General features: G+C 43.7%; 1 protein-coding gene across 1 annotated transcript; it reads right to left on the reverse strand.

Moving 5' to 3' along the window:
• Positions 1–12,410: 12,410 nt before the first annotated feature.
• LOC124027004 (voltage-dependent calcium channel subunit alpha-2/delta-1-like) lies at positions 12,411–36,587 on the reverse strand. The gene is made up of 3 exons (XM_046339576.1): positions 36,273–36,587; positions 14,416–14,497; positions 12,411–12,509 (listed from the first exon to the last, which is right to left on the reverse strand). The coding sequence occupies exons 1-3, from the start codon at positions 36,359–36,361 to the stop codon at positions 12,426–12,428; spliced, it is 255 nt and encodes an 84-aa protein (XP_046195532.1). The 5' UTR covers positions 36,362–36,587; the 3' UTR covers positions 12,411–12,425.
• Positions 36,588–62,826: the final 26,239 nt, after the last annotated feature.

Raw genomic sequence — 62,826 nt, forward strand, 5'->3', positions numbered from 1 at the left:
AAGAGAAGAGCTGACAGGGGAAAGAGAAGAACTGACAGGGGGAAAGAGAAGAGCTGACAGGGGTAAAGAGAAGAGCTGACAGGGGTAAAGAGAAGAGCTGACAGGGGTAAAGAGAAGAGCTGACAGGGGGAAAGAGAGAAGAGCTGACAGGGGGAAAGAGAAAAACTGACAGGGGGAAAAGAAGAGCTGACAGGGGGAAAGACAGGGGGAAGAGAGGAGCTGACAGGGGGAAAGAGATGAGCTGACAGGGGGAAAGAGAAGAGCTGACAGGGGGAAAGAGAAGTGCTGACAGGGGAAGCGAAGAGCTGACAGGGGGAAAGAGAAGAACGACAGGGGAAGAGAAAGAACTGACAGGGGGAAAGAGAAGAGCTGACAAGGAAAAAGAAGAGCTGACAGGGGGAAAGCGAAAGGCTGACAGGGGGAAAGAGAAAGAGCTGACAGGGGAAAAGAGAATAATTAGACAGAGGAAGTTGGAGAATAGAGAGAACAGAAAGAGAGGAGAGGGGAAAGATCGAGAGAAAGAAAGATCAGAGTGGAAACAGGGGTTTGTGTATATGTATGTGTCTACAACTTCTATTTGGGAGAGCTGCTTACAGAAGCACAAATCTAATGACACTAAGAAACATGGCCGACCCACTGACATAACAAAGAAGTTATCAGAGATTTACTGCTTTGATGACAGACTGATTTATGTCATTACATTAGACTAGAATAATGCCCAGGTAACATTCTCGTAACGTTATTAGAATGTTTGTTTGGTCAATGACCAGAGTCTTTGGGCACTTGGACTTTAGCTAAGGGCAAACCCAGATATAGTCCTAACCATGAGGGACAGTCTAGAAATGTAAGCTGATTCAGAAGTCATTGGGTTTAAGAGCTAAGTTAAGAGCTACGAGCTAAGGGATCAGTGACTTGACACTGCAAACCCCACCTCTTTACATGAATACCTAGGATGAGGGTCCCCCCCCCTTTAAGATTTAGATGCACTATTGTAAAGTGACTGTTCCACTGGATGTCATAAGGTGAATGCACCAATTTGTAAGTCGCTCTGGATAAGAGAGTCTGCTAAATGACTTAAATGTATGTAAATGTAATGTAAATGTTGTATGTAAGTTTGGATGCACTGCAAGCTCAAGGCAGAAAGAGATGAGAGACAAGAAGAAGGAGAGAAAGAGAGAGAGAGAAGACGTGTCTAAGACTTGACAGTTCATGCAGCAGTATTTTGATCATACAGTTCTGATCATGGAATTCATGCATCTACTGTACACCTACATTTAAGGTGTACATTTAAGGTGTACACCTACATACACCTACCTTGTCCACTGTCACACCCTTACCTTAGAGAGCCTTTTTTACGTCTCTTTTTGGTTTGGTCAGGGTGTGATTTGGGTGGGCATTCTACTATGTCCTTTATTTCTATGATTTTTGTTTCTATGTGTTGGCCGGTTATGGTTCTCAATCAGGGACAGCTGTCTATCGTTGTCTCTGATTGGGAATCATATTTAGGTAGCCCTTTTTCCCTCCTTTCAGTGTGGGTAGTTGACTTTTGTTAGTGGAACTATAGCTCTGTAAGCTTCACGGTCGTTTCTTTGTTGGCGACATTTACCTAAATAAACAGAAATGTACGCTCACCACGCTGCACTTTGGTCCACTTCTTACGACGCCCGTGACATCCACAGTGGTGTGTCCGGATTCCCTTTTCCAACGCTATATTCAAAGGCTAGTATGCATTCTATAAACATTGAAATAGGCAAAATATGATAACACAACAACTGATTGCAGTAGCTAACTAACTGTAGATAACTAGCCAGCTAAAGTCTGTAGCTAGCAAGCTAGCAAGCAACGCTAAAAGGATTGCAAACGGATTAGCATTATTTTTCTAAATATTAGCTAGCTGGCTAGCATTTATGTGGCCAGTAAACAAGTTCCTTACTCGGTAGGAAGGTATTTCCACCAACATTATAATGAAAAGGTGCCTCTCGGGCACAAAACACACGCTTTCTGGAGACTTGTGGGATGAGTGCTGATGACATCGTCCACTGTATGTGTTTTCGTGGCCTGATGGCATCCAGCCTGAGGAGAAAACCCGTACACAATGCATCCCTGACCACCTCCTGAAGTGGTCAGACAGATCTGAACACAATCACACCACATTAGAGGTTGACCGATGCTGATACAGATACCGATTAATCGGACGATTTTTATATATTCGTAATAATGAGAATTACAACAATACTGAATGAACACTTATTTTAACTTAATATAATACATCAATAAAATCAATTTAGTCTCAAATAAATAATGAAACATGTTCCATTTGGTTTAAATAATGCAAAAACAAAGCGTTGAAGAAGAAAGTATAAGTGCAATATGTGCCATGTAAAAGCTCACGTTTGAGTTTCTTGCTCAGAACATGAGAACATATGAAAGCTGGTGGTTCCTTTAACATGAGTCTTCAATATTACCAGGTAAGAAGTTTTAGGTTGTAGTTATTATAGGACTATTTCTCTCTATACCATTTATATTTCATATACCTTTGACTATTGGATGTTCTAATAGGTACTTTGGTATTGCCAGCCCTAATCTCGGGAGTTGATAGGCTTGAAGTCATAAACAGCGCAATGCTTGAAGCACAGCGAAGAGCTGCTGGCAAATGCAGGAAAGTACTGTTTGAATAAATGCTTATGAGCCTGCTGCTGCCTACCACCGCTCAGTCAGACTGCTCTATCAAATCATAGACTTAATTGTAATATAATAACACACAGAAATAAGAGCCGTAGGTCATTAATATGGTCAAATCCGGAAACTATCTATACTAAACTAAACTATACTTTAGAAAATATAATGTTTATTCTTTCAGTGAAATACAGAACCGTTCTGTATTTTATCTAATGGGTGGCATCCATCAGTCTAAATATTGCTGTTACATTGCACAACCATCAATGTTATGTCATATTATGTACAATTCTGGCAAATTAAATGGTCTTCACAGTTCGAAACGAGCCAGGCGGCCCAAACTGCTGCATATACCCTGACTCTGTTGCACAGAAGCAAGAGAAGAGACACAATTTCCCTAGTTAAAATAAATTCATGTTAGCAGGCAATATTAAGTAAATATACAGGTTTAAAAATATATGCTTGTGTGTTTATTTTAAGAAAGGCATTGATGTTTATGGTTAGGTACACATTGGTGCAACGAAGGTGCTTTTTTTGCGAATTTGCTTGTTAAATCACCCGTTTGGCGAAGTAGGCTGTGATTCAATGATAAATTAACAGGCACAGCATTGATTATATGCAACACAGGACAAGCTAGATAAACTAGTAATATCATCAACCATGTGTAGTTAAGAGATTTATTGGTTTTTCTAAGATAAGTTTAATTCTAGCTAGCACCTTACCTTGGCTCCTTGCTGCACTCGCATAACAGGTAGTCAGCCTGCCAAGCAGTCTCCTCGTGGAGTGCAATGTAATCGGCCATAATCTGTGTCCAAAAATGGCAATTACTGATTGTTTTGAAAACATGAGTTCTGCCCTAATTAATCGGCCAGTCCGATTAATCGGTCGACCTCTACATCACATAGCCACTTTAGTGCGTCTAGACCTGCCTTTTCAATGCGATTTTCGTATTCTGACAGCAGAAGTCAGAGGTGTAGACACGACCAGAGAGAGATAGAGACAGGGAAGGGGGGGATGCAGGAATGAGAAAAAGAAGGCCCTGCATTATGGGAAAGAATGTGAGCATGACAGGGAGCGAGAGAAAGTGAGGAGGAAGACAGAAAGAGGCAAAGAGCCATGAGGTGAGCCCTGCACACGTACAGCTGGTGCTCATGCCCTCAGGGTGCCTGCACAGTCACAGCGGCATCTGGCACACCATCAGATACCCTGCCAATGTCTGCCAAACAAGCAGACCAGAAAGAGAGAGCTAGAGAGAGAGAGAGAGAGAGAGAACGCAAAGAAGGAAAGAAGCGGAAACTGAAAAAGGGAGACAGCAGAGAAGGAGAGATGGAAAGAGAGGAAGTGAGAATATCCAGCCTCTCTCCACCACACCCTGTCCTCCTCATTATATAGCCCTAATTAATGATCAGTGATCTCATCTCAGTCTCCCTCTGTGAGAGTAGGGGAAGCAGGGCGTGTGTGTGTGTGTGTGTGTGTGTGTGTGTGTGTGTGTGTGTGTGTGTGTGTGTGTGTGTGTGTGTGTGTGTGTGTGTGTGTGTGTGTGTGTGTGTGTGTGTGTGTGTGTGTGTGTGTGTGTGTGTGTGTGTGTGTGTGTGTGTGTGTGTGTGTGTGTGTGTGTGTGTCTAAAAGTGTCGTAGTATGTGTTTTTAAAAGTGTGAGTGTGTATGCGTGTGCATTTGGGTGTGCATGTGTGTGTGTGTGTTTCCAAAACAGTGGCTCCATCTTCACTTACCCCTTACTACAGGAAGGAAACCCTGTCTATTGCCAACCTCTCCATCTTGACCATCCTCTGTATCACATCACAACAGACCCTGTTATCTCCACATTATCTCTACCTTCACCATCCTCTGTATCACACCACAACAGACCCTGTTATCTCCACCATCCTCTGTATCACACCACAACAGACCCTGTTATCTCCACCATCCTCTCTACTTTCACCATCCTCTGTATCACACCACAACAGACCCTGTTATCTCCACATCCTCTCTACCTTCACCATCCTCCCTACCTCCACCATCCCCCCTACCTCCATCATCCTCTGTATCACACCACAACAGACCCTGTTATCTCCACATCCTCTCTACCTTCACCATCCTCTGTATCACACCACAACAGACCCTGTTATCTCCATCATCCTCTGTATCACACCACAACAGACCCTGTTATCTCCACCATCCTCTGTATCACACCACAACAGACCATGTTATTCCACCATCTTCTGTATCACACCACAACAGACCCTGTTATCTCCACCATCCTCTGTATCACACCACAACAGACCCTGTTATCTCCACCATCCTCTGTATCACACCACAACAGACCCTGTTATCTCCACCATCCTCTGTATCTCCACCATACTCTGTATCTTCACCATCCTCTGTATCACACCACAACAGACCCTGTTATCTCCACATCCTCTCTACCTTCACCATCCTCTGTATCACACCACAACAGACCCTGTTATCTCCACCATCCTCTGTATCACACCACTCCTGTTACCATCCTCTCTACCTTCACCATCCTCTGTATCACATCACAACAGACCCTGTTATCTCCACCATCCTCTCTATCTTCACCATCCTCTGTATCACATCACAACAGACCCTGTTATCTCCACCATCCTCTCTACCTTCACCATCCTCTGTATCACATCACAACAGACCCTGTTATCTCCCATCCTCTCTACCTTCACCATCCTCTGTATCACATCACAACAGACCCTGTTATCTCCACCATCCTCTCTACCTTCACCATCCTCTGTATCACATCACAACAGACCCTGTTATCTCCACCATCCTCTCTACCTTCACCATCCTCTGTATCACATCACAACAGACCCTGTTATCTCCACCATCCTCTCTACCTTCACCATCCTCTGTATCACACCACAACAGACCCTGTTATCTCCACCATCCTCTGTATCACACCACAACAGACCCTGTTATCTCACCATCCTCTGTATCAGCATCACAACAGACCCTGTTATCTCCACCATCCTCCCTACCTCCACCATCCTCTGTATCACACCACAACAGACCCTGTTATCTCCACCATCCTCTGTATCACACCACAACAGACCCTGTTATCTCCACCATCCTCTGTATCACTTTCCCACAACAGACCCTGTCATCTCCACCATCCTCTCTACCTCCAACAGACTAGGAAAACACCACAACAGACCTGTTATCTCCACCATCCTCTGATCGGATCCCAGCCGCGACACCAAAACAACCACGTAAAACAGACCCTGTTATCTCCCACCATCGCGCTCCTCCCTGCACACTATCCTCTGTCCACCATGATAACAAGGTTGATGATCCGTCATCTTCCAGAGAGACATAAGAGAATGAACCAGAAACATGGCTCACTCGGAGAAACGACTTTCTGAAGCGGAGCCAGCTGGTTTGCCCTCCACCCAGGACAAGAAACGAGCATATTTCTGGATCCCAGTGACCAAAACAACATGAATTCAAGTCCTTCTGTTCAATTGGACTTAGAATTCTCACAATCAAATGTGGCTGATATTGAGTGGCTGCTTTCAACATACTGCTCCAGCCACGAGCACTCGCGCTTAATATAATGTTTACATACCCCACTCAAACTCTCATATGATAACTGTCTTCCAACCATCTACTGCATCTTGCCGCCAATGTCCAGTCTCATGATAACTTTAAGGTTGAGCTGTTGTGAAATCCGGCAAGGGTTGCCTTCCAGAGAGACATAAGAGAATGTAACGTTCTTTGCTTCACAGAAACATGGCTCACTCGAGAGACGCTATCGAAGTCGGTACAGCCAGCTTATTAAGTTAACGACAGCAGCCAACATTTTAATTGAATTGTGCCGGCTCGACAATCACATTCGCCCCTCGCGCCTAGCCACCAGAGACGGCTACCATAGTAACAAAAGGGAAATGCCTCTATCAGTTTCTCAGACATCTGGGAAAGGAACAGAATACATCGGGGTGCAAAGATGTACAGAACAGGTTGATCTTTTGGGCACCTAGTCAGTTGCACAACTGAATGCAATCAACTGAAATGTGCCTTCCACATTTAACCCAACCCCTTTGAAACAGGTGTGGGGGCTGCCTTAATCGACGTCATCAGTGCCCGTGGAGCAGTCCTTGCTCAAGGGCAGAACAGCAGATTTTTCCACCTTGCTGGCTCGGGGATGTGAACAAGCAACCTTGCGGTTACTGTCCCAACGCTCTAACTGTTAGGCTACCTGCAGCCTAGTGTGACAGAAGAAATGTACTACTGTGCATATCGGACTAAGAGGATAATTCAGTGGATCTTCCTTCGAGAAAGTTACATGATGCATTTTTATCTGAACACTCAAAGGTTGCACCTTTCTGAATAAGTTAAGTGATAAGAATAGACTCTACATTTTCCGGAAATGTGGTTATCAGAGACATTGTTTTAAATGAATTCAGTTGTACCTTGCCACATTGCACTATCACATCTAATATGACTAGCTAGCATTGTTGCCATGGCAGCATTGCAAAAACATGACCTCTCAAAAGAAACAAACCTAAATGTATTAGATGATACAGAATAACAGCTGAAATGAATTGACTTTCCGTTTCTTCTTTAACAAGTAACACGGACATCCTGTTTTTCTTTCCTATGTTCTGTGGTATAGTGTGTAGCAGGCCATTGTGTTGATGGAAGTCTTTGTTACTAGTCTTTCTGCTCTTGAATTGAAGCTTGAGAGAGCTAGCGTGTTCATATTGGAGTATTTGAAGGTAGAGAAGGGAGAGAGACTGTTATAGTGAGAGAGCTAGAGAGAGAGAGCTAGAGAGAGCTGTTGAATAAGGCCCCAAATAGGAACCTGGTGTTGTGAGAGGGAGAGGATCCTGGATGAATAGTGTAATACCTGGTGTTGTGAGAGGAGAGTAGTCCCTGGATGAATAGTGTAATAGGGCCTGGTGTTGTGAGAGGAAGTGGTCCTGGTTGAATAGTGTAATAGGAGCCTGAAATTTGTGAGAGAGAAGTGGTCCTGGTTGAATAGTGTAATAGGAGCCTGGTGTTGTGAGAGGAGAGTGGTCCTGGTTGAATAGTGTAATAGGAGCCTGGTGTTGTGAGAGGAGGAGAGTGGTTCTGGTTGAATAGTGTAATAGGAGCCTGGTGTTGTGAGAGAGTGGTCCTGGTTGAATAGTGTAATAGGAGCCTGGTGTTGTGAGGAGTGGTCCTGGTTGAATAGTGTAGTAGGAGCCTGGTGTTGTGAGAGGAGAGTGGTCCCTGGTTGAATAGTGTAATAGGAGCCTGGTGTTGTGTGAGGAGAGTGGTTCTGGTTGAATAGTGTAGTAGGACCTGGTGTTGTGAAGGAGAGTGGTCTGGTTGAATAGTGTAATAGGAGCCTGGTGTTGTGAGAGGGGAGAGTGGTCCTGGTTGAATAGTGTGGTAGGGCCTGGTGTTGTGAGAGGAGAGTGGTCCTGGTTGAATAGTGTAATAGGAGCCTGGTGTTGTGGAGGAGAGTGGTCCTGGTTGAATAGTGTAATAGGGGCCTGGTGTTGTGAGAGGAGAGTGGTCCTGGTTGAATAGTCTAATAGGAGCCTGGTGTTGTGAGAGGAGAGTGGTTCCTGGTAGATAGTGTAATGGGAGCCTGGTGTTGTAGGAGTGGTCCTGCCTGGTGTTGTGAGAGGAGAGTGGTCCTGGTTGAATAGTGTAATTGGGCCTGGTGTTGTTTTCTCACTAAGGGGCCTAATGGATGATAGAATGGTCTGGAACACTACTGTCATGGCACACACACACAAACAAGGAACACATGCAGGTGCACACACTCACAGATGGACAGGCACGTGCATGTACACACAAACACACTCGGTCATCCCTCTCTTTCTGTGAGTAATTATCACACGCTCAACGCCCTCTCTTTCTCCCCACGGTCAGCTCACACTGTGGACCAGGCATCCTAAATCCCCCTTAATGTAGTCTAACTATTGGCAAGTCTACAGTGTACATCTCTAAAACAGTCAGGTCTACATATTGATCTTCAGTCAGGTCTCTCTATCTATCTACAGTTAGGTCTCTCTCTCTATATACAGTCAGGTCTCTCTATCTATCTACAGTCAGGTCTCTATATCTATCTACAGTCAGGTCTCTCTCTCTAGCTACAGTCAGGTCTCTCTATCTATCTACAGTTCAGGTCTCTATCTATCTACAGTTATCTATCTACAGTCAGGTCTCTATCTATCTACAGTTAGGTCTCTATCTATCTACAGTCAGGATTATATCGATCTACAGTCAGGTCTCACTATCTATCTACAGTCAGGTCTCTCTCTCTCTATCTACAGTCAGGTCTCTATCTATCTACAGTCAGGTCTCTCTATCTATCTATAGTCAGGTCTCTCTATCTATCTACAGTCAGGTCTCTCTATCTATCTACAGTCAGGTCTCTCTCTCTATCTACAGGCAAGTCTCTCTATATACAGTCAGGTCTCTCTATCTACAGTCAGGTCTCTCTATCTATCTACAGTCAGGTCTCTCTATCTACAGTCAGGTCTCTCTATCTATCTACAGTCAGGTCTCTCTTTCTACAGTCAGGTCTCTATCTATCTACAGTCAGGTCTCTATATCTTTCTACAGTCAGGTCTCTCTATCTATCTACAGTCAGGTCTCTATATCTATCTACAGGCAGGTCTCTCTATCTATCTACAGTCAGGTCTCTATATCTATCTACAGTCAGGTCTCTCTATCTATCTACAGTCAGGTCTCTATATCTATCTACAGTCAGGTCTCTCTATCTATCTACAGTCAGGTCTCTCTATCTATCTACAGTCAGGTCTCTATATCTATCTACAGTCAGGTCTCTATATCTATCTACAGTCAGGTCTCTATATCTATCTACAGTCAGGTCTCTCTATCTACAGTCAGGTCTCTCTATCTACAGTCAGGTCTCTATATCTATCTACAGTCATATCTCTATATTTATCTACAGTCAGGTCTCTATATCTATCTACAGTCATATCTCTATATCTTTCTACAGTCAGGTCTCTCTATCTATCTACAGTCAGGTCTCTATATCTATCTACAGCCAGGACTCTCTATCTATCTACAGTCAGGTCTCTCTATCTATCTACAGTCAGGTCTCTCTATCTATCTACAGTCAGGTCTCTCTATCTATCTACAGTCAGGTCTCTCTATCTACAGTCAGGTCTCTATATCTATCTTACAGTCAGGTCTCTATATCTATCTACAGTCAGGTCTCTATCTACAGTCAGGTCTCTCTATCTACAGTCAGGTCTCTATATCTATCTACAGTCATATCTCTATATTTATCTACAGTCAGGTCTCTATATCTATCTACAGTATATCTCTATATCTTTCTACAGTCAGGTCTCTCTATCTATCTACAGTCAGGTCTCTATATCTATCTACAGTCAGGTCTCTCTATCTATCTACAGTCAGGTCTCTATATCTATCTACAGTCAGGTCTCTATCTATCTACAGTCAGGTCTCTATATCTATCTACAGTCAGGTCTCTCTATCTATCTACAGTCAGGTCTCTCTATCTACAGTCAGGTCTCTATATCTATCTACAGTCAGGTCTCTATATCTATCTACAGTCAGGTCTCTCTATCTATCTACAGTCAGGTCTCTCTATCTATCTACAGTCAGGTCTCTATATCTATCTACAGTCAGGTCTCTATATCTATCTTACAGTCAGGTCTCTATATCTATCTACAGTCAGGTCTCTCTATCTACAGTCAGGTCTCTCTATCTACAGTCAGGTCTCTATATCTATCTACAGTCATATCTCTATATTTATCTACAGTCAGGTCTCTATATCTATCTACAGTCATATCTCTATATCTTTCTACAGTCAGGTCTCTCTATCTATCTACAGTCAGGTCTCTATATCTATCTACAGTCAGGTCTCTCTATCTACAGTCAGGTCTCTATATCTTTCTACAGTCAGGTCTCTATATCTATCTACAGTCAGGTCTCTATATCTATCTACAGTCAGGTCTCTATATCTATCTACAGTCAGGTCTATCTCTCTGTCAATCACTATAAGCAGATTCAGTTCCGCCTCATTACCCTGAGGGCCACTGGCAGGTCAGTCTGCTCATTAAGCCTCCATGCTAACACTCCACTGGCTGTTGTTCATCGCCCAACCTGCCTCTCGCCACTTGCCAGGAACTTCATTATAAATAAGAATTTGTTCTTAACCGACTCTCTTGCTTAAATAGAGGTTAAAAAAATAAAATCAGCTGCATGTGTTTATTAATAATGTCTTCTAGTCAAAGTACCTTCAGCCACCCCCCCTTTCTCTCCCTCCATCCCCCTCTTTCTCCATTCTCTCTTTCTCTCCCTCCATCCCCCTCCAACCATCTCTCCCACCCTACATCCCTCTCTTTCTCCATCCCTCTCTTTCTCCATTCCTCTCTTTCTCTCCTCCATCCCCCCTCCAACCATCTCTCCAACCCTACATCCCTCTCTTTCTCCATCCCTCTCTTTCTCCATTCCTCTCTTTCTCTCCCTCCATCCCCCTCCAACCATCTCTCCCACCCTACATCCCTCTCTTTCTCCATCCCTCTCTTTCTCCATTCCTCTCTTTCTCTCCCTCCATCCCCCCTCCAACCATGTATCCCACCCTACATCCCTCTCTTTCTCCATTCCTCTCTTCTTATTCCACACATCACTCTCCCCCTTCTCTCTCCTTCCCTCCCTCAATCCACACGTCCAGTGAAGAGTTAAACATTCAGAACTGAACACCCTCTGTGACGCGTGCAGGTGAAACCTGACAGATGGTGTTTATCAGAGCTCAGAACAAATGTTGCATTACATCTCTATCTATCTCCATCTATTTACCCCATTACCTAATCTATCAGCAGTGTGTGTGTGTGTTTAACAGTGTGTGTCAGCATTGTATTTTTATCACAATGCGAAACAAAGAAAACAACTATCTCGTTAAAACCTGACTGCAATTATTGTGATGTGAGAAAAACAAAGGGGCTGATGACTGACAGGGTAATTAACACCTGCTACCACGGCAACCCATAGACTTAATTGAATTCTGGCCCAAGCCAGATCGATCCTGATTGATCGAGACAAACAATGCCAGGGGACTTTAATTGACTTTACTCAGGTGATGGTAGGAGAAAGTTATGTGGATGGGGATAGGTATTATACAGAGGGCATCAGGACACAGCGAGGAGAACTTTAAGTCTGACATTGTCTAGTCATAAAGGAAAAGATGGCACTATGATATTTGTTAACCACAAATGGGATTTGCCCCCCTTTCGCCCTAAATCAAGTGCGAGTGAGAAACAAAAACCTGCAGACACTGCAGCCCTCCAGGAGATGAGTTTCATACCCTTCTTTCTTGGTATTAAGGTGCGTGTGTGTGTGACTTTGTCTGCATCTGTGTGTGTGTGTGACTTTGTCTGCATCTGTGTGTGTGTGTGACTTTGTCTGCATCTGTGTGTGTGTGTGACTTTGTCTGCATCTGTGTGTGTGTGTGTGTGTGTGTGTGTGTGTGTGTGTGTGTGTGTGTGTGTGTGTGTGTGTGTGTGTGTGTGTGTGTGTGTGTGTGTGTGTGTGTGTGTGTGTGTGTGTGTGTGTGTGTGTGTGTGTGTGTGTGTGTGTGTGTGTGACTTTGTCTGCATCTGTGTGTGTGCGTGCGTGCGTGCCTGCGTGCGTGCGTGCGTGCGTGCGTGCGTGCGTGCGTGTGTGTGTGTGTGTATGGACTGCTATGAACTGGTACTCACCTTGAGAGCACGAGAACGGTTGGCCAGGAGATTCTCAATGTTCCCCTGCTGCATTAGCCACCAGCTGGCTGGCATCGTTGGACCCCACACTGAAGTACTTCCTGTGGCTCTGGAAGATCTGCACCAATCAGGAGATAGAGCGTCAAAGGTGACAGTGAAGCAATCAAGAAGAGAGAAACAAGGGTCAAAGGTGACACAGGAGAGAGTGATACTTTGATAAAATATTGACATGGTGTATCTTAGAATTGTACCTATGAGGATAGTCACAATAAATGTACTTGATTACATTTATTTGCAGGGACAATGAACACAATAATCCAAATGTATGTAAATATGTGTCAGATGTGTCAAATGTGTCAAATCCTGATGTCACCACTGTGTGTACAAAGCCAGTGTAAATCAAGCAACATTATGCCACATTGGAGCACAACGACAAACACCATTTACTGAATATGGAATATGTTTCAGAAAGAGGAATTAAACAATAAAAAAACAGAAATGCCAAACAGCCAATTATACAGCAGCCAGAGGGGCTTTCTAGGTCCGACATTAAAACCACAGGCTTGTAGTGTGTGAATGTGTGTGCGGGCACGCGCGTGTGTGTGTGTCTAAGTCTGTGTATCGAAGTGTGTGTTTACTTAGCTAACCTCTGTGGGGCTGTGCTATGTGTTTCTGCTTGTCCATGAGTAATGATACTGATGGTTATTCTCCACATGCTCTTTCTGCTTACAAGCAAACACAATCCTCCCTGTGTAGTAAACAAAGCAGCCATGCTGCCAGAGGTCTCAATGAAGGAAACCTACATTTATTCTACTGCAACAGGACAAAGGAATGTACAGTTGACCATTGATGTTATCCCACTCTCTATCTATATATATGCTATAGGGTCAAGATTAGGTCATAAAAGTCTAGCTATTTTCCCTCACCCCATGAGCATCAAATGATGCCTGCGACAGGAAATTAGCTCCAAACGTGGTATAACACCGTCATGGTAAAGATGTCTGCTTTTCTTTTTTCTTCTAAATGTCTGTGATGACAAGCAGGGCAAGAGGCAGCCCTGATATGGTGTCTGTTAAGGGTATGTTCCTGAGAATACTGTGTTGCTCAAGGGAAATCATGCCTGTGTGTTGTCCCTGGGACGTCATGCATTGTGTGCGTGTGTGTCTGAAAAATGTCATCCAAAAGGAATCTGAAATCGATCGACAATTACTGTGATGATTATTGTGCATTTCATATTTCTTAATTATTTCTTCTTTTTTTGTTTTCTGGTTATACATTGTTATTGATTATTGCATTGTTGGGCTATAGGTTTGCAAGAAAGACATTTTCACTGTACTTGTGCATGTGACATTTAAACGAGACATAATTACAGAGGCTCCATATCAGGCCTGGCTCGGCAAGAGGAGGAGAGTTGTCATAGGGTTATAGCAATCAACACAAGGGATGTGTCCCAAAGGCACCCTATTCCCATATAGTGCACTACTTATGACCAGAGCCCCTGCATAGGGAATAGGGTGCCATTTGGGATGCAGCCAGAGTAACAGCTCCTCCTCACTGTCCATATCATGTAAGCTTGTTAGGGAAGTGGATAGGGATGTGGTGTTTGGAGTTGACACTGATAGTCCTTGAGTGTGGACATTCCCTAGCAGAATACTGTAAGCAGATGTCCCCATATCACTAATGAGATGGCACTTTGTAAAGTCCAGATCTGTTGTGACAACCATCATTGTATTGGATGTGACACACATCAAACAGGAGAGGTCAGGAGTATGTGTGCGCATGTGTGTGTGCACGTGTGTGTGTGTGTGTGTGTGTGTGTGTGTGTGTGTGTGTGTGTGTGTGTGTGTGTGTGCGCGTATATGTGTGTGCGCGTGTGTATATTGATTGTTGAAATCAGAGTTGTGGATGTGTGACTATGGGGTTGCAAGCTTCCTGTGCGTTTGAGAGGAGTGTGGTGTTGTGGTATATGCACGTTTGTGCACGTCTGTGTTCCTATGTTTACAAGGTGTTCCTGTGTGTCCCACCTGTATGAGGTTCTGCACTCCGCTGGCTGTGTCCGTCAGTGTGACCAGCTCCTGTTGCATCTGCTCCACCCATTCCTTTATCCTGAGGAAACAATGAAAGCACCAATCAAAATCATTCAAATTCATTTACTTCCTGTAACTCATCGAATCCGATGATGAAATGGTTTTACTTATCCAATCACATTGATATCTCTGAACTGCTGTTTTCAGGATCATTGGTACCAAACAAAAGACAATGGACTGAAACAGGGAGGGAAATACTTTACTGTTCAGTAAGAAACGTTTTTGTTTTTCTGTTGCAAAACAGTTTGCTTCAGTGTGCAATAATAAATAAGACCCTGAAGGTGCAGAACGATCAATAGAAATACATGTCTGTCAAGCAGAATAAGGAATCAAGTTAGCTCTATGTTACATTTCCATCTGCAAAGCTGTGAATGTTCACCACTGCATAAATAATCTTGACTTACTTGGATTCGCCAATCACCTTGCAGTAGATACTACATGACCACACATTAACAGAGCAGTTGAGTCAGGCAGTAACAGTACTGCTGACTATCACTTTATGCAAAAACATATCTCGCCATGCAGGTTAATCAATTCAGTGGTCTATAAAATAGTCATGTTTACTCCTGAGTATATGTGTTTTGACTCCCATTAACTGTGCATTAGAGTATATATAGATATAGAGAGAGTAGAGGATATATTCATGGTTGTCAGTGGGTGAGTAACAAGGACAGGGGTGAGATATTAGGTCATGTATACAGGGATAGTAGAGGGAGAAATTAGTTACCCTTACCGGAACACTAGTTACTTGGCTCAATAAACTGTCAGAAACGGAACGGAACACTAGTTAACTGGCTCAATAAACTGTATTTGTAAGTCGCTCTGGATAAGAGCGTCTGCTAAATGACTTAAATGTAAATGTAAATGTAATGTACCCTATACAGAAACGGAACACTAGTTAACTGGCTCAATAAACGGTCTGTACCCTATACAGAAACAGAACAATATTTAACTGCCTGGCCGGTTCCCTCTCCACTGGGATTCTCTGCCTCTAACCCCATTACAGGGGCTGAGTCATTGGCTTACTGGTGCTCTTTCCATGCCGTCCCTAGGAGGAGTGCGTCACTTGAGTAGGCTGAGTCACTGACGTGGTCTTCCTGTCTGGGTTGGCGCAACCCCTTGGGTTGTGCCGGCGGAGATCTTTGTGGGCTATATTGACCTTGTCTCAGGATGGTAAGTTGCTGGTGGAAGATATCCCTCTAGTGGTGTGGGGGCTGTGCTTTAGCAAAGTGGGTGGGGTTATAGCCTGCCTCTTGGCCCTGTCCGGGGGTATCATCGGACGGGGCCACAGTGTCTCCTGACCCCTCCTGTCTCAGCCTCCAGTATTTATGCTGCAGTAGTTTATGTGTCGGGGCTCGGGTCAGTCTGTTATATCTGAGTATTTCTCCTGTCTTATCCGGTGTCCAGTGTGAATTTAAGTATGCTCTCTCTAATTCTCTCTTTCTCTCTCTCGAGACCTGAGCCCTAGGACCATGCCTCAGGACTACATGCTATGATGACTCCTTGTTGTCCCCAGTCCACCTGGCTGTGCTGCTGCTTCACCTGGCTAATCTGCCTGCAGCAATGGAACCCTGACCTGTTCACTGTGATTACTATTATTTGACCATGCTTGTCATTAATGAACATTTGAACATTTTGGCCATGTTCTGTTATAATCTCCACCCGACACAGCCAGAAGAGGACTGGCCACCTCATGGCCTGGTTCCTCTCTAGGTTTCTTCCTAGGTTTTGGCCTTTCTAGGGAATTTTTCCTAGCCACTGTGCTTCTACACCTGCATTGCTTGCTGTTTGGGGTTTTAGGCTGGGTTTCTGTACAGCACTTGATATATCAGCTGATTTAAGAAGGGCTATAGAAATACATTTGATTTGATTTGATCTGCCTCAATAAACTGTCTGTACCCTATCCAGAAACTGAACAATAGTTAATAGGCTCAACGGTGTATACAATATGGATTAAGTAAACACTGAAAGTGTGTCAAGTTCACAGTGAGAGTGAGTGGTTCCTTCATTGTTCTGAGGAGAAAAGGTCCATATGTAACCATAAGACCAAATGTGTTATAAATAAATGGATTGAGACACATTGAATAACCAGCATAGCTGCCATTTTGAACACATTTTTGTCCTCTGTTGAAAATGTTTTGCTACAGCGTGCCCTATTGAACACGAATCTGGTCACATACAATAGCGATGAAATTGACGCATTGTTGACGTGGGGATTGTGGACTGCATTGGCTCATTCATTACACTAGCAGTAGGGAATAGTCTAGAAGTGGGTGAATGGTCCATCCACAGGTAAACACAGTGATTGAGTGTGCAAATTTCCAAACAGCAGGTAAATACATCTACTTGAAACACCTAAATGCAGACCCAGAGGAGACGTGCTGTGTCCAAAAATCGCACCCTATTCCTTATATATAGAGAATAGGGTGCCATTTGAGACTCATCCCTGGTTTGAAGGACACCATAGCAGTACATGAACACTCAACATAGTTAGGGAGGAAGTATGAATTCATATCCATGAACTCATCAGAAGTGTCAAACACCTAGATGAATCTTATTACTTGACAAGTGAGACGTGGTACAGGCTCATCTTCTAGGAGAGAAACACACACACACACACACACACACACACACACACACACACACACACACACACACACACACTCACACACACACACACACACACACACACACACACACACACACACACACACACACACACACACACACACACACACACACACACACACATGAATAAAAACATGCAGGCAGGCACGCAACTTGCCCCCTCTACCAACACACAGAAACGTGTTAAAAATCCTTGTCAATAACCATTAAAATGCATGACTGGGGGTCATAAGGAAATGAAACTATTTTCCCCCAGGGTATGTTTTAACCCATTCCACTATACAGAAGTGCATTCGCCCTGACTTTGATGCGTGTCATGTTATCCTGTCTAATAACCCACACTGCAATGTGACTAGGGCTCGTACAAAACGCACAACCAGTCAAATGTTTGGACACACCTACTCATTCCAGGGATTTTCGTTATTTTTACTATATTCAACATTGTAGAATAACAGTGAAGACATCAAAACAATGAAATAACACATATGGAATCATGTTCTAAACCAAAAAGTGTAAAACAAATCAAAATATATTTTATAATTGATATTCTTCAAAGTATATACAGCTCAGAGAAGCAGCTGTATGGGGGGCAAGGCTGGAGTACTATCAGCACATTTCTGATCTCACACACACACACACACACACACACACACACACACACACACACACACACACACAACACACACACACACACACACACACACACACACACACACACACACACACACACACACACACACACACACACACACACACACACACACACACACGGCTGCGCATATTCACACTCACACACACATACTCACACACGCTAACAATGCTTTCATCCTAACCCCTCCATGAAGATATTAGTGCATGACACACCCTTGAGCCATCACCACTGAGTCAGCACCACTGAGCCAGCACCACTGAGCCAGCACCACTGAGCCAGCACCACTGAGCCAGCACCACTGAGCCAGCACCACTGAGGCCAGCACCACTGAGTCAGCACCACTGACACACCGCTGCTCCAAGCCCTTAGCTCACAGCAGGAATAGCTTCCTGAGGGTCACAGTAAGGTCTAGCCTGCAGAGTCAGCTTTTATCTGCTATGTGCAACAGGTAGAGCCTGAATGTAAATCCCATGGTCCTATCCAACAGCCTAGGCAGATGCAACAGGTGCCCTCGGCAATAGGTCTGTTAAAAATGTAAATGTGTTGCCACTGCGCCAGAATAGCATTTTTTTACAGGAGATGCAGAGAAAACATGAATAGACCATGTATTCTCTATGATGAGGCTCTGACTGAACATATGGGCCAATATTTGAATCCTTCTCTGAATACTGACCATGTTCAACTTTTATGCCGTGTTCCCTCAGGTAACCAACAACAGGTGGAAGGCACTTAATAAATGGCCAAAAGCCAACCCTGCTTCACGATTAAACAATGATTAGTTCTTACAGTATCCAATACTGTATAATAACTACAGACAGACGGTACAGCCTACAGCCAATTTGTTCTGTGTGTGTGTGTGTTTCAGCCCCATAACTTGTTTGAAACAGGAGAGGCAGCCGGTAATGAGGAGAGGGGAGCAACAATAAACCTTGTCCCATGGAGGGCCACCGTTTCTGACTAAAGATCCTGTAGCCTGTTGGTTAAAAAATGACACCACATTACTATTGGTACACAGTGAACTAACAACTATGATAAAAGCATTGCGAAAAAGCTTGTTTCATCTGAAGTCAAGGACAAGAAAAGCATTATTATTTGTCTCTAAACAAATAAGGGTTCTTGTATTGTTTAAAAAGACAAGCTCTACCTCAACACATAATGTAAAAAGTGTGATGTTACCACAAAGGAGGAAAAGCAATGCTTTTCTCTCAATGACAAACCATGAAGTAATGTCTAAAAAAGAGGTTTCAACACTTAAAGAGCTCAACAAAGCCCTCTGAGAGGATGGAAACTTGGAGCAGGTCATGGAAAAATGAGATAACATCGCCCTACCCCCTCCCCTCTCATTTCTCCCTCTCCTCTCCTAGCGAAGGGAAACAGAGAGAGGGGGTGGGCTTGAGCAGGAAAACCTAAAATGGCTGGTGAGCCAGAGAGAGAGCCGAGCAGCAATACAGCCAGTTGCACTCCGGGGCTGGGACTGAGTGGATCCTTGCTGAAACTCAGCCAAGTGTAAAGAGAGAGACCCATAACCCTGAGCCTTTTCTCTCGCTGTCTTGCTGCTTGTGTTCTTAACATCCCCCACTTACACAACAGACTGTGCACATTTAGAAAACGTGGCGTCGCTTTTTCATTTTCTCTTTCTTGCCATCCTCCTCTTGCACAATGTAATGTTTGGGTTTGTTTTGCTCCGTGGAGAGAGCAGAGCGCAGATCAACATGGGTACACTGCCGGAGGTCGCCTGAGGAGAGAGAAGACTGGTTTTTATTTTGGATGAATATATAATCTGATATGCAGAGGGAAAGCCTCCACTTTAAAATAAATGACATGGACCTCCCACAAGGTTTCTTGCTTGAGACATTTCAATTTAAATGCGTGTCTGTGAATTCCAAATGGAGAGGTGGTGATTTTTTAAATATGACTACATGGGAATAAATTTGTATAGGACAGATGGTTACTGTGAATCCGTTAAGACGTGACCTGTACGTGCAGTATGGCACTCAGTTATTTTATCAAAGACATATGATATAGGTGTTTTTATTCATTTTCACAATATCAGTAAGCCATCCAAATACACCCCACCTACATACAGGTGATTAGATAAAGATATTTAAATTGTTCAGAGAGTTCATTGATTCCCACTACACAACTTATTGAGGATCTTTTAGTTAATCTTTTGATTCAATCTTAGCCTCACAGAATTAGTCCTCTATATATTTAACCTATTAACCTTGTACAGTAGCTGGTGATTAGACAAATATTTTTCTCTCTCTGTAACAGAAGACGCCTCCCCAGACCAGCTGTCACCTGTGTGTATCGGAAAACATTGAAACCAGAGCACTGGGGCCTTCAGAGGACATAATGGGGTTCAAAGGTGAAGGGGTAAGGTGCCCCTCTTAGCCTAATCTCTGTGCACGAGAGCGAGCGCACGCGTGTGGAGGGTCTGTATTATGTATAGTAACTCATCAACTGAAGTGCTATATTGGGGGTGTGATGAAGCATAAAATAGGACAAATGTTTCCCTGAGTGTTCCCCGAGAGTTCCGAGAGGTCCCCGAACGTTCCCTGACTGTTCCCTGAGTGTTCCCTGAGAGTTCAGAGAGTTCCCAGAGCGTTCCCTGACTGTTCCTTGAGTGTTAGAGTAGGATCTGACCCCAAGTGCCCTAGAAACATAGTATTTAACAGTACTATCCTCAACCAGGCCACCTCTCTGAAAGACTTGGAAACACAACATCATATGTTACAGTATAGCACTAGCAGACAATAAAACAAATATATGTTCTGCATGCTATATCATTATTATCACTTAGTAGCTGTGAACTGTGCTGTTTTACAGGGTCAGCCATAGTAGTACAGCGCCCCTGGAGCCAATTAAAGTTAAGTGCCTTGCTCAAGGGCCATAGTGAACAAGTTGCCCAAGAATAACGTGTTTAGCCAATAACCACGCACAACACAGAGTGGAGTGTCCAATCCCAGAGCCCGTTACAGAAGAGTGGAAAGCCCAGAATAGATTGTCTGACTCAGACTGAGCATCATTGTCTGACCTCTGGCTGGATTAGCCCTCGGGTTGCTGACTACTGAGGCCATTTCTGTTCTCTCCTCTCCATTTCACCCAGCTTCTTTTTCAAAATGAAGCAGCCATTTCACCCGGCTTTATGTAGCTACTAACTGAAGCAATGGTTACTTTCCAATATCCAGATAACCATTTAGAATACACACCAGAAGGTAATTGAACCATTCTCCTACACTCTTAGAAAGAAAAGTGCTATCTAGAACCTTAAAGGGTTCTTCGGCTGTCAAAGAGGTTCTACATGGAACCCGAAAGGGTTCTACAAAGAAACCAAGAAGGGTTCTCCCTGTGGGGACAGTCAAAAAAAACTTTAAGAACCCTTTTTTTCTAAGAGTGTAGATGTTTAAAATTCCATTTGTACTGCTACAGTGGTAAATCAAAAAATAAAAGCATATTCCAAAAGAAACCAACAGCCCCAACTCTGTGTCATGGTTTAAACTATTTCCCCCCTCATTTGGCTGCACTTGACAGTCCCATATTTCAACAACGTTTCAGGTGTCTCAACTATGTTTCTTCCTACCTTGCTGACAAAAAGGTATTTCCATTGATTAATGGTGCCATTGCACAGTGCACTGTTTGGATGCAGGATTTATTGTGGAGTTGACCAACATGCGCAGGTAGCCTACGTTTTCAAGTGATTTGCTTGACAATAAGATGAAGACATCATGACTGGTCGTGTTCATACCGAAGGTAAAAGGTGATACATTTCTTACCGTTAAATGACATGTCTTTACTGTCGGGCCCTTCAACAAAAAAATAGAAAATACATGAAAAAGAAAGAAGACCATCCAAAATGTCACGTGTATTCTGATACACACTTCAATTAGTGTTACAATGCACTAATGTATCATAAGGCCTTATAAATGAACTTATGAGGCATTTTCTGGTGCCTAATAGAGTGTGTTTGCTTCATGCAAAGTATGCTAGGCTACTGTAAATATGTTTTGATTAGAAAAGTTTTGTTTTATTTCTCTTAGTTGTAAAGGCATTGTACAATATGCTAACTGGCACATGTCGCTGTTCGGCTGGAGCTGGTAAGCAGGCAGTAAAGATGAGGTTGTCCACCCTAACATCTTTCTCACAAAAGATCCCTGAGTTTTGTCTGGAAAGTCTCCCTTGAAGGATTCCTCTGAACTTAAAATGACTTCCTTCACCTATACCAATAAAGAATTGTATTCCAACCCTCTCTCTCTTTTCTAAAACCTATTCTCCACAGCCACCGTACATGCCCTCCATAGGCCTTATTCATGACCACTTTTTCTCCATGTTTTCATTTCCACCTGCTCTTCTTTCCTCTGCTTCATTGCTCTGATCTGAATGAACTGACCAGGTGAAATCAGCCTGATGATGAGCCCACCATGGTTTCCACCTGTGAAGTCTTCTCCAATCATTGCAGACAAGGAAGAACAGATTCCCAGTGTGAAAGAGCCCAAGACTCGCTTCTACAGAACCCATTTAAAACAGCAGAAAGTATTCTACTCTTCAAGGAGACTTTCTTTCAGAAGTGTTGTGCCATTGTCGTCAGATACTGTTTCGTTTCTATGTCAAGTTAGGCATTTATTCAGGTTTGGATCTAAAGGCAATTAAGACATCTGCAGTCTCACCTCTCATTTCAACCTTTCAGTAGTGATCCTCACACTTCTCCTCATTGCCAAGGAAACAGTTCTCAATTAGTACACAGGTAGCCTATAACAGTTACAATGACCCAGAGTAACCACACAGCCACAAGCCATTTCATTTGTATAAAAACTCTGAAGTGGCTTCCAACAGAGGCAGCATTCAGTCAAGCCTAACATGTCCAATGTAATGTTTGGACTCCACAGCTGTACTGTTTTTATATTAGTTTACTTGTGTTACTTCTGTTTGTATCAGAGGGCAGAACCTGACACCATGTAAACACCACTAGCCAGTAGAGAGCTCCATCCATTGCAAAGTCAAAAGCCCCATCATTCCTGAGCACTATCATAGAGTAGAAACAGATCGACAAAGAGGTCAAGGCCCCATCCTGAAACAACCCTGAAACAGGCCCCATCCCCGCAGTACTTAATGTAGATCTGAAAGATTTGGATAGGTATGGTAGTAGTTTCATCTTATCCCTGATAGGCTGGGTGTAGATTTTGCCATATCGCTCACACCTATCCAATCTTTTCACATAATCAGATCTAGGGGTAGGATGTGTTTCTGGACAGGACACAAACCTAGGATTAGCAGTTACATCTCACATGTAACTGAGATAATCAGTGACCTAACTACCGGTGACCAGTAATTTTTCAATGAAAGGGAGGAGATGAGACACGAGGACATACACAGCGACTTAACGGTCCCCAACAGAGAAGGCTAACCAAAATTCAGCATGCACCCAGGATTTATGCTAATTGTAGCGACACACACCTGCACAGCAGCCAGTTAGACTAAATACCACTTTGAGTCTCTCCTTTCCACCACTCTCTCCTCTTCATTCCTCTCTGCTGTTAACACAGAGGCTGTTTTGACACTCACACTTTGTCATGAACCCTGCCAAATCTCTAAATACTGTCAAACTGTCAGGAGAAGAAGCACAGCAGCAGGCAGTAACTACCTGACAGACAGATGCAGACTGGAACGGGGGTGTTTAAAAAAAAAAAAAATTAATATAACATGAGTTATTTATCGGTCTCATACACTGAGTTAGTCTCTGTCCTCAACCCCTTATTAGTGGTGATTTTTCCTTCTGATCTACTCTTAGAGGGATATACCAGTGATATAGGTGTGAGGAGGCGGGAGAGTGCGAGAGAGAGGGAGAGAGAGGCTATAATTTAGCCATCAGATACCAAATAAAAGCTGGTACTGTGGAGCAGCAGGCTTTAATAACCAACCTGACAGAACAATGGCGAAGACAAACAGTCTCTCTCTCTCTTTGGTATCTTTTTCCTCACTGTTTACCTTGCTCTCTCTCTTTTCTCTGTTGCTTCATCTCTCCTTGCTTTTTCTATCACTCTTTATCTCTCCTTTGCTCCCCTTGCTTTCTCCTCCTCTCCCTCTTTCTCATTTGACCTCTAACCTCTCTCTCTCCTTCAGTCTGTTTCACTTTAAACCATCTCCTTTGCTCTCTATCACTTTCCCCTTCGCCTCCCTCCCTCCCTCCCTCCCTCCCTCCCTCCCTCCTCCCTCCCCTCCCTCCCTCCCTCCCCTCCCTCCCTCCCTCCTCCCTCCCTCCCTCCCCCTCCCTGAGAGGCAAACAGGCAGATAAAGGATAATATCCTCCTTATTTATTGAGATCAATCACACAGTAATTGTAGGCTTTGTAGCTAGCTGTCTTCCGTTCTCATTATCCTGGGCAGAGATTATTGATGTTCTTCTCTCTTTCCTCTTCTCCCACCATCATTTTTTCCTGTTAAAGAAGTCAGAGTACCGGAACACGGAACCCTGCTTTGATCTGAGGTGGCTGGTTATGTGGGAACCCATGGCAACCGTGCTTGTTGCACTCCAATGGGTACTTATGGTATAAATAACAACAGAGAGTATATGAGGAGAGGAGAGAATGTCCACTGTTGTCCATGCATGTTCATTTCCCCTACAGTGGAATCTCCATGACATCACAAAATGACGATCATACACGAACAAATACCTTTACTATATCTCACTATACTGCAATACAAGGATTCTGACACACACACACACACACACACACACACACACACACACACACACACACACACACACACACACACACACACACACACACACACACACACACACACACACACACACACACACACACACACACACACACACACAGGGTTCCTGTGGTGGACAGGGCATCGGTCCAAACAGCTGTTAACCATTCCCATTCCCAACGTCTGCTGGGCAACGTCTCGGAACGCAATGGAACATTCTGGGAAGTACCATGTGCCACAGGTGGCAGGGGACGACGTAGCCTAGGGTTAGTTTAGCGTTAGCATGCTCGCTGGAGTGATTACTTCTACTTCCAGTCTTCCCAGTGTACACATCATCAGGCCAGGCAAAGTAGTATTTCATTCTTCCCAGAGGCCTGAACCGGAGGAGGGGTGGAGGAGACACAGACATTAAAACAAACAAACAGGAGGCTGCACATAAAGTGTGGATCCCCCAAGCCTTCAGTGGTGGAACGTGGGGGAGAATTATGGGGTATGGGGGAACGAGTTAGCGCGGTACAAAGATATCCCAGACCAGTACAACCCACAGGTCTGAGTCAGAGTCAGGACACTCACCCTACCTAGAGGCTAGAGAGATCAAATATAGCCTAGAGAGAGAGAGAGAGAGGGGGAGAGGAGAGTGAGAGCAGAGCAAGAGACAGAGAGATAGAGCAGAGAGACAGAGAGAGAGGGGGAGTGAGAGCAGAGAGAGGAAAAGAGAGAACAAGAGAGATAGCAGAGACGGAGAGATCAGAGAGAGAGAGAGAGATCAAAGAGAGAGAGTGCAGCAGAGTTTGCTGTGGGCCCAGACCGTGCAGCCCTGGGTGTCTGGGTAGCTGGGTAACAGATATAGCTTTAGCAGCTTACGCAGATGGGCGGTGGGCATTCTCCTGAAATATGCCTGCTAACACCAGCTCTCTGATGGGGAGCGGAGTCATACACAGACATACAACCCGAGTTGGCTTCAAACACCTTTCAAAAAAATATAACACCTAGTTAATATGGTCCTAAGTCAGACTCTTTTACCTCTGACAGTTGAAAGTTAAAATATTTAGGCAGAATAAGAAAACCCATGGGATATTAACCCACAACCATGGTGTTAGATGCGCCACACTCCAACCCACTGAGTCAGTGGAACCTCCTAGTCAACAACTCAGCCTCTGAATACACCGTCGACAAACACCATTGTGTTCCTAGTCCATATGCACGACACAGACAGCTTCTTTAACTCTTTATTAACCGTTGCCTCTGTGAGTGCAGAGAGTGTGGGTGGAGCTGCATTCACATTATGCCAGCAGATCAGTGGAGACAGGGTTGGGAACGAAAAGGCATATCTATTTAGCTGGTTGAGCATGAAATCTAATTATGCTTTAAAACTGAGAGAGAAACCCGGCGAGGAGGGTGATGGGAACCATGGAAATGGAGGAGAGGGGAGGAGAGAGAGTGGGACACGGAGGAGAGGAGAGAAGGAGAGGGGGGGGGGGGAGGAGAGGTGGAGGGAGAGATGAAGGAGAGTGGAGAGAGATGAAGGGAGGAGAGTGGGACACCGGAGGAGAAAGGAGAGAAGGGGAGGATGGGGGGAGGAGAGAGAGAGTGGGACACGGAGGAGAGGAGAGAAGGATGAGGGGAGAGGGAGAGAGATGGAGGGAGAGAGATGAGGGGAGAGTGGGAGAGGAAAGGGGAGAGAGAGGGCAGAGCCTGAGTCAAAAGCAAGACGAATGCGATCACAGGCTTGACTGTAACCAGATAACATGACATGCACCCATCAGGCCAAAATACCATTTATATATAGATAGGGTGAAGCTTTATTTAAACGGGGGTCAATAAAATGCTTATAAAGCATTATTTAATAGCTCATTACTCATGAACAACCGGTTTGTAAATAATTCATTCATCATTCATTTGTGTATTTTGTAGCAAATATATTTTCTAATCATGTATTTTGTAGAAAATACATTTCGTAATCATGTAACCAAGTCACTCAAAGGCCTTATACATGCATTTAAACATATGTATTGATAAATAACTACATTATGATGTTTACTAACTGACTGACTGACTGACTGACTGACTGACTGACTGACTGACTGACTGACTGACTGACTGACTGGTTTACTAACTAAATGACTGACTGACTAACTGACTGGATGACTAACTGACTGACTAACTGACTGGATGACTAACTGAATGACTGGATGACTAACTGAATGACTGACTGTGACTAACTGACTGGATGACTAACTGACTGACTGACTAACTGACTGGATGACTAACTGAATGACTAATATAACTGACTAACTGACTGGATGACGTTAACTGACTGGATGACTAACTGACTAACTGACTGACTAACTGACCAACTGACTGACTAACTGACTGGATGACTAACTGACTGACTAACTGACTGGATGACTAACGACTGACTAACTGACTGGATGACTAACTGACTGACTAACTGACTGGATGACTAACTGACTGACCAACTGGATGACTAACGACTGGATGACTAACTGACTGGATGACTAACTGACTAACTGACTGGATGACTAACTGACTGGATGACTAACTGACTAACTGACTGGATGACTAACTGACTAACTGACTGGATGACTAACTGACTGGATGACTAACTGACTGGATGACTAACTGAATGACTGGATGACTAACTGGATGATTGACTGGATGACTAACTGACTGACTGACTAACTGACTGGATGACTAGCTGAATGACTGACTGACTAACTGACAGAATGACTAACTGAATGACTGGCTATCTAACTGACTGGACGACTAGCTGACTGACTAACTGAATGACTAACTAGATGATTAACTGAATAACTGACTGACCAGCTGACTGATTGGATGACTAACTGGATGGCTAACTGAATGGCTGACTAACTGACTGGATGACTAGCTGACTGACTAACTGAATGACTGACTGACTAACTGACTGGATGACAAACTGACTGACTGACTGACTGACTGACTGACTGACTGACTGACTGACTGACTGACTGACTGGATGACAAACTGACTGGATGACTAACTGAATGACTGACTGACTAGATGACTGACTGACTAACTGACTGGATGACTAACTGACTGACTAACTGAATGACTGACTAACTAGATGACTAACTGAATGACTGACTGACTAACTAACTGGATGACTAACTGACTGACTAACTAACTGGATGACTAGCTGAATTACTGACTTGCTGACTGACTGGATTACTGACTGACTGACTAGATGACTGACTGACTGACTAGCTGACTGACAGGTTGACTAACTGACTGACTGGATGACTAACTGGATGACTGACTGACTGACTAGATGACTGACTAACTGACTGGATGACTAACTGGACGACTAACTAACTGACTGATCGACTGACTGACTAGCTGACTGACTAGATGACTAACTAACTGACTGGACGACTAACTGGATGACTGACTGACTGACTAGATGACTGACTAATCGACTGACTGACTAGCTGACTGACTAGATGACTAACTAACTGACTGGATGACTAACTGACTAGATGACTGACTGACTAGATGACTGACTGACTGACTGGATGACTAACTGGATGACTAACTAACTGACTGATCGACTAACTGACTAGATGACTGACTGACTAGATGACTGACTGACTAGATGACTGACTGACTGACTGATCGACTGACTGACTAGCTGACTGACTAGATGACTAACTAACTGACTGGATGACTAACTGGACGACTAACTAACTGACTGGATGACTAACTGGACGACTAACTAACTAACTGGACGACTAACTAACTGACTGGATGACTAACTGGACGACTGACTAACCGACTGGATGACTAGCTGACTGACTAACTGAATGACTAACTGATAGACTGACTGACTAACTGACTGACTAACTAACTAACTGCATGACTAACTGACTAACTGAATAACTGACGGAATGACTGAATGATTGACTGACTGACTAACTAGTTGACTGGATGACTGACTGACTAGCTGAATGACTGACTGACAGGATGACTGACTGACTGGATGACTAGCTGAATTACTGACTTGCTGACTGACTGACTAGCTGACTAACTGACTGACTGGATGACTGACTGACTGACTGACTGGATGAATGACTGACTGACTAGCTGACTGACTGACTGAATGACTAGCTGACTGACTGACTAACTAGATGACCAACTGGATGACTGACTAGATGACTGACTGACTGGATGACTGACTGACTGGATGGCTGACTGATCGACTGACTAACTAGCTGACTGACAGGATGACTAACTGACTGACTGGATGACTGACTGACTGGATGATTGACTAGCTGACTTACTGACTGACTAGCTGACTGACTAACTGACTAACTGACTGGATGACTGACTGACTGACTAACTGACTGGATGACTGACTGACTAACTGACTGGATGACTGACTAGATGACTGGCTAGATGACTGACTGACTGACTGACTAACTGACTGACTGACTGGACGACTGACTAGATGACTGACTAGCTGACTGACTGGATGACTTGCTTACTCACTGACTGACTGAATGACTGACTGATTAGCTGACTGACAGCATGACTGACTGACTAGCTGACTGACAGGATGACTGACTGACTGGATGACTGACTGACTGACAAGCTGACTGACTGACTGGATGACTGACAGAAGACTGACTGACTGACTAGCTGACTGACTGGCTAGCGACTGATTGATTACCTGACTGACTGGGATGACTGACCAACTGACTGACTAGCTGACTGACTGACTGGATGACTGGCTGACTAGCTGACATTCTGACTTGCTGACTGACTGGATTACTGACTGACTGACAGGATGACTGACTGACTGACTGCCTAGCTGACTGACAGGATGATGACTAACTGACTGGATGACTGACTGACTGGATGACTGATTGGATGACTGACTAACTGACTGACATGATGACTGAACTAACTGACTGACTAGATGACTGACTGACTGACTGACTAGCTGACTGACTGACTAGCTGACTGCAAGCTGACTGACAGATGACTGACTGACTGAATGACTGACAGGATGACTGACGACTAACTGGCTGACTGGATGACTGACTAACTGACTAGCTATCTGTTTGACTGACTAACTGACTGACTAACTGACTAGCTGGACTGACAAGATGACTGACTGACTGGACGACGACTAACAGGCTGACTGAAGTGACTGACTAGCTAGCTATCTGACTAACTGACTAGCTGACTGACAGACTAGCTGACTGACTGACTAGCTGACTGACTAGATGACTGACTGACTAGCTGACTGACAGGATGACTGGATGACTGACTGACTAACTGACTGACAGGATGACTGACTGACTGACTAGCTATCTGACTGACTAACTGGCTGATTGACAGACTAGCTGACTGACTAGCTAATGGACTGACCTGCTGACTGACTGGATGACTGACTGATTGACTGACTGGCTGCCTAAATAACTGACTGACTAGCTGACTGACTGGTTAAATAACTGACTGGATGACTGACTAACTAACTAGTTGCCTGAATGACTGACTGACTAGCTGAATGACTGACTGACAAGATGACTGACTGACTGGATGACTAGCTGAATTACTGACTTGCTGACTGACTGGATTACTGACTGACTGACTAGATGACTGACTGATCGACTGACTGACTAGCTGACTAACTGGATGACTGAATGGATGACTGACTGACTGGATGAATGACTGACTGACTAGCTGACTGACTGACTGACTAGCTGACTGACTGACTGGATGACTGACTGGATGACTGACTGGATGGCTGACTGATCGACTGACTGACTAGCTGACTGACAGGATGACTAACTGACTGACTGGATGACTGACTAGCTGACTTACTGACTGACTAGCTGACTGACTAACTGACTAACTGACTGGATGAATGACTGACTAACTGACTGGATGACTGACTAGATGACTGGCTAGATGACTGACTGACTGACTAACTGACTGACTGACTGGATGACTGACTAGATGACTGACTAGATGACTGACTGACTGACTAACTGACTGACTGGATGACTTGCTTACTCACTGACTGACTGATTAGCTGACTGACAGCATGACTGACTGACTAGCTGACTGACAGGATGACTGACTGACTGGATGACTGACTGACTGACTAGCTGACTGACTAACTGACTGGATGACTGACTGACTAGCTGACTGACTGGATGACTTGCTTACTCACTGACTGACTGAATGACTGACTGACTAGCTGACTGACAGCATGACTGACTGACTGACTGACTAGCTGGCTGACTGACTAGCTGACTGGATGACTGACTGACTAGCTGACTGACTGGCCGACTGGCTGACTGAATAACTGACTGGCTGGATGACTGGCTGACTGATTGACTGGCTGGCACTGGGCCTCTCTGGGGGCACAATCTGTGACATCAGACTTTGCATTTCAGATTCGATGATGTTAATCATCTGCCTCGAAGCCACGGAGCAGCCTAGGAGACATGTTCCATCTCAAGGAGAGAGAGAGAGAGAGAGAGAGAGAGAGAGAGAGAGAGAGAGAGAGAGAGAGAGAGAGAGAGAGAGAGAGAGAGAGAGAGAGAGAGAGAGCTGCAGAAAAGAGAGAGAGGAGAGTGGCTGCAGAAAATCTGAGGCAGACAGACACTGGCATGTGAGGTTAGCGCTGGAGCACAGAGATGCAGTCACGCACTGTGACAGAGAGAGGGATAGAAAGATGGAGAGGGAGGGGATGAGAGATGGGAGCAATATGAAAAAGAGAGGAAAAGTAAGAGAGAAACAATAAGAGAAAGCAAGAGAAAGAGAGCGAGAGGCAGGGAGAAAGCAAGAGAGAGAGGAAGGCAAGGGGAAAGAGAGGCGAGGAGAAAGAGCGAGAGAGCGAGCGAGAGAGAGAGGAAGGCAAGGGGAAAGAGCGAGAGAGCGAGAAAGGGAAAGGGAGAAAGAGAGAGGGAGAGAGGCAGGGAGAAAAAGAGAACAGCAGGAAGAGAGATAGAGGCAAGGAGAAAGAGAGAGAGAGCGGCAGAGAGAGACAGGGAGAGAGAGAGGCCGGAAGAAAGAGAGGCAGAGAGAAATAAAGATACAGGGAATGGGGAAAGAGAGGCGGGGAGAAAGAGCAAGAGAGCGAGAAAGGGAAAAAGGAGAGACGTAGGGAGAAAAGAGAGGCAGGGAGAAAGAGACAGGAGAGAGGATAGAGAGAGGCAGGGACTGTAGAAAAGAGAGAGGCAGGAGGAGAGAGAGAGAGAGAGAGAGAGAGAGAGAGAGAGAGAGAGAGAGAGAAAGAGAGAGAGAGGAGAGAGAGAGAGAGAGAGAGAGAGAGAGAGAGAGAGAGAAAGAGGCAGAGAGAGGAGAGAGAGAGAGAGAGAGAGAGAGAGAGAGAGAAAGAAGAGCAGAGGCAGGCAGAAGAGAGAGGCAGGCAGAAAGAGAGAGGCATGAAAAAGAGAGATAGAGGTAGGTAGAATGAGAGAGAGAGGGGCAAGGGGAAAGGGAGAGAGGGGCAGGGAGAAAAGTGAGTGAGAGAGAGAGAGAGAGAGAGAGAGAGAGAGAGAGAGAGAGAGAGAGAGAGAGAGAGAGAGAGAGAGAGAGAGAGAGAGAGAGAGAGAGAGAGAGAGAAAGAGAGAGAGAGGCAGAGAGAGAGAGAGAGGCAGAAGAGAGAGGCAGGCAGGCAGAATGAGAGAGAGAGAGGAGCAAGGGGAAAGAGAGAGAGAGGGGCAGGGAGAAAAGTGAGTGAGAGAGAGAGAGAGAGAGAGAGAGAGAGAGAGAGAGAGAGAGAGAGAGAGAGAGAGAGAGAGAGAGAGAGAGAGAGAGAGATGAAGGGAAATAAGAGAGAGAGAGAGGTAGGGAGGTAGGGAGAAAGAGAGAGAGAGGCAGACAGACAGGCAGAAAGAGAGAGAGGCAGAGAGAGATAAAGAATGAGACAGAAGAACAATCTCTAAAGCCAAGATGTTAATTGTGTCTTACCCCTGTCTTACAACTATAGGAGCACTTCAGACAATTTCCAGAGCTCCTCTCAACAGCCTGTGTGTGTGTGTGTGTGTGTGTGTGTGTGTGTGTGTGTGTGTGTGTGTGTGTGTGTGTGTGTGTGTGTGTGTGTGTGTGTGTGTGTGTGTGTGTGTGTGTGTGTGTGTGTGTGTGTGTGTGTGTGTGTGTGTGTGTGTGTGTGTGTGTGTGTGTGTGTGTGTGTGTGTGTGTGTGTGTGTGTGTGTGTGTGTGTGTGTGTGTGTGTGTGTGTGTGTGTGTGTTCATTCTTTTATTCAACACCTCCATTGTAATAGTCACTCAAAATCACTGTCAAAGTAGTAAAATGAGCAGTATGGTTACACTGCCAACCCGAGGACGGCCAACTGCTGCAGCTCTGATCACGGCAATAGTGAGAAAAAGAGAAACCCAGTCAGCTTTATATGGTAGTCAAGCAGTGGAGGCTCCTCAGAGGAGGAAGGGAGGGCCATCTTCCTCAGTGAATTTCGTTAAAAAAACAATTGTAAAACATCGAAAAATGTATATTTTTGGGATAAAACTATACTAAATATATTCACAAGTCACCAAATAATTTATTAAAACACACTGTTTTGCATTGAAGGTCTACAGTAGCCACAACATCCTCTGTAGGGTAGCACAATGGTGTAACCGGAGGAGAACTAGCTTCCATCCTCCTCTTGGCACACTGACTTCAATGCAAAACCTAGGAGGCTCATGGTTCTCACCCCCTTCAATAGACTTACACAGTAATTAAGACAACATCTGGAGGACGTCCTCCAACCTGTCAGAACTTATGCAGCATGAACTGACATCTTGTCCACCCAAATCAAAGGATCAAATAACGAAGGAGAAGGTGAGAGTAGGAGAGTATATAGAGGCTAGAATGAATACAGCGTGGCTGTTTATGAGTGATCAGGGGTGTATTCATTCCATCGATTCTGCTGAAAAATATTTCTTAAATGGAAGCAAATGAAACCGGGATAACATACCTGAATTTGTCCAATAGAAACTCTCATTTGGAACTGTTGGACTAATGATTACACCCTAGATCACCTAGATGCAGGCAAGAGTGTACAAGGCGGTATTGAATGTGTCACTGTCATCTCAACATTTTCTCTCGACCTGTGTGCACCTACATTGTAAACTTTCATTCATAGGCTAGGTTGCAGCAGCCTCATGATGGGTACAGGGAAGATTTGAGTATCATGTAGTAGCCTAAACCTACCAATGTTACATTGAACTGGGTGAATGGAATATGAATGACAGTTATCCAACATGCTGTAATAGAAATAAGGCCTTTTGATTATGAAAAGATGTATTGTCCTCCCTCACGTTAAACGGCACTGACCACCACTGTACATTACATTACATTTAAGTCATTTAGTCAAGTATTATAGCTAACCGGGATGCCAGTCTGTTTATGCCAAGGTTAATACAGTCCTGTGGTGGGTAGAAGACCAGGTTTAAATCCCATCATTCACACTACTTCCTCAACGTCTAAGGAACCAATTGAATACTAGATGCCAGTGCACGTCAGAAACTCGTCATTCGGCCAGCCCAAAAGGCATTTGAAAGAATTTTGGATTTCTCAATCATTGCCAGTTTAAAAGTCCTTTTTCATAGGGAATAATGTGTCAGTCAATCAACATTTTTAGTCTTTAAAACTCCACGACTACCATCAACCACTCAGTGTCTATAAAATCTCTCTCTATAACACTCAGTGTCTATACATCCTCAATGCCTATGGCTGGACTACTCTGCCAGTATGACATCATCCTCTGGTCGGTGCCATTAGTATGAGAGCCAAATGGATCACTTGATCTCCAGGGAAACAGACCAAAAGAACAGAACATAGTTCAGGCAGTGATGTCACCCTCCCTCACAGGATGCTGCTGAGGGGATGACGGCTCATTATAATGGATGGAATGGAGTGAATGGAACGCTATTAATGCTATTAAATGAATGCCATTGTTATGAGCCCATCCTCCCCAATTAATGTACCACTGGCCACCTGTGCCCTCCATCCATGAGACCTGGGGTGAGGTGATGAGGTGAAACTGTCATAACGTTGCAGATAGAAATGTAACACATAGAACCAACAGGATTCCAAACCTATACCTACCTGATAGACAAACATAGGTCATCTAATCTATACAATACATTCCTATCTGAACGTTCTGTAACGTTGCACCCTCCTAAACAGACCCCTGAAGTTAGGCAGAACCAGATCGCCCCGGAGCTGAGTGGGGTGTCATTTGATTACTAGCTACATTTGAAGAACAGCTAGTGAGAATAGCAGTGTGGGCATTAATAAACACATAGACAGGTTGGTTTACTGAACCACTGCACCTGCTAGACATGTGAAAGTGAATGGGCATGTCTTCTGTTCTGAGCATGGCAGCTAGACATGTGATCAGTTCATTTGCCAGGGATCTAACTATATTTATGAAAATTGCATATTATTATTATATTATTATATTATAACTACGTTTTGACTTTTTTAGTAGTCACTGTTCCACCATTACATTTTCCAAGGTATTCAAGGAAAATGGCATGGGTGGGTAGGGATGTACTGCCTAACTCATATTGGGAAGAAATAAAGAAGCCTATCCTTCCTAAAGTAATCACAATGCCTCCGCATGGCATGTCGCCATTGACAATATGATGCCGACAATGAAAGGGTTGGCGTACTGATTTTTCAGTGTAAATGGAATTGCGTGTGTAGAGCATTCTATGTAAATGGAATTGGGTAGAGCATTCTATGGGGGGGGGCTGAGAATATTTGGTCATTCATTGCTTTGCCTTGTCACTGCACTGAGATGAAAGATTCAAGTTGTCCAATTCATTGAGTTGGACATGATTTACCTGAAGATACGTCAGGGGCGTTGCCAGAAGGGTGCTGAAATATGATTGTCCACACTTAGTGCCCCCCCATCTGTCAATCTGGCTCCGTAATATTTGTTTTGCCTGTTTAGCGGTATTACAGAGGCTGGCTTGGGGACCATGCGGACGGCTCAGAGTTGGCGGGAAGGCTGGTTGATTGGTTGACAAGCGTTTGGACTATGGAAGATGGCTCAACATGATCTCAGAGCATTTAATATTGCAATTCGTACAATACGCAACAAATTTGCAAAAAGTATGTTATTTTATTAATTCAAATGCATTGTTGCTAACATGGCTAGGTGGCTAAGGTTAACGTTAGCTAGCAGGCTATGGGTTAGTTGTTAGGGTTAAGGTTAGGAGTTAGGTTATTAAAGAGTTAGGGGAAGGGTTAGCTAACATGCTAAGTAGTTGCAAAGTAGCTAAAAGTAGTTAGCAGTTGCAAATTTGCTAAAATTGTCTATGATGTTATTCGAACACAACCTTTGGATTGCGTAAAGTGTGTTTAATCAAACTAAGTCGGCTATTAACTACAGGCTAAATACAGCAAGATCCAGAAGCACAATTCAAACACACAGTTTGTCACAGTTTTCGAAGACGTTATGCATTTCCATTGACTGTTAGTTTTCAGAAACCGATGGGTAACCGTTTGCAATGCAAGTTTTTCCAAAAATGTTGTAGGCTATTATTGGGCTATTTGTAAACATAACAACATGGTCAAATAGGCTTATTATAATGATATACTTATTATATTATAATAATATAAATAAAAACTATCCTACATCACAATAGCCATAAATGTATTTTATGAATTTATTGTATTTTGCTTTAGGATTGGGAAAGCAAACAGGCTGTCATCGGAGGACAGGCTGTCATCACAGGACAGGCTGTCTGGTAAGGCTACTTACAGAAGTGGCGACGGGAACTGCACGGTTGACACACTATTTAACGAAGCCAGAAGTAAAAGTAGAGCGGTGAAGGAGCTGTAGGTATCCATGATTGAACGGAGTTCCCAACACACGATAATAAAAAACGACTCAAGACAGGGAAAGAGATGCGTGAAGCAGTCCAAATCCGGGAACCGTGTGCGTCTTCTTGCGCGTTCAGTGGACCTGTCACGCAGCCATCGGGGGACAGTTTGAAAACAAATCTCAGCTGGTTCGTCTCCCCCTGATGAGTTTGTGTTTGTATGTCTTTTTGAAAGAGTGTGTGTCAGATCTCCGGCGGTAACCTTTACAAGAAGCGCCCAGTGTGTTTTTAGAAGAGTGGAGAGGGAGGACGCCCGGTTCTCATATCTCCCCCGCTCGTCAGCACGGAACAGTGTGTGTAGGAAATGTGTGTGAGAGAGCCCTCCCGAGCGGATCGGTTTCCGAGCCCCCAACTCCACTTTACCCCCACCCCTTGCCTGAGAACGATCATCATCACGCGTTGCTCTCCATACAAGGCACTCACTCCTCACTGGGGCTGGGCAACGAACGGCCACCGCCTAGCGAGCACACAACACCAGCCAGTCAGACTCAAACTCACTGGCAGACAAAAACTGCATCCCTTTTATTTTAAATGTACATTATATCACATGTGTATGATATTGATGATATTGCTATCGGGACAAAGGAAAGTGTGTTCTAAAATTGTGACTGCATGGCCTATATCAAATAGCAGTTATTTTTAAAGGTAACAGATCATTAACAGCCTGACCCCTGCCCCTTTGCTTGCTAAACTGAAGAATTGGGCTGGGGATATATAACCACTCTTATATTTGCATCTATCTATCTATATATCTATCTATCTATCTGGCATTAATACATTTTATACAACGGGTGGGTCTAATGCTGATTGGTTAAAACCGCATTCCAGCTGGTGTCTATTCCACAAGTTACCATCTGCTAAATCTATGACTTTAAAATTACTATTTACTATGTTCCATCTGACTGCGCAATCCACTGTCTCATCAGCCCAGCCAAGCAATTTATCAACTTTATCTCCACTATAAAAAGCATCTAGACATTATCTCACATTTGTTTTTGACTAGCATTTCGTTTTCAACAGCGGAGATTTGTTTAATACTTACTGTCTGTCTCTCCGACATTTGCAACATTGTTTCAATATTCAAATTCAATCTAAAACTGGTCATGAACATGTAATGAACATGCCGGGAGTTGGGACGAGACAGACAGGCGTTTCTCAGCCAGTTGAAATCATGAATCAGCTGGCATAGTTTTTTGGGATATATACAAATAAATGCAATCTTTCCAGCTTCAGTTTGAAGTGATTGTGTTAGCTGTGTTGTTGGCTAGCTCTTCTGAACAACAATATCCTGACAAGTGAGCACATTTTCTTTGCCAGGTGAACTCGCACCTCATTAGCTCATTGTTAAGGATGTATCAAAATAAAAGTCTCTAGAAACTGCTCAAACAAATGCTATTGCAGCTACTTTGCTGGTATTCTGGCTGCACTTTTTTGATGTGACTGTAAGTTAGCCGTAGTTGTCTAGCTGGCAAGCAAACGATAAGAACGTCGACAGCCAGTATGACAATGGAACATTAAGAACGAACGACTGGGCCGCGTCTATAGATACAGAACAAGAAGACTGAATGACTGGGTCACGTCTCTTGCAACCGAACCGGTAGAACGAATGACCAGCCGGCTTGGGTAGCAACCCTAGATTTGTGTTGAGACTATATCTTGTGGAAAGATGCAATAGTATGAACAAATGAATCAAAATAATGTTTTTAATGAAAATATGTCAATCGTTATTTGTGACTCGTTTCAGGAAACCAGGGGTATTTTACGAGTCACTACTTCACAGGAGAGCCATTTGAACACAAACATTTTCTTATCAAAAGGTGTTCTTTTGCAGAAATGCCCTCTGGAACATGTGAACTTTCATGTGCCTTAATAAAAAAACTTGTATGCCATCTGTAAATACAATTGTTAAATTATGAGCCTAGTTAGTTTAGCCACGGAAAAAGTCAGCAACCTTCCCGCTAACCATGATTGGATGAGATAATGAGTGGGATGGACATGCCGAGAGATGTGTTCGGATTGGTCTGCCATGTAGCATGCTTCTGTCTATAGCATGAGCTGGTCAGTATGTGTAGGTAATCCTTTCTACCACAACTATTTTGAAAGATATCATGTAGTGAACTGCATAAATGTTGCTGTCCACCTTGTGGAGGACTAAGGTTTGAAATCACTGGAATTAGAGTATGATAGCTAATGAGATGGAGAATATTCTGGTGTTTGATTGCAAATATGCAGAGAGAGTCGAAAGGGAACACAACAGATGGCTGTTCTATAAAACACCTGTCTCCGGATTACATCTTCAAACTAAGGGCAACCATGGCATCCATGAAAGAGCGGGAGAACTGTTACCCATGTATACGGGTAAGATAGTCTAGCTAGCTACATTTTCAGATGTTACACGTTTGTAATTTTGTCAGAAAGTCATTTTCATTTCAAGTTAAAGTGTACTGTTAGCTAGCTAGCTAACGTTAGCTGGCTGGCTCGCTAGCTAACGTTACATGTATAATCTGTGTAGTAATATTATTTGTATCTCAGAGCCATTTGCATTGTTAGTTATAGCCTAATGTTAGCTTGCTAATATTGAACCTGGTTGGTTAGCTACCTGCAGATTCATGCAGGGTAGTAATGTTATGAGTTGGGATTTTGGTTCATTGTTTAGCTAGCCTGCTAGCTACATGTCTAATCAAAAGGCTCCACTGTCTTTTGCAAGTAACCATTTCAATAGAATGTTCATGATGTCACTGCAACAACTGTCTGTAGACATATGAGGTAAATTCACTCTGGCTATCTACTCCGATTTCAGAGCGATTTCGTCTGAGTAACTCACAAATACCTGACAAATGTACAAACGCTCAACACCCGTTGAATATTTCAGTGTCAGTAAACGTTGGCAAAAGAACGTAACTCAATTGTTGCTAGCAGCTTAGTTGCAGTCACCAATGCTCTGGATAACATAAAAACAGCATAACCAGCTCTGCTACGTCGAGTAAAATGGTTAGCGTGAGCTGTTTTCTCATTTGGAGTCAACATGGGCCAGCATCCCTGTGGAACGCTTTTGAACACCTTGTAGCATCCATGCGCTGATGAATTAAGGCTGTTCTGAGGGCAAAAGGGTTGCAACTCAATATTAGGAAGGTTTATGACTAGAGTTTAAGAGCCTGTGTGAGTGATATAAACCCAGATGGCTGGTTAATCTATGAATAGCTCATAGTTCAAGGCACATCATGATTATTACCCGTCATAGCTATCATTCCTGTGCCATCTGTAGGCCTAGATGTGCAGTGTTTGCCATACAGGGCTGTGGCGGGGAGAGTGGAGCGATCTGAGCGTTCCTCTGCCCCTATTATACCAATCAGAGATATATTTACTGTGCAAATAAGTGGCGTGCTCCTCAGCTCTGCAAATATCAGGTTCCACCAGCAGCCATATTGAATAGTTGTGTAAAGGGACCTCTTCCCAGGGTCCTGGTTCATGAGAGTATTTACCATGCACCACCACCAGACTGTACTGGACATACAGTGCCTTTGGAAGGTATTCAGACCCTTGACTTTTCCACATTTTGTTACGTTACAGCCTTATTCTAAAATTGATTCAATCAAAAAAATCCTCAGAAACACACAATACCCAATAATGACAAAGAGAAAACTGTTTTATTTTATTTTAAATGTTTGCAAATGTATTGAAAAACAGAAATACCTTATTTACATAAGTATTCAGACCCTTTTCTATCAAAAATTGAGCTCAGGTGCATCCTGTTTCCATTGATCATCCTTGAGATGTTTTAACAAATTGATTGGAGTCCACCTGTGGTAAATTCAATTGATTGGACATGATTTGGAAAGGCACACACCTGTTTATATAAGGTCCCACAGTTGACAGTGCAACCAAGCCATGAGGTAGAAGGAATTGTCCATAGAGCTCAGAGACAGGATTGTGTCGATGCACAGATCTGGGGAAGGGTACTAAAAATGTCTACAGCTTTGAAGGTCCCCAAGAACACAGTGCCTCCATCATTCTTAAATGGAATAAGTTTGGAACCAGCAAGAGTCATCCTGGAGCTGGCTATCTGGCTATACTGAGCAAATGGGGGGCTTAGTCAGGTAGGTGACCAAGAACCCAATGGTCACTCAGACAAAGCTCTAGAGTTCCTTTGTGGAGGTCAGAGAACCTTCCAGAAGGACAACCATTTCTGCAGAACTCCACCAATTAGGCCTTTATGGTAGAGTGGTCAGACGGAAGCCACTAGTCAGTATCAAGGCAAAGATGAACGAAGCAAAGTACAGAGAGATCCTTGATGAAAACCTGCTCCAGAGCACTCAGGACCTTAGACTGGGGCAAAGGTTCACCTTCCAACAGGACAAAACCCTAAGCACAAAGCCAAGACAATGCAGGAGTGGTTTCAGGACAAGTCTCTGAATGTCCTTGAGTGGCCCAACCAGAGCCTGGAATTGAACCCGATCAAACATCTCTGGAGAGACCTAAAAATAGCTGTGCTACAAAACTCTCCATCCAACCTGACAGAGCTTGAGAGGATCTGCAGAGAAGAATGGGAGAAACTCCCCAAATACAGGTGTTCCAAACTTGTAGGCATCATACCCAAGAAGACTTGGTGCTGTAATCGTTGCCATAGGTGCTTCAACAAGTACTGTGTAAAGGGTCTGAATACTTAATTAAATGTCAAAATGGTTGCTTTGTTCTTATGGGGTATTGTGTGTAGATTGATGAGGAAAAAAACAATTTAATACATTTTAGAATAAGGCTGTAATGTAACAAAATGTGGAAAAGGTCAAGGGGTCTGAAGATTTTCTGAAGGTACTGTAGTTGAAGGGTAGACACATGAGGGCATGCATGCCTGCCCAAATAAATCCTCATTATAGTAATTAACCAATTACATCAGAGCATTTCACAGTATCACATAATGTACAGTTGTCAAGAAGGAATTACTGGAAATGAGTGTCTCACACACACACACAAGCACACACACACAGCTCATTCTTCATGTGTTTAGTCTGTCTTAAACAGCAAGGCAAACAGAAGGCCCCCTTTAACAGGATTACACTGGATTAAATCAGGATTATGTGTTATTACTAAAGCCTTAACTCAACAGCAGCCAGCTGAATTCCCAAAAGACATCACATTTGGCAAAGGTACAGCTGATGGATATGCATGTCTTCAATATATTTGAATGATGATATGAGACTGATGATATAATAATTGTTTGATATAATAATTCCTGCTATCAGTGTCAGCTGATAGCATGAAACCTAGAGAACCACCAAGACCTACCATTTACTACGGCAAAAAATACTTCAGGGAATAAACCTCTAGCACTCATAAACCAGTACACAGGTTACTACAGTTCTGAACACGTCTCTGAACATGTCTGTCTCTGTCAGCTTGGAATAAAACAGTTTGTCTATTGATAAAGAGTCAGATCTGAAAGTAAACACTGTCTCTGTGAAATGTACATCCCACCAGTCTTACAGTATTCCTATCAAATATCTAGGAGCAGAGCAATGTATATAGAGCACTGGATAGGACCTGCTACTGAGAATGCATGTCTATATTGGTGGATATGCACAGTTGGCCTGTGGCATTGTCGCTAATATAACAGAAAGCCAGCTGAACTCAACCACACGTCTATCTGGTCCCTGTGGGCGAGAGAGAGAGAGAGATAGAGGAGGATAATGAAGAGAGAGGAGATTGGAAGAGTGAGCGAGAGGAGAGAGAGAGTGGAAGAGCAAGAGGAGGACTGTTCCGAACTGAATTAGCGACTGCTGGGTGCAGGTGGGGCCACTCTCTCACGACCAGCCCCCTGTCACCCTGTGTTTCCACCCTAGCAGCCATTGCCTAGCAACGCCACACCGTCTCCTCACAACGAGCGGCTTCTTCCAAACGAGCGCATGGTGAGGATGGGGGTGTTGCGGCTGAGTGTGGGAGGGAGGTGTGTGTGCCAGGGTTTCGAGTGGCACTCACAGCACTTACGACTCCATTACAGGTTATTTAAGGTTAGTGAAAGCTCAGCAGCCCTCATCTTCAGTTCAAGAATAAACAAACGACAAAAAAAAAGTTATACTTAATACTGTTTCATTTCCCAAACCATGCAGCTCATTAAAATATATTTGCAGGGCAAAGAGTCTTTGCATTTTATTTAAATTACTTTGAATCCCTTTGGGTCAAAATCATCCTCTGGCCTTTTCAGATCACATTAAACGTGTAGTGTAATAAAGCACACACACAGTCTCTTCACTCATCACTGGCTTTGTGGCTTTCATTAGTTAAGGCTATTTTAGGATGTTGACATTGACGACAGTTGGGCAGATTCGTGCATATACAGTTCCGTATCCCAAATGAAAACAACATGCGATATGAAGGTTCAATGCAGCGGTTCTTTAAAAAAAATCTCAATATCTAATCAACACTGGGTCAGAATTAAGTCACTTACTGTGATGGTTTTCAATTAAAATTGTAAAAAGAAACAAAATAGTTCATTCGCAAAGAGAAATTTCTCAAGCAACAATTTTGCTGGGACTGTCACGGGGGAGTGGTCCAATATTATTGGCAGAGAGATTTGGAACTCTTTCTTATTGGTCTATTAACTAATTTATGATGTCACCAGGCAGGCCAAAACTCCATTCCACCAAAACAGGCTGAAATTCACATCTGAAAAACACTTCTTACACTAAAAGGGCACTATCATAATTTTCACAATTTCACAGTATTATTCCAATCTCATAGTGTGGACACATATATAAAACACAGAACTGGGCTTTTAATGCAACTAGGCCCATAATGCAACTAGCCCAGCATTTGGAAACCTCTGCAAAATAGTGCAAAACACAAATGTCATCAAAGAATCTGTTCAGAATAGTAACTCATGTTTCAATAGCTATATTAATTCATGTTTAAGTTAGTAATGAGATTGTGCATCAGGCTGTATTCATTTATGATTTTTTTAAATTGAACCTTTATTTAACCTTATTTTACAATGACGGCCTACCTCGGCCAAACCCTCCCCTAACCCGGACGACGCTGGGTGCACCGCCCTATGGGACTCCCGATCACGGCCTGTTGTGATACTGCCCAGAATCGAACCAAGGTCTGTAGTGAGCCCTCTAGCACTGAGAGGCAGTGCCTTAGACTGCCGGGCCACTCGGGGAGCCTCATACAGTCTCATACAGAGACTCAGAGAAAGGAGTGCTGATCTAGGATCAGTTTTGCCTTTTAAAACCCCTTATGGTCGATGTCCGCAACCCCGTGCAAATCTAATTAGCATAATCTAAAATCCCCATTCAAATCTGTCAGTTTAAACTAGAGATCTGTTATCTGTTTTTTGTCTCTGGATGTCTCAATCCACCGCATCTGCCTGTAACACTTCCACATCTGCAGTGAAAGGTGACAGAGCTAGAGCGGTGTTTGTCAGAGCATGAGACATCCTGAAAATCAGTCTTCTCACAAAATGGTCTGTAGCATCCCAACAGTTTGGACTACACACTAACAGCTTGGGCTACACACTATCAGTTTGGGCTACACACTATCAGTTTGGGCTACACACTATCAGTTTGCGCTACACACTATCAGTTTGGGCTAAACACTATCAGTTTGGGCTACACCCTCTGTGTAAAGGTAGCCAGTTTGGGCTACACCCTCTGTGTAAAGGTAGCCAGTTTGGGCTACACCCTCTGTGTAAAGGTAGCCAGTTTGGGCTACACCCTCTGTGTAAAGGTAGCCAGTTTGGGCTACACCCTCTGTGTAAAGGTAGCCAGTTTGGGCTACACCCTCTGTGTAAAGGTAGCCAGTTTGGGCTACACCTCTGTGTAAAGGTAGCCAGTTTGGGCTACACCTCTGTGTAAAGGTAGCCAGTTTGGGCTACACCCTCTGTGTAAAGTTGCAGGACACCTTCTGGGTGTAGTAGCCAGCTTGGACCACCTTCTGTGTAAAGGTGAGACTTACGAACACATACAGATACACATATCGGTTGTTTTGGCCTCACAAGACTGGAGTCTGAAGGTCTCCTGGTACCAGTTTAAAAAAAATGAACACAAGTGTATACATAGAGACTGTTAAGTGACAAAATGAGGGTTTAAATATATGTAAAAACAAATGTTTCTGATCTTTCTTATATCTCAGATATAGGATAGATACTTCAGAACAAACTTCCTTTAGATGTATTTTTGGGACTATCTGTTGTTCCGTGTAGTGAATCTGTTATTCACTGTGTTTCTATGGGCTAATAGCAGTAAGGCCAAACAATATATTTCATCAAATATGTTTTTTAATTGATACAAGGGTTCTTAAAATGCTAAATCAAATAGCAAAAATTATCCTTGGTATGATTAAAACAACTCCACAGTTTTGTAGCCCCCTGGCTTAGACAGGGCTTAGACTCTTATGGGTTATGACTACAATTATGTGGACAGGAGGGACCTAGTCCCAGATCAGCCCTATTATTCTGAGACGCTTTATGAATACGGGTCGTGGTTTACCCCTATTTCCTTTTTTATTACTTATTGTTATTCGGGATGACAGCGGGACTCTGGAAACGACACTTATGCAACAAATATTACATTCTCTTGTGGGCCTGCCAAGTGGAATTTATTTAGGAATTAGTCCCGAGTGAGGCGATATTTCATGTCAATGGTCAATGTTAAATTGGTATCCCCTCCACCCCCTCTCCTCCCGCCTTGGGATATTGACAGTATACCCTCACGTGAGATGACACTGATACATTATAGGGTGTGTGATCTGACAATTCCATTGAGATGCACATAGAGACAGAAGGAGACAGAGGGAGGCATAGGGCCACCTACGATTATCATGGGGCGTGCCCTATGGTGTATCACTGTGATATACAGTAGTCATACTATGTACTATCATTTGTCATCCTAGCATTTTGTCTTGTGTTACTTCAGGTGGGTCAAACCCGATGAGTGTCAAACCATGCAATCTTTCACCTTCTTTATAGACACTGAGTGTACAAAACATTAAGAACACTTGCTCTTTTCCTTGACATAGACTGACCAGGTGAATCCAGGTGAAAGCTTATGATTCATTATTGATGCCACTTGATAAATCCACTTCAGTCAGTGTAGATGAAGGAGGAGATAGGTTAAAAGAAGGTCTTTAAGGCTTGAGACAATTGAGACATGGGTTGTGTACTTTGAACCGTGCGTATCAAGAATGGTGCACCACCCAAAGGACATCCAGCCAACTTGACACAACTGTGGGAAGCATTGAGTGAACATGGACCAGCATCCATATGGAACGCTTTCAAGACCTTGTAGAGTCCATGCCCCATCGAATTGAGGCTAGTCTGAGGTCAAAAGGGGAGGCAACTCAGTATTAAGAAGGTGTTCTAATGTTTTGTGCACTCAGTGTAGATTCCTAATGATTTAAGCTCATAGATAACAGCAAACATATTCTTTCATACCATGAGTTATGAATAACAGCACAACGATGTGGTCACTATATTTACATACAAAATGAACAATTTAAACACTGAAATTCATAATTCCAGGGGATTAGCTTCCTTCTAGAAGAATAATTCAACTTTACTTGGTAAGAAGTCAACAAGAGGGGTACATTTTAAAAATTAAAGTAGTGTATTTGGAGTCAAGATCTTTTTTTGTCTTTTTTGATCATTTTTTCTTTTTTGTCTTTTTTGTATAGATTTCAATATATTTTCATTCTCTTTTACATTTTTAAAATGAAATATACCTTCAGGTAACCCGCCTCACCCAATTTGATACAGATCCACTATTTTTAGACCTTTTAGCCAGAACCTCCATCAGAAGCTAGCCATCAGAAGCTAACCAGCTGATTAGCTACTAGCTATTTAGTCATTGTCAGCCACTGCTAGTGGCCTTTACCTTTGGCACAGACTCCAGCCGCTTTTAGCCTGGATCACACTTGCCAGCCTACCAGTATCGGACTGTTTTCTCCACTACAACGCCGGATTCCTGCCGTAAGCCCTGGACCATTACTCCTGATCATCACAGCTAGCTAGCTGCCACCTAGTGCCGTAATCTCATCCTACTCCTCCTCTGTTCCTCGGGTGATGTGGCGGTTAACCCAGGCCCTCTCATTTGTTGACTTCTGTAACCGAAAAAGCCTTGGTTTCATACATGTTAACATCATAAGCCTCCTCCCTAAGTTTGTTTTACTTACTGCTTTAGCACACTCCGCCAACCCTGATGTCCTTGCATGTCTGAATCCTGGTGGATGGAAATTCTGAGATTTCCATCCCCAACAACAACATTTTCCATCAAGATAGAACTGACAAAGGGGGAGGAGTTGCAATCTACTGCAGAGATAGCTTGCAAAGTTCTGTCATACTTTCCAGGTCTATGCCCAAACAGTTTGAGTTTCTAATTAAAAAAATTAATCTCTCCAGAAATAAGTCTCTCACTGTTGCCGCCTGTTATAGAGCCCCCTCAGCTCCCAGCTGTGCCCTGGACACCATATGTGAATTGATTGTCCCTCATCTATCTTCAGAGTTCATTCAGTTAGGTGACCAAAACTGGGATATGCTTAACATCCCAACAGTCCTACAATCTAAGCTAGATGCCTCAATCTCACACAAATCATCAAGGAACCCACCAGGTACAACCCAAAATCCGTAAACATGGGCACCCTCATAGATATTATCCTGAACAACTTGCCCTCCAAATACACTTCTGCTGTTTTCAATCAGGATCTCAGCGATCACTGCCTCATTGCCTGCATCTGCTATGGGTCTGGAGTCAAATGACTACCCCTCACCACTGTCAAAAGCTCCCTAAAACACTTCTGCTAGCAGGCCTTTATAATCAACCTGACCCGGGTATCCTGGAAGGATATTGATCTCATCCGTCAGTCGAGGATGCCTGGTCATTCTTTAAAAGTAATTTCCTCAACATATTAAATAAGCATGCCCTTTCAAAAAATGTAGAACTAAGGACAGATATAGCCCTTGGTTCACTCCAGACCTGATTGCCCTCGACCAGCACAAAAACATCTAGTGGCGGACTGCAATAGCATTGAATAGTCGCCTCGATATGCAACTGTTCAGGGAATTAAGGAACCATTACAAGCAGTCAGTCATTACAAGCAAAGGATAGCTTTATCAAATTTGCATCCTGTAGCTCTAACTCCATAAAGTTTTGGGACACTGTAAAGGCCATGGAGAACAAGAGCACCTCCTCCCAGCTGCTCACTGCACTGAGGCTAGGTAACACGGTCACCACCGATAAATCCACAATAATAGAGAATTTCAAGAAACATTTCTCTACGACTGGTCATGCTTTCCTCCTGGCTATCCCAAACCCGGCCAACAGCTCCGCACCCTCCGCAGCTACCTGCCCATGCCTCCCAAGCTTCTCCTTCACCCAAATCCAGATAGCAGATGTTCTGAAAGTGCTGCAAAAGCTGGACCCGTTCAAATGAGCTGGGCTAGACAATCTGGACCCTGTCTTTCTAAATGTATCCACCGCCATTGTTGCAACCCCTGTTACTAGTCTGTTCAACCTCTCTTTTGTATCGTCCGAGATCCTTAAAGATTGGAAAGCTGCCACGGTCATCCCCCTCATCAAAGGGGGTGACACTCTAGACCCAAACTGTTATAGACCTATATCCATCCTGCCCTGCCTTTCTAAAGTCTTCGAAAGCCAAGTTAATAAACAGATCACTGACCATTTTCTAATCCCACCGTACCTTCTCCGCTGTGCAATCCGGTTTCCGAGCTGGTCATGGGTGCACCTCAGCCACGCTCAAGGTACTAAACGATATCATAACCGCCATCAATAAAATATTGTACTGTGCAGCCGTCTTCATCGACCTGGCCAAGGCTTTCGACTCTGTCAATCACAGTATTCTTATCGGCAGACTCAAAAGCCTTGGTTTCTCAAATGACTGCCTTGCCTGGTTCACCAACTACTACTCAGACAGAGTTTAGTGTGTTAAATCGGAGTGCTGACTCTTTTCTCTGTATATATCAACGATGTCGCTCTTGCTGCAGGTGATTCCCTGATCCACCTCTACGCAGACGACACCATTCTGTATACATCTGGCCCTTCTTTGGACACTGTGTTAACAAACCTCTAAACGAGCTTCAATGCCATACAACACTCCTTCCGTGGCCTCCAAACTGTTCTTAACCTCTAGTAAAACTAAATGCATGCTTTTCAACCGTTCGCTGCCCACACCCGCCCGACTTGCATCACTACTCTGGATGGTTCGGACAACTACAAACACCTAGGTGTCTGGCTAGACTGTAAACTCTCCTTCCAGACTCATTTTAAACATCTCCAATCCAAAATTAAATATAGAATCGACTTTCTATTCCGCAACAAAGCCTCCTTCACTCACGTTGCCAAACATTCACTAGTAAAACTGACTATCCTACCGATCCTCGACTTCGGCAATGTCATTTACAAAATAGCCTCCAACAATCTACTCAGCAAACTGGGTGCAGTCTATCACAGTGCCACCCGTTGTCACCAAAGCCCAATATACCACCCATCATTGCGACCTGTATGCTCTAATCGGCTGCTCCTCGCTACATATTCGTTGCCTGACCCACTGGCTTCAGGTCATCTATAAGTCTTTGCTAGGTAAAGCTCCGCCTTATCTCAGCTCACTGGTCACGATAACAACACCCACCCGTAGCACGCGCTCCAGCAGGTATATCTCACTGGTCACCCCCAAAGCCAACACACCCTTTGGCCGCCTTTCCTTCCCGTTCTCTGTTGCCAATGACTGGAACGAATTGCAAAAGTCTCTGAAGCTGAAGACTTATATTTCCTCACTAACTTTAAACATCAGCTATCCGAGCAGCTAAATCACTGCAGCTGTACATAGCCCATCTGTAAGAAGCCCATCCAGTCTACCTACCTCATCCCCATTTTGTTTTTATTTACTTTTCTGCTCTTTTTGCACACCAGTATTTCTACTTGCACATCTATCACTCCAGTGTTAATCTGCTAAATTATAATTACTTGCTACTATGGCCTATGTATTTCTTTACCTCCTCACGTGATTTTCACACGCTGTATATAGACTTTCTTTTTTTTCTATTGTGTTATTGACTGTACGCTTGTTTATTCCATGTGTAACTCTGTGTTGTTGTTTGTATCACACTGCTTTACTTTATCTTGGCCAGGACACAGTTGTAAATGAAAACTAGCCTCAACTTGCATACCTGGTTAAATAAAGTTGAAAAAAATGCTAAATGTATCTATATAGAATGCAGAAAAGTGGATAGTATAGAGGATATGTTTTGGATATTGAATCAGATCGTGAAACTTTGGGTCGTGCCAATTCATGTACATCTCCAATAGTGTAAGTCCATTGTCTGTTATGATGTTCCACATATTTCAGCATCGTACAATTCCCATAGCTGCCATTAAAATATCATATCCAGGGAGACGTAGTCGCATGGAGGTCACTGCGCCAACCAAATCTATCTCCGTAACCGACCGTCCCAAGTGACAACCGGGGTCGGATATGCTTTGCTGGCTCTCTGAGGGGAACGGATGGTGACTGTCTGGGATATGATGTTTGGGGAATACGACAGTGGTGAATGTCATTCAAGTGACTGTTGGCATTATCATTTTGGAAGGCTTTGCTATAGGAGGGGAACTCGAGGAAGGACAGATACGCCTTTTGGGTATCCGGAGGAGACGGTAGGTTAAGGGAAGAGGTTCCACAGAGACAGATGATGGGAAAAACAAAGATGCTCATTGTCAAATCAACCCTAGCTCCTAACCCTTAGATCAGGTCTCTCCAACCCTGTTCCTAGAGAGCTATCTTCCTGTAGCTTTTCCCTCCAACCCCAGTTGTAACTAACCTGACTCCTCTTAGCAACCAGGTAATTATTAGAATCAGGTTCGCTAGATTTGGGTTCGAGTGAAAACCTACCGGACAATAGCTCTTCAGGAACAGGGTTGAGAGCCCTGTCCTAGACACTGAAAGGTTTGGATAGGTTTAAACAATATGGTGAACATTCATTCTAGTCTATCATGGAGCAAGGTAGCGCTACTCCCCTGTTGTTGACACCTGTCCTATCCTTTCCAATCTCGTGACTAGATCTACATGGAATCGGCTAAGAGAAGGCAGTGTTCACCAATAAGTAATTCCCTCATGGAAGAAAGGGAGGAAGGGACAAATTTGATCATTTTAATCTATTTAATCAATTAAAGATCCCAATTGAATCACCACCAATGAGCCAAACGGGCAGATCATGGGTGATTCAGCAATAAACCAGATCAAGTTGGTGCTTCTGTTTCTTGTGTCAGGCCATTAAGAATTATTATACAAGTCATAACTGCCCGGGATGCTGATTAAACTTTAACATTGACCGTTGCCATGGAAACATTGCCTGGCTCTGGAAGAATTACAAAACAAATTCCACTTGGCAGGCCCATAAGAGAATGAAAGAATGCATTATTTGTTGCATGAATGTAATTTCCCATAGTCCGCTGTGTTCCGGAATGTCAGAAGGACATTAAAGTAGAAAAAGAGAAATGGGGGTAAACCAGGACCCGTATGTATTAAGCATCTCAGAATAGTGCTGATCTAGGACCAGGTCTCCCCTGTCTTGAAAGGCAAAGCTAATCGTAGATGAGTACAGCCCTGATGCACATCTTCATTGCTTATTTAAACATTCATTCATGTTAATATCCTTATTTGTATACATACACTAATTTAAATCCAGGCAATCTGAGATCATCACATCATGTAATTCATCTCACGTTGGCTATTTTATGTCTGGGACATTAGTCTCAGGTATAGTGACAGCTCCTCCCTGGCTGTCTGGCGCCGGACCTGATCAGGTGGTTCAGTATAAATATAGTGGCGCAGGAAAAGGGCCAGTCATTCAATTATAGTCCAGATGGACCGCCTCTTTATCCAGCAACCCGACAGGTCCCTGTGTAATTATATTACCCTGTCTAATGGCTTCTATCATGCCGCTTATCTCCAGTCTGGAGGGAGGATGGATTGAAGGAGAGATGGAAGTGAGGGAGAGATGGAAAGAGAAGGGATGGAAGAGACAGGAGATGGCATGAGGGAGAGAGGGAGAGAGTGATGAGAGATGGAGATAGAAGGAGTGGAAGAGACAGGAGACGCCATGAGGAGAGGGAGAGAGTGAGGGAGCGTGATGGAGAGAATGATGAGAGATGGAAGTGGAAGAGACAGGAGATACCATGAGAGAGGGAGAGAGTGAGGGAGAGAGTGAAGGAGATGGGAGGAGGGGAGATGGAGATAGAAGGAATGGAAGAGACAGGAGACGCCATGAGGAGAGAGTGAGGGAGAGCGTGATGGAGAGATGGAGATAGAAGGAGTGGAAGAGACAGGAAACGCCATGAGGAGAGAGGGAGAGGGAGAGAGTGATGGAGAGATGGAGATAGAAGGAATGGAAGAGACAGGAGACGCCATGAGGAGAGAGGGAGAGAGTGAGGGAGAGATGGAGATAGAAGGAATGGAAGAGACAGGAGACGCCATGAGGAGAGAGGGAGATGATCCAGAGGTTATATAACAAGACGGGGGGCATTTGATACACCACAGAACCCTCTCTCTGCACCCATTAACAGGTCAGGGGCCTCAATCTGGCAGCTGTGGTAGTATATGTATGTCCTAACATGGCGAGAACAGAGGATGATTGGTGAAAGCCAAGTTATGACACACTACTGCCCACTGTAACCCATGGCACAACATGGCATTTGGTACTTATTGAATAGAATGACAATGGTAATAGGTTAGTTCACAGTCACGTCCATGTAATCGTGAAGCCATAGTACCATTCCACTCATACACTGAGTATAATGCCTTTTTATTGAGGACGTTTCTAGTTATGACACCCTACAGTCCATTGTAACACATGGCCATTTGGCACATACAGCATTTGCTGTTGAATAGAATAACCAAAGGTCGCAATCCTTTTTCAGATCAGTGCAGATGAAGCACACAAGGCAAACAGAAGATGGCACAACATTAGATAATTGACACATAGCTACAGTAGGTAGATCAAACCTTCAACTCAGTTTAGGACCAGAAAGTCCTTCACTGTTTACCCTGGCTTCAACCATGTTCGGTCGATGTCCCTGGCCTGAACTTTACAAGAGGATGAACCGCGTATAGAAGGCCTCTCCAGATGACAGTCAGTTTGATCATGCTCAACACAGTGAAAATGTGAGGCACACAATGACAGTTGAATAACCAGGCTTTGTTGATGTGACTCGTCTTTTGAAGGCACAGAGGCACAAACAGATCTTTAGAAGTGCAGGATCTGAGAGACCCGGACGGAGAGAAAAGAGAGAGAGAGAGAGAGACAATGTTGATGAAAGAGAGAGCTCAATCAGCAAAAGAAAGACAGCTGTGTGCTAATCAAAGCTGCGGTGAGATGAAATGGAAACATGTACTAAGTCGGCAAACCAATGTCCTTCAACGATCGCCCTTCAAAGTCAATTGCCAGCTTCCAGCCCCCTACCATGGCTATATGTATGCTCAGCAAACATGAAACAGTATCAAATAACCAGTATTTAAACTCTAACTAACTAACTAACTAACTAACTAGGTAGCTAACAAGCTAACTAGCTACTTCTCAAGTTCAGATTTGTAGTTTAAGACCTTGCAGTGATTAACTTAAATGACCCTAGCAGCCTATCTCTGTAATGTGAAGGATATCTTCTAGAATAGATTCCCAGAGGGCATTGGCTGTAAAACAAATGTTCTGTGTCAACAAACATGAATTAGTTTGTGTAAGGCAGAGGCTAGCTAGCATCTGATTCACCCTTTCACTTATGTAACGGCCGACGTAGAGTTGCCCTCTGGCCAGACATGGTGTTACAAGGGAGAGATCGGACATAGCTGGCGTTCCCTTTCTAGCATGTTCTCTGTCTCACCTCAGGAAAACATCACCAGGAAAACTACAACCCTTTCGTTTATAGTCAAGATTCTTCAACTGTCTTCCTCGTGGGGTTTTAAGTGGATCCTTGAAGTTGAGACATTCCAGATTTATGAAATGAAAAGGAAATTTGCTTTAAAATATTAATAATTAAAAGTCCAACTGCATCACTGCTGTGCACCCTCCGTGACCGACCTTAATACTCTAGCCTAGCTAGTTGTGAAGATCTGAAATAAATCCTAGGTTTAGGTTACATATAGACATATAGGCTATGTGGATCGGCTGATCGGGGTTGTTTCTGGACAGGAATCGTTTTGGACCAGATGATCAGTTGGATGAAGGATGGCAGAATAAAGGTTGATGGTTCCATTCCCACATGGGCCGATACACTTCACTTCAAGTTCTACTCCATTTCTATATTGTATAGCCCGTTTCTGTGTGGAAATCTGTCCTCCCAGAATTGACTCCCCGTCCTGATCCACTGAGGGAGCAGAGGCAGATGCCTGGAGGCTCCAGCTGCAGAGACAGAATTAACAGGTGGGCTGACTGCAGCTCTGCAGGCAGAGAGACACACCATGCATCATCTGCCCAACGTTGGCCTGGTTCCCTACAGTGGGATACATACAGACATCAAAACACACCTACACATGTGCAGTCAGGCACACACACACACATGCGTGCACACTAATGCATGCACACCCAGAGTTTTCCTTGCCACTGTCTAGGTTTGGAGGTGAAGGTCTGAGCTTTGTTAATTGCTCTTTGGCAAATATGTCAAAAGCATTAGCCATCTACAATTTTGCATGATTGGTTGATTGAAAGGGACTTGTTCTCAGTTCATAAGAGGTTAGGGTTAGGCCATGTGGAGAGATAATACTTTCCTGTATATAGTATAGGGGCCTTGCACATGGAGATGGAAGAATTATCGCCCTCTAGTGATACGCTACTATCATTACTACTACCAGTACTTCTGAGAAAGGGTTAAAATTAATAGTCTGGATGGGCTTCCTCTCCTTGCCTTTTCTCAATCTCTATGGATCTGAGATCATTGGGAGAATCTCAATTGCATTGCCTCACGTCCTCCTCAAACCCATTAGAGGAGAAGGTCAGAGGGGAGGGATCTGGCCACATCCAATGGGTTTGAGTATCGATAGAAAAAGATTGTGGATGCTTGACACATTTCCTTCACTTTTTCTGTGATATTTCAGATCAGTGAAGATTAAAGAGATGAGACAGGGAGAGGAAGTTAACTTATACTATTGAGATGCACCCATGGCTTATGCAAGCTCCACTAATCAGAAAACCCAACCACTCTACTGCCATGTGGAATCAGTTCAACGTATGAATGATTTGTTTCGTTTCTGAGTGAAGGCGAGTATACATGCCTTCTTGTTAAATCGTTTCCAATATACATTGCTCTGAGGTGTAATTCATGGGCACCCCCACTTTGATAAGCCGGATTCATCAGCGATTCAGTGGCAGTAGTGTGTGGTGTTCTAAGGTGGCAGCCCATGGATTTCTATAAGTCCTCTGAGCATACAGAATAACAGTTAAATGTTGTGTGGGTGTGTTTACTGGCATGAACACAGTATATGCACAAGCATGCCCGTGAGTTTATAGAGTAAGGAGTGTTTGTGTGAGGGACTCTAAAGAGACTGTGTTGCAGCCTGTTGAGAACACACACACACACACACACACACACACACACACACACACACACACACACACACACACACACACACACACACACACACACACACACACACACACACACACACACACACACACACACACACACACACACACACACACACACACTGCCCCTGAAGGCATACTGTCTCCTAACCAGACTTTAGTTTTTCTCATATACATCCTCATTACAGTATTAATGAGCATGAATAGTATCAATGATCATGAGCAACTAATGGGGAACAGATTTACTACTGCATCCCAGCACACACACAAACACACACACACACACGCTCACGCACGTACACACACACACACACCACACAGAGGGGTAACAGGTGCGGGGGACCCTGAACTTTAAGAGCCTTCAGTGCATAGGCTCACCTTACACCCTACATAGGCTCACCTCACACCCATATAGGCTCACCTCACACCCATAGGCTCACCCACACCCATATAGGCTCTCACACCCATATAGGCTCACCTCACACCCATATAGGCTCACCATCTCACTATACTCCTCTGTAAACTGCTAATCTCTTCTTTATACCCGTCGCAAGACCACTGGTAGATGCATATTTATAAAACCCTGTTAGGTATCCTCACTCCCCTCTATCTGAGATATCTACTGCAGCACTCTTCCTCCACATACAACACCTGTTCTGCCAGTCACATTCTGTTGCAAAGGTCCCCTAAGCACACACACATGCCTGGTTCGCTCCTCTTTTCAGTTCGCTGCAGGTAGCGACTGGGCGAGCTGCAACATACACTCAGACTGGACAGTTTAATCTCAATCTCTTCATTCAAAGACTCAATAGACTCTTACTGACAGTTGTGGCTGCTGCGTGATATATTGTTGTCTCTACCTTCTTGCCCTTTGAGCTGTTGTCTGTGGCCAATAATGTTTTATAACATGTTTTGTGTTGGTGCCATGTTGTGTTGCTACCATACTGTGTGTCATGTGTTGCTGCCTTGCTATGTTGATGTCTAGGTCTCTCTTATTAGTCATGTGTGTTTGTCCTATATTTTATATACTATATATATTTTTTTTTTTTTGTGAAATATATATATATATATATACAGTATTATCCAGCCCCGTCCCTGCCAGGAGGCCTTTTGCCCTTCGGTAGGCCATCATTGTAAATAAGTTATTTGCTCTTAACTAACTTGCCTGGTTAAATAAATAGACTCACCTCACACCCATATAGACTCAACTCACACCCATATAGACTCACCTCACACCCATATAGACTCACCTCACACCCTTATAGACTCCTTTCGCACCCATATAGACTCAACTCACACCCATATAAGACAACTCACACCATATAGACCTTCTCGCACCCATATAGACTCACCTCACACCCATATAGACTCAACTCACACCCATATAGACTCATCTCACACCCATATAGACTCAACTCACACCCATATAGACTCAACTCGCACCCATATAGACTCACCTCACACCCATATAGACTCACCTCACACCCATATAGACTCACCTCACACCCATATAGACTCAACTCACACCCATATAGACTCAACTCACACCCATATAGACTCAACTCACACCCATATAGACTCACCTCACACCCATATAGACTCACCTCACACCCATATAGACTCAACTCACACCCATATAGACTCAACTCACACCCATATAGACTCAACTCACACCCATATAGACTCACCTCACACCCATATAGACTCACCTCACACCCATATAGACTCACCTCACACCCATATAGACTCAACTCACACCCATATAGACTCACCTCACACCCATTTGAAACATTTTTAAAAAATCCCAAAATAAATGTACAAACAGTAGGGTATAAATAAACATCTCAATAACTAAGAAATACATAAAAAAGGAGGGGTCTAAGCTTCTATAAACGTGTTCAACTCTAAGAATGAGTGCAGGAGGAGGTAGTTGCAATGGGTATCACTGATCAGCTGTTTAGAGAAAATCCCCCTATGTCCCCTATGCTCACTGTGCATGACTCAACACATATTAAATAGTACAGTATGCAATATGTATTGGTGTTCAATATAAATGGAAGGTTCCCAGGCCCACAAGTAGTTTGGTCATGACCAGGGTAGACCTAGTAGTGTCATCTTGTGGCTATCTTGTGGTACTTCATGACCATGCCTTCCTTCACTAGCACATATTAGGTCAAATTGACTCACATGCAGACATCCAGCATAACTTTTCCTATGACTATTCTAAACAATATAGTCATACATTGTTTTAACGATTGACAGCTGCCTCTGATTGAGAACCATACTAGGCCGAACACAGAAATCCCAAATTATGGAAAAACGAACATAGACAACCCACCCAACTCACGCCCTGACCATACTAAAACTAAGATATAAATACAGAACTAAGGTCAGAATGTGACATTGGTCAGAACGTGACATTGTCTCTGTGAATGGTTTGTCCTCTGAGCTGAGAAATCAAGCAAATTTTGGTGTTCCCTCAAGGTTCCGTTTTAGACCACTATTGTTTTCACAATATATTTTACCTCTTGGGGATGTCATTCGAAACATAACGTTAACTTTCACTGCTATGCAGATGACACACAGCTGTACATTTCAATGAAACATGGTGAAGCCCCAAAATTGCCCCCACTAGAAGCCTGTGTTTCCAGACAAAGGAAGTGGATGGCTGCAAACTTTCTACTTTTAAACTTGGACAAAACAGGAGATGCTTGTTCTAGGTCCCAAGAAACATAGAGATCTTCTGTTGAATCTGACAATTAGTCTTAATGGTTGTACAGTCGTATCAAATAAAACTGTGAAGGACCTCGGTGTTACTCTGGACCCTGATCTCTCTTTTGACGAACATATCAAGACTGTTTCAAGGACAGCTTTTTCCATCTCGTAACATTGCAAAAATCAGAAACTTTCTGTCCAAAAATTATGCAGAAACTTTCCGGCTACCGGATAATGCACTAAACGAACTTCAGTTAGTGCTAAATACAGCTGCTAGAATCTTGACTAGAACCAAAAAATCTGATCATATTACTCTAGCCTCCCTACACTGGCTTCCTGTTAAGGCAAAGGGCTGATTTCAAGGTTTTACTGCTAACCTACAAAGCATTGCATGGGCTTGCTCCTACCTATCTCTCTGATTTGGTCCCCGTACATACCTACACGTACGCTACGCTCACAAGACGAGGCCTCTAATTGTCCCGAGAATTTCTAAACAAACAGCTGGAGGCAGGGCTTTCTCCTATTGAGCTCCATTTTTATGGAATGGACTGCCTACCCATGTGAGACGGAGACTTGGTCTTAACCTTTAAGTCTTTACTGAAGACTCATCTCTTCAGTGGGTCATATGATTGAGTGTAGTCTGGCCCAGGAGTGTGAAGGTGAACGGAAAGGCTCTGGAGCAACGGACCGCCCTTGCTGTCTCTGCCTGGCCGGTTCCCCTCTTTCCACTGGGATTCTCTGCCCCTAACCTATTACAGGGGCTGAGTAACTGGCTTACTGGTGCTCTTTCATGCCGTCCCTAGGAGGGGTGCATTACTTGAGTGGGTTGAGTCACTGATGTGGTCTTCCTGTCTGGGTTGGCGCCCCCCCCCCCTTTGGGTTGTGCCGTGGCAGGAGATCTTTGTGGGCTATACTCGGTCTTGTCTCAGGATGGTAAGTTGGTGGTTGAAGAAATCCCTCTAGTGGTGTGGGAGCTGTGCTTTGGCAAAGTGGTGGGGTTATATCCTTCCTGTTTGGCCCTGGCCGGCCACAGCGTCTCCTGACCCCTCCTGTCTCAGCCTCCAGTATTTATGCTGCAGTAGTTTGTGTCGGGGAGCTAGAGTCAGTTTGTTATATCTGGAGTACTTCTCCTGTCTTATCCGGTGTCCTGTGTGAATTTAAGTATGCTCTCTCTAATTCTCTCTTTCTCTCTCTCGGAGGACCTGAGCCCCAGGACCATGCCTCATGACTACCTGGCATGATGACTCCTTAACTGTCCCCAGTCCACCTGGCAGCCGTGCTGCTGCTCAGTTTCAACTGTTCTGCCTGCGGCTATGGAATCCCTGACCTGTTCATCGGACGTGCTACCTGTCCCAGACCTGCTATTTTCAACTCTCTAGAGACAGCAGGAGTGGTAGAGATACTCTTAATGATCGGCTATGAAAAGCCAACTGACATTTACTCCTGAGGTGCTGACTTGCTGCCCCCTTGACAACTATTGTGATTATTATTATTTGACCCAGCTGGTCATTTATGAACATTTGGACATCTTGGCCATGTTCTGTTATAATCTTCACCCGGCACAGCCAGAAGAGGACTGGCCACCCCTCATAGCCTGGTTCCTCTCTAGGTTTCTTCCTAGGTTTTGGCCTTTCTAGGGAGTTTTTCCTAGCCACCGTGCTTCTACAGCTGCATTGCTTGCTGTTTGGGGTTTTAGGCTGGGTTTCTGTACAGCACTTTGAGATATCAGCTGATGTACGAAGGGCTATATAAATATATTTGATTTGATTTGATTTGACTTAATGCCCAATGTTACCTATACGGAACAAACTTTTAAGTGACTATACTTCGGCAAAAATAAATATTTTTCTTAGAAATGTATTGAATTTCAGAAACTCACCTTTTTGACAACTTACGAGACCATTCGGAGTAGCATAATTCACTTTTTTATCATTGAAGTCCACCATTTTCAGCGCCAATCTCTAATAGTGTAATTACAACGATCGTGCATCAGATGGTGTCACGTGTGTACTAGGATCTCTTCTTGACGATCGTGGCTTCCTCTTATGTATTGATCGGGTTCAGACACTTTACCAGGTGTTTAAAGACACTGTTACATATATGTAACATTGGGCTCTAAAGGGTTAACAAGGTGATCAACTTTCCCATATTAATTGTCACTACTTCAGTATTTGTTGCATGTATGATAATCAGCAGGATTTCAAGAACAATAATACACTTGAGATGATATTATGTTGGAATGCCTTGGTAGATGTATGCATAGCTATCATCACATATCTCATACAAAAACATTGTCAGGGAATCAATATACAAAGAAACACCCACCTTGTTTTCTTTGTACAGATATTTAATATTTAGACTTGGGGCAACAGCCGTTGTTTTTACAGCACAATTTGCATAATTTATCAATACCTCCTGTGTACAATCACAAAACCATGACATTAGATTTTTCTGTTTACATACAAGTGGAAAACCAGAGGGATTTTACAAGCATACTCTTTGTACAGTCAGCATACATCTTTAAATAATCTGAGAATTATTCTTCAGAATTTCGTTCCCCTCGTAACGTTTGATCTCTCTATCTTTTCTTTTTAAATAGAATTTCTGGACACAAAATAGTATGAACGAACCACCAACTAAACATGCAACATCCATTGCTGTGAGCACATTTAAATTCTCCTGCAACTAGTGGAGTTGATAAAAATAAGGTTTGTCTGTGTTTGTATCCTCTGGTAAAACCTGTTGTGTCCGGTGTAAGGGCAAAGGGTTTATAAGGTCTTACTCCATCTAAGTCCTGTAGGTATTCTGCCATGTCAAGAGAGTAACATACTGCCGGTGTTCTCATCTCGTCATCATAAGGTAAGTTAATGTGTCAGATATCAAGGAAATCTTTCGGTTTCCTCTTGTAGAAAAAAATATATGTATTTACAAGGTAGGATATAAAAAGAGATGGCATTTCTGTGTGTGTGTGTGTGTGTGTGTGTGTGTGTGTGTGTGTGTGTGTGTGTGTGTGTGTGTGTGTGTGTGTGTAGATCTTAGAGATAACACACATAGGAAAGGGAGGTCACTTTCAGGAGGACTTGGCCATGCATGGGTGTGGTATGAAGAAACTACCACGCACGCTGGTATCAAAAATATCAATTTCAGGTGGGTAACCGTTTTAGATAGAACATCAGGTCATTACATTGTTAAACTTTTTTGGTCATTTTTCAAATTACATATATACTGGAAAAATAAAACTATTCAAAAAGTGGGGTGCATAAAAACTCAGTGAAAAGCTAGAATCTGCTGGAGCGTGGCTCTGGTGTTAAGAAAGTGTCCCCTTAGATTCTAGTCTATGTGAAGAGTCACTACTGTGTGTGTGTGTGTGTGTGTGTGTGTGTGTGTGTGTGTGTGTGTGTGTGTGTGTGTGTGTGTGTGTGTGTGTGTGTGTGTGTGTGTGTGTGTGTGTGTGTGTGTGTGTGTGTGTGTGTGTGTGTGTGTGTGTGTGTGTGTGTTTGCTGGGACATTGGGCTGAAGATTGAGTTTCTGGGCTGAAATATAAGCCCTGGATAATTTTGCTGAAAACAAAATACCTTTCCAATTAGCTATGTAACTTACATCTAACATTTGCTGATGTAAAAACATATGAAAACAACAAATTGTGTGCACAAATAAAGTTGCATTTAACGGTATGTGAAAGCATACTTATACAAATCAAAGAGCTATATGTTCTTATTCATTCCCTAACGTGAAGGCAGTAAAAACTATACACGTGAACAATACACAAACAGAATAACCCATTGTCCCCTAAAAAATGCATCGCTAATTCAGACTGTAGAATCTAGATTGATAATTCAGACACAGTCACAACACGAAGTCTATGTTGCATAGAATCAGATGGAGAGAACCTGTGGTGTTTGGTCAATGTTTGGCAAAGATCAAAGGTCAAAAGGTCGCCATTAAACCAACCAGCCCTCACACACCTTGACCCTAGGCAGGTCATCACTCTGAGTGTGTCCTTTCAACTGAAAGCCACGTTACACACCTTCAAATCTCACAGGTCCGTAGCTTAGAGATGCACACCAGCCCATAGCAAATAGTACATGCACACCAGCAACAATAAATGTGTTACCAGGACTATGACAAACATGCCAAAATGTAATAATTTCTTCTTTATTTTACCCCCTTTTGGTCCCAAATTTAGTAGTTAGTAGTTACTGTCTTGTCTCATCGCTGCAACTCCCGTACGGACTCGGGAGAGGCAAAGGTCGAGAGCCATGCGTCCTCTGAAACACAACCCAACCAAGCCGCACTGATTCTTAACACAGTGCGCATTCAACCCGGAAGCCAGCCGCACCAATGTGTCGGAGGAAACACCATACACTTAGCGACCTGGTTAGTGTTCACTACACCCGGCCCGCCACAGGAGTCGCTAGTGCGCGATGAGACAAGGATATCCCTGCAGGCCAAACCCTCCCTAACCCAGACGACGCTAGGCCAATTGTGCGCCGCCCCACGGGCCTCCTGGTCGCGGCCGGCTGCGACAGAGCCTGGGCTCGAACCCAGAGTCTCTGGTGCCACAGCTAGCACGGCGATGCAGTGCCTTAGACCACTGCGCCACCCAGGAGCATTGTAGCATTTCTTAATCAAAGCAACATTGATTGAACTCATGTTCAAACAATAGCCCCAGCTACCAACCTCTCCCCATAGAGAAAACAGAGAGCCCAATAGGATAGCTTGATGGAGATAGACACACCAACAGAAACCGCCTAAAGCATGCCACAGCCATCTACCCCACCCCACCCCACCCATCCAATGTATAGATAGACAACTGTTTGGAGGCGACTCCTGATATATGAACCATGGGACACATTTTACTATACACAGGCCAAGAGGGCAATCAAGCATATCGAATATATTATATTACTATCATTATCATAATCCTTATTTATTTAATATATTCATTTGACATACTTATATATATTTATATTTCTCATTGAGTGGGGACATACTGTATAATTCATCTATACATTCGATAACTTGACAAAGTGCTAAGTAAAACATGAAAGTGTGCATGTGAAGAGATATTTCAAATGTGTGAATGTAAGGAGAAGTCAGAACTATGCTAGTCTTACGCATAGCAGTTCACTGTGTATCTTACT

Source organism: Oncorhynchus gorbuscha, unplaced genomic scaffold (assembly GCF_021184085.1).
Source record: "Oncorhynchus gorbuscha isolate QuinsamMale2020 ecotype Even-year unplaced genomic scaffold, OgorEven_v1.0 Un_scaffold_2879, whole genome shotgun sequence".
NCBI classification, from domain to species: Eukaryota; Metazoa; Chordata; class Actinopteri; order Salmoniformes; family Salmonidae; genus Oncorhynchus; species Oncorhynchus gorbuscha.

Excerpts from the sequence above, each read along its gene's own strand:
- LOC124027004 (XM_046339576.1), bottom strand. The coding sequence starts at position 36,361 with ATGGATACCTACAGCTCCTTCACCGCTCTACTTTTACTTCTGGCTTCG. Across the intron at positions 14,498-36,272 it reads CAGTTCCCGTCGCCACTTCT|GATAAAGGAATGGGTGGAGC; the intron begins GTAAGTAGCCTT and ends TTGTTTCCTCAG. Across the intron at positions 12,510-14,415 it reads GAGTGCAGAACCTCATACAG|ATCTTCCAGAGCCACAGGAA; the intron begins GTGGGACACACA and ends TGATTGGTGCAG.